The 51,888-nt window shown below is 39.8% G+C and overlaps 5 protein-coding genes across 5 annotated transcripts; 3 read left to right on the top strand and 2 right to left on the bottom strand.

Moving 5' to 3' along the window:
- Window positions 1-5,917: 5,917 nt before the first annotated feature.
- On the bottom strand, window positions 5,918-10,056 carry LOC146568654 (leucine-rich repeat, immunoglobulin-like domain and transmembrane domain-containing protein 2). The gene is made up of 3 exons (XM_085284839.1): window positions 9,088-10,056; window positions 8,089-8,870; window positions 5,918-7,883 (listed from the first exon to the last, which is right to left on the bottom strand). Exons 1-3 carry the CDS (start codon window positions 9,195-9,197, stop codon window positions 7,096-7,098), a joined length of 1,680 nt encoding a protein of 559 aa, XP_085140965.1. The 5' UTR covers window positions 9,198-10,056; the 3' UTR covers window positions 5,918-7,095.
- Window positions 10,057-10,183: 127 nt separating this feature from the next.
- Window positions 10,184-13,847, bottom strand: lrit1b (leucine-rich repeat, immunoglobulin-like and transmembrane domains 1b). The gene is made up of 4 exons (XM_085284838.1): window positions 13,593-13,847; window positions 12,814-13,274; window positions 12,260-12,565; window positions 10,184-11,843 (listed from the first exon to the last, which is right to left on the bottom strand). The coding sequence occupies exons 1-4, from the start codon at window positions 13,712-13,714 to the stop codon at window positions 10,765-10,767; spliced, it is 1,968 nt and encodes a 655-aa protein (XP_085140964.1). The 5' UTR covers window positions 13,715-13,847; the 3' UTR covers window positions 10,184-10,764.
- Window positions 13,848-17,855: 4,008 nt separating this feature from the next.
- Window positions 17,856-24,120, top strand: rgrb (retinal G protein coupled receptor b). The gene is made up of 7 exons (XM_085284840.1): window positions 17,856-18,246; window positions 18,569-18,725; window positions 20,225-20,346; window positions 20,781-20,934; window positions 21,070-21,187; window positions 23,268-23,381; window positions 23,626-24,120. The coding sequence occupies exons 1-7, from the start codon at window positions 18,171-18,173 to the stop codon at window positions 23,764-23,766; spliced, it is 882 nt and encodes a 293-aa protein (XP_085140966.1). The 5' UTR covers window positions 17,856-18,170; the 3' UTR covers window positions 23,767-24,120.
- A 4,832-nt stretch (window positions 24,121-28,952) lies between these two features.
- Window positions 28,953-31,849, top strand: slc18a3b (solute carrier family 18 member 3b). Its single transcript, XM_085284841.1, has one exon. The coding sequence runs from the start codon at window positions 29,529-29,531 to the stop codon at window positions 31,095-31,097; it is 1,569 nt and encodes a 522-aa protein (XP_085140967.1). The 5' UTR covers window positions 28,953-29,528; the 3' UTR covers window positions 31,098-31,849.
- Window positions 31,850-32,443: 594 nt separating this feature from the next.
- On the top strand, window positions 32,444-42,585 carry chatb (choline O-acetyltransferase b). Its single transcript, XM_085284843.1, has 15 exons — window positions 32,444-32,618; window positions 33,137-33,257; window positions 33,960-34,151; window positions 34,642-34,760; window positions 36,089-36,142; window positions 36,253-36,433; window positions 38,435-38,612; window positions 38,713-38,882; window positions 38,959-39,059; window positions 39,169-39,297; window positions 39,391-39,513; window positions 39,610-39,751; window positions 39,988-40,050; window positions 40,459-40,596; window positions 42,118-42,585. Exons 2-15 carry the CDS (start codon window positions 33,213-33,215, stop codon window positions 42,382-42,384), a joined length of 1,902 nt encoding a protein of 633 aa, XP_085140969.1. The 5' UTR covers window positions 32,444-32,618; window positions 33,137-33,212; the 3' UTR covers window positions 42,385-42,585.
- Window positions 42,586-51,888: the final 9,303 nt, after the last annotated feature.

Raw genomic sequence — 51,888 nt, forward strand, 5'->3', positions numbered from 1 at the left:
AGACCAGCTCGACGGCAGAGAGACAAGCTAGCTGCCATCAGGACAGTGTGGGATAAGTGTGTGTGTAACCCAGTAGAGAAAACTACCTTTTGTTATTTTTTTCTTGTTTTCGTTTTGATTGTATAAATGTATTTTCATTATTTTATTTTGAAAAGAAACATTTATTTTGAAAAAAGGAAGTGTGATCCTCTAGCAAACTTTATTTTCTGTTGCTGGATCACAAGGGATAAATGCCTTTTTCATTGGTTGAAGGTGGTTTTAGCCCCGTCTTCCGAAACACCAGACCATCATTTCACATGAGCTAGATCTTTTCGCACGTGGAAATAGATGAGACAGGTCACGGATAGCTCGTGCGGAATTTTCTAACATTTTGGTGAGTTTAGCCCATGGGTTTGAAAAGTTAATAATGTGTTAGTCTGTTGCTAAAAGTTGTTTCTTCTGTTCATACCGATTCGCGAGTGGTAATTTGCTGTTTAAAAACGGTTGAAATGCTGTTGTGGTAGGATTTGTTTAGCATACTCGAAGGATGATTGGAAAAATGTATTATCTTGCTGGTTATACCTATTAATCATAATTTCATGGTTAAAAAGAGAACAAGAAATTCATTTGTTGTTTACATGGTTAAAATAATTTCATGTATAACGAGAGATATATTCAAAGCATGCATGTAATGTATTACTGTGGTAATGTGAAAGAAATGTGAAAAGAGATAAAGAACTAAAGCTATAGCTGTGATACAAGAGAAGAAACGGAGCTGGCTGTGTACAATAATGTTAATATTGTTGTGCAGGCTAGGTTTTTTTCCCTTGTCCGTGTGGAAGGAACTAAGATTTTGGATTCCAATGGATTCTCTCCGGATGGAGATGGCGAGCCTGAGCCCAGACTGAACTTTGCAGAGGAACTTACTCTTCTTCCTCGACGGAGACTCCCAAGTGGTAACACACAAACCACAAACGAAAGAGAACAAGAACTAGACTAAGAATTTTTGACTTGACAAATGACCAAAGACAAAAAGACAATTGAATATTGAGCTCAAACGACTATTTTTGGGGTTATTTTTGTTTTGCCGGCTTCTTCTTATTATTGTTATGGTTATTATCACTACTACTGTCAATGTGGAATTTGTGTCTTGTTTATTTCATTTTTGTGCAAAATAATAACTGTTGCTGCTCAAATTCCTGTCTCCAGCCATTTCATTCTGCATTCGCCTCGCTTTCTATTGTAGCCCTGCCGAACCTAGCAACTGGTCCGTAGTTTGGCTGTCCTAAACTATTTAAAATGAGTCAGTGGTTACATGTGCACCACCTACCCCTGTTTTACAACCCTGGGCCTAATGTCACCATTGATGAGCAGCTGATCCCATTTAGTTGTGAAACATATTGCTTCACGTGTAAATGTGTTGTCTTTCCACTCACTCCACTTGATTATAACTGATTTATGTTTTTATAACATTTTATAAAAAAAAAAAAAAAAAAAAAACGAGAAGCACATTAATTCATAAATGTGATCTAACAAAGGTAAAGGGAAAAAATTAACCATGTTTACTGTTCATATGGCTTGTAATTGGGATGAAGTAAACATCTGTTGAGTAATTTAACATAAAATTGTTTGATAGTGTTAATTTGGAAAGCCAAAACTAGCGGGTCCACCAGACCCATGAACACTGGCTGAGTAACAAAAATATGAACACCACACAAGGGTTAATTGTTGAGCTTATTGGGGTTATGATGGTAGGTTGTCTACCTCCATCCTATCCCTAGCACTCTCTGACATGCCAATCATGAGTATGTTCTCCTCCACTCTATGGTCTTCTTCTGTTCCTTCTGTCTAACCTTTGCTCAATATCTCCAGTATCCCTCCTCTGCACATGTCCAAATCATCTCAGCCTTGCCTCTCTAACTTTGTCTCCAAACTGCTCAACCTGAGCTGTCCCTCTGATGGACTTGTTTCTAATCTTGTCCGTTCTAGTCACTCTCAACTAAAGTCTAAGCATCTTCAGCCTCACCACCTGTCTTCTTGTCAGGGTCACTGTCTCCAAACCAAACATCATAGCAGGTCTCACACCCCTCTTGTAAACATTCCCTTTCATTCTTGCTGCTATCACAATTCACCCCTGACACTCATCTCCACCGGCTTCATGGTGCCTACACTGTCTTCTTTATCTCTCGTGTGCACTGTCCATTGCTTTGAATAGCCGATCCCAGGTATTTAAACTCATCCAACTTCACTATCTCGATTCCTTGCGTCTTTACCTTTCTACCAGCCTACCAGGTTTCAACGTAACTTTATTCTTTCATGAGTTATTTACAAGTTTCTGACCACTTATAAAATGTGTTCAATGTGCTGCCCATTGTGTTGGATTGTCAATGCAACCCTCTTCTCCCACTGATAGCAACACCGCAGGAGAAATGCCAGCACAGGCATCCAGTATCCGTAGTTTCAGGTGCTGCACATCTCGTATCTTCACACCATAGACAATCGCCTTCAGATGACCCCAAAGATAAAAGTCTAAGGGGGTCAGATCAGGAGACCTTGGGGGCCATCCAACTGGCCCACGACGAACAATCCACTTTCCAGGAAACTGTTCATCTAGGAATGCTCGGACCTGGCACCCATAATGTGGTGGTGCACCATCTTGCTGGAAAAACTCAGGGAACGTGCCAGCTTCAGTGCATAAAGAGGGAAACACATCATCATGTAGCAATTTCAAATATCCAGTGGCCTTGAGGTTTCCATTGATGAAGAATGGACCCACTATTGTTGTACCCTATATACCACACCAAACCACTCTCCAGTGACGTGCAGCGAGTGCTACGCTGTGGGTTCTTGCTGAATGAAGCTAGGACAGCCACTGATGTTTCTTCATTAGTGACAGTTTTCTTGCGTCCACATTTTGGCAAATCCAACACTGAACCAGTTTCACGAAACTTAGCAAGCAGTTTGCTAACTGTGGTGGTCTCGTCGGGTGTCTTGCATTGAAATCTGCTGCAATGACCCGGTTATTGCATTCACCAGATATCAACACAATTTTGATCCGCTCCTCACGTGTTAACCTCTTCGACATGTCAATGGCTGTGAACAAAGAGAAACTTGTAAATAACTCATGAAAGAATAAAGTTACGTTGAAACCAAGCACACCATTGTTTTTCTTGTGACATTACCAATAAGTTTGATGTGTCACATGGCCCTCTTCCTATTGAAAAAACAAAAGTTGTATCCAAGATGGCCGACTTCTAAATGGCCACCATGGTCACCACCCATCTTGAGGAGTTTGCCCCCTCACATATACTAATGTACCACAAACAGGACTTTAATATCACCAACCATTCCCATGTTATTACGGTGTATCCATATAAATGGCCCACCCTGTACTTCTCCAGGCTTTCTTGCACCTGCTCCCTACTCTCACTACAGATCATAGTCTCATCTGTGAACATCACAGTCCACAGAAACTCCTGCCTGATCTCATCGGTCAACCTGTCCATCACCACTGCAAACAAGGTGCTCAGGGATGATCCCTGATGTAATCCTACCTCCATCTGTTACTCCAATAGCACCTTTCCTCACAGTCTTGCTACCCTCATGTATGTTCTAAAAACCATGTCTTCACTCACTAGTATATTTGCATCTCTAACCTTATTCACTTAATCTACTGCACATCCTTTCCAGCTTGATTTCTGCCTCTAGCCAACTAGTACAAGTCCTTTTCAAGACTTTCTTGGCTTGGTTTTTTCTCAATCTTTCCAGAATGTCTGGAATGTGAACAATTTCTAAAATACTTTACTGATAAAATTCTATCTCTCAAATCCTCACTCCCCCCCAGTGGTGAGCCTTGCTTTCACTGGAGAATGTGCTTCTACTTTTCATCAGTTTGAGCCAGTGTCACTCTGTACACTTAAGCAAATTGTCAAGCAACTGAAAATTACTAGTTCTGCATATGAACCTCTTCCGTCTCGCATTGTGAAGGACGGCTTTGATGTAATTGGGCCCAGTATTCTATTTTTAATGAACTCATCATTGTCTTCTGGCTATGTTCCCTCTGTTTTTAAACATGCTATAGTGCAACCTGCTCTCAAAAAAAGGTGTCTTGACCATTGTGATTTTGTTAATTATAGGCCGATATCCAAACTTCCATTCCTCTCCAAAATCCTAGAGAAGATAGTTCTCTCGCAACTCCAGGCTTACCTGGATGCGCATGACATCTGTGATAAATTTCAGTCTGGTTTTAAACCACGCCACAGCACCGAAACAGCTTTGCTGAGAGTCCTTAATGATCTTCTCTTAATTACTGATTCAGGGCATTCTGTTGTATTAGTCTTATTGGATTTGTCCTCAGCTTTTGATATGGTTGACCATAATATCTTATTAACGAGGTTAGAACGCACTGTGGGCATTCGGTGTGAAGCCCTTAACTGGTTCAAATCATACCTTTTGAACAGGTCTTTCTCCGTTACCTTGGGTACTTATTCTTCCTCAACTGCATCCTTATGCTGTGGTGTGCCCCAAGGCTCTGTACTTGGCCCAGTGTTATTCTCATTATATATGCTCCCCCTAGGCTTAATCTTTCTCGAGTGCATGAGAGAAGTCAGAGAATGGCTTTCAGGCAATTCCCTTATCCTGAATGATAAGAAAACGGAAATTGTGGTGTTTGGCAACCATATCCCTTGGGGCCTATTAGCTGATACCTTTGGTTCCTTTGCCACTTCTTTCTCTGACTCAGTTAGTGACCTAGGTGTCCTGCTGGATAGCTCTTTCAAATTTAACAAACAAGTGTCCTCAGTAATCAAATCTAGCTTTTACCAACTGCGCCTTATTGCTAAGGCTAAGCACTATGTTCCTCATAAAGATCTTGAAAGGCTCATTCATGCTTTTGTGACTTCTAGATTGGATTACTGTAATTCTCTCTCCTTTGGTCTTCACTCCGCTCTCCTTCACAGACTCCAGCTTGTCCAAAATGCGGCGGCTCGCCTCCTGACTGGCACTAGAAAGCATCACCCCTGTTGTTATTGATTTGCATTGGCTACCCATAAAATATTGCATTGAATTTAAAATATTGTTGCTCACCTTTAAAATTATAAATAATTTAGCCCCTCGTTATCTTGTCGATCTTCTTAGTCTATATGTCCCTGGGCGAGCCCTCAGGTCTTCAGCCCAATTACTCTTGACTCAGCTTAGATCTAGACTTAAATCTAGGGGTGACCGTGCTTTTGCCCTGGTTGCACCTAATCTGTGGAATAACCTTCATCGCTATCTGTGCGTCAGACTCCATTTTATCTTTTAAATCCCGTTTAAAAACTCACTTATTCAACATAGCTTTTCCATCTAGTTAGTGTACTTATTTTATATTTGGTTTAATTTTTATTTATGTACTTTACCTTTTAGCTTTATCTGTTCTTAGTAACTTTGTTCTTATATTCCCTTTTATTGCTGTATAATTAGTGCCCTCAACCTGATGACATATGTGGTACTTTGTAAATAGTCTTTTATTTGATCATGTCTTAATTTACCTGTTTTTATTGTAAAGCACTTTGGTGTACCGCTGGTTTTTTAAACGTGCTATACAAATAAAGTTGTATTGTATTGTATTGTATTGTATCTTTCCATAATACACAAAATCAGTCTTTTTCTTTGTTTTTTTTTAGCCAACTCCTACAACAGGATCAAGAGTTGGCATCTTAGGCTCCTGCAGGTACTTATGAAGATCCAATATTATAATGTTATTTTGACACCTAACAACCACCAAAAAAATACAAATCACAAAGTTTCTATAGCTTGGACAAGTACTAGCTGCTATAATGAACGTACATTAGGGTTCCCATTGTTCTTCTAAAATAAGCAAAACCTTCACTAAAATTGATCAAAGCTGAATTAACCTTGTTTTTTTTTATTTAGAAATACATTTATTTGGAATAATTTGCTATACTGAAAGAAACAGGTAACAAAAAAGAAGAAGAAAAAGAAAAGTCAGCATTACATAACTTTTCCAGTCTTTTACTACTACTGTCCCTACTTTTCATATAACATCACTTTCTTTTTAACTGGGCTGTACATATTATATTAAATCAATTTATTAATCAATTAATCACCTTTCGGTGATTAACTTCTTGAAACAACTATGTCTGGAAAAAGTACTATATATTAATATATTATCTAAATAATAGCCTTTTTCAATTGTTTTATTTATCTATTAAAACATAAAATTATTATAACATGCAGTAACTGATGCACATGTAAAAATCATGTGAAAATACAGTCACCGTGTGGACACAATCAGCTCAGAGGCATTAAATGGAAATATCATGTTCTGCTGACTAGGATTCAGATAGAAAATCACTTTAATCTGCTTAGCAGTGTATGTATAAATTCATGGGAAAATACAGCTTACGTAACAAATCCTCTGAGTGATTGTGATAAAAAAAATCTGAGTATGTCTCAGCATTTGTCTTTGACTTCTTTTTAATCCACATCAAACGCATTTCATTCAGTCATAATAAATCTGCAGTCCTTAAGAGAAAACACAAAAAGATTAAAAACATTTTCAAGACAAAGTAAATCAAAGCAGGCCAGAAACACACGTACAATCCACAACATCATATTGCAGTACTGCATGATAACTTAATTACACACGATTAATTTTTTTATTTCACAAAGTGACACTAAAATAGAAAATAAACCCTCCATTTAACAAGGAAGAAAGGCATCTCCATTTTCAGGTGACAGCTTGCAATATACATACATTCAAAGTGGATGTGTGCGTCTGAGTTTATATAAGCAGCAAAGTCAAAAAGAGGAATTATAACAAAAGTCCAAAACTGAAAGGGAAAACATGTTTACCCCATGAACAAATGTGTTACTTTACCACATAATATATGTACAATTCAATTTTTTTTTTAAAGTTTTATTTTAATGTTTTTACTTACATGGTCACAAGAGTCTTCAAAGTGTGAACCAGAAAAATAATGGTGCATGTATTTTAGAAAATAGTATACTTAGCTTTGTAATTCAACTGTAACACATACATTTAGAGGCACAAACTTAAACTACAAATAAACTTCATGTAGAAATGTATTATGAATGCAGTTCTTGACTTTGATGCTAGTACAGGTAAGCTGCACTTCCTCCTTTGGACTTATCCTCAGACCTCCGTCTCTTTGTTGGCTTTTCCATCGAACTTTTGCACAAAGCTTCATCGCTGGTTGCCTGCAGGCTGTCAAAAGTGCCCTGCCTCGCCCCCTCCTGCAGGTTTTCATCATGCATTCTGTGCATCCTCCACAGATCCACAAACCGGTCGACACAGCTGAACCTGGCCTCTGTGGTGCAGGCATACATGCCAACCGGCACAGCCAGCACCATTGCGCACACAATAACTATAATGTGGATTAACCTTTCTTTCTGCTCCATCTCACTAATGTCACTTCCTGTTACAAACACAATGCACTGACCTTCCCTTGGTGGGTGGTTCTTCAGGGTCACACACACCTCGTATTTGGTGACAGGAAGCAGATTACTGACCGAGTAACTGTTGATGCCCGGGCCAATGTAGATCATTTCCTTCTTTGGTGAATCATATTTGCCAAAGTGGATGGTGAACCAAGTTTCTGCAGGATTTTCAGTTGCTGCGTGCCACTCTAAGGTAATTCCATAAACTGTCTGTTTGGCTATGTGTATTTCAATGTAGGCATTCTCCTCAGATGACAGCATAGGGACAGGCGGGAGGAGAGGAAGGGAGGAATCAGAAGAGGCGATGTTAACTGTAATGTTGACAGAGGAGTTGCCAATGAAATTGTTGGCCGTGCAGGTGTAGAGTCCTCGGTCTGCCAGATGAAGAGAGGGGATCAGGAGCTGGGAAGAGAAGGTCTCCTCATCGATGTTTGTCTGTGATGCTGCAAGGTGAAAACAGCATCAGAGCAAATCACAGGATTTTTTTCATCTGGTAATGACATGCTCAGGTATTCTGATATTATGCAGTAAGTATTGTCTCTTTCAAAACACTGCAGCCTGGGAGTTCACTATATATACTTCGCTAAGTGCTCCAACAGCAGGTTCACAACAATTTAATGGATGGTAGTGATTAAAAAAAAATCTTACCAACAAATCCTCTTATAATCTTCAGACTGTACATCCACTGAATGGTCGGCTCTGGCCTGCCCTTCACTAAGCATGTTAGGGTTGCATTTGCTCCCAGAGGTAAAGTGATGTTGGTTTCTGGGGCAGAGGTCACTGGCCTCATGCATGATTTTAACTGAATCTCGTGGAAAAACTTGTGAGCTTTGAGAGCTGGACCTGAACACATCAGATAAGAGTTCATCAGGATGATGGGAGGGCTGACTGCCCTGGTGAACTCCACAAAGCCTTTGAGGCGGCAGTCACACAACCAGGGATTATCATGCAGCCCCAAAACCACATTTGACACCATCCCTTCTTTTGCCCAGGCTTTCTCAGCTATTTGAAAAAGGGGCCAATTAATGAAGACTTCTTTTGCTATGACACTAAGCTGATTGAAGGATAAATCTAAGTAGGTCAGTGCAGGTAAATATCTCAGAGCATGTTCGGGTAGCACATCCAGGTGATTGTGTTTTAGGTCCAAAATCTTGAGTTTTGGTGTATCCTGAAATGCTGTCCATGGTACTGAAGTCAGCTTGTTCCCTTGTAGCCTTAGCTCAGTCAAGTTAGCGAGCCTCTCTAGGCTTTTCATGTTCATCAGAGCGATCTCATTAAAATTTAGCCAGAGGAACTCCAAGGCAGGCACTTTTGAGAAGGATCCTCGAGGTAACTCAGTCAGATGGGATTTTTCAATTCGGATTTTAATGAAATCATGTGGGATGTCCACTGGGATTTCTCCCATGGAGGTTTCCATACATAGTAAAGACCTAAAATGACAGACAAGAAAATTTGTGCTATACAAAGATAATGGTGTAGTACACTTAGCTTAAACGCAAATTTTGGATAGTGTTTATTTGGGCATTTCACACTAGTCATGCTATAAGTAATGTTTATTGTAGCACGTAACTTATTCAAAAGAGGACAGACTCATAGCAAATATACAACCGAGCTTTACAATGTAGCATATTTTTAGTGGCCACTTACCTTCCTAAGATATCATCTGTGCAGGAGCAACCGAACAAACAAGTTGACGATCCAAAAGAGATGAACTGGAATACCAAAGTGATATGCAATGTGACATAAAAGGCGTCCATGATCCTAGACACGCATATGAAATAGGCCTGTCAGGGCAGGACATGCTCATGGGCTGCGTGAAAGAAAGCCCATTACCTTAATCTCCCTTGACGTAACCCTTAAGAGGCCAAATGACATGTGAGACACAGGTGTATTTATAGCAATGGTCCACTTTTTCTAAACACAATGTTAGATCTTTTCAAAAGGACATAAAGAGTTAACATTCACAAGTGTTTTTCAGTCGAGAGCTATGAGTTCGGCTTGATAGTAGTTCTTGTCTCAGATATGACCCCAAAATGCTTCGCATCAGATTAATTTAATTTATTTGTTCCCCACTAAAGCAGCAGCATTGACATGACAGGAGGCCCATCTGTGTTAAGTGGGCCGGAGCCCGTCAGGCTTAGCAACACTGAGAGGGAGGGCTGCACAGAGACAGAGACAGATGTCTGGAGAGGACTGACCTCAATAATCTAAACACTGTTTGTCTCTCAGGTTGATAAAGGCCAAATCAGCATATACCAAAGCGAGTGCGAAAACAAACATCTACACTATAGCTCTGCAGTTTCACATCCTTTAATACCCACGCTTTTTATACATGCGCATTATAATTTAACAGATAAACAGATTAGCCACATGTTCAGCATTTCAGGAAATGTCTTTTACATAAGGCATATCATAATCGTCGTTTATTGCTACAGTTTGCTTGAATGCTGAGTTAATCATACAGAGACTGTACTAGTAGGTAATTTAGATGCTGGAGCACCCATAATCAAAATGATAAAGACTGATCCAATGGAAAATATGAATATTAGTCCAAATTTATGCCATTATATGTATCAACTGTAGTGATTCATATATTAATGCTACAAAAACTGCCTTGGATTTGCCTACAGCTGTATTAATTGATTGTATTTACTTAGTTTAAGCATGTTTTGTAGCAGTTTATAGATACAGGGGATACGTGTGGGTGTTTTTAAGGAAAGTAAAGATGTAGGAAAAAAGTAAGCATAAATCAATATAAAAATATTTATTTTTATACAGTACATTCATACATACACATATATTTTAGGTTACAAATATTTACACATTACAAAATGTACTGTATTTCAGGTTTTTCACCCAACAGTAAACCTGGCACATTCACATCATACTGACATATAAAACAGGCTAAATAAACTATTGTTTCCCTAAATACGTGTAGAATAAAGATTTTCACACAAAGCATAAGTTACATCTTAGGAAAAAACAAAGAAAAGTGAATGTATTGGGTTTAAGAGAGTTTAGGGCATCGAGAGAGTTTTCTCTTATTCTTAAAAGTGCACGATGAATTAAAAAAAGTTATTTCTACACCACTTGTAAATTTACAACTGCGTTACTGTGTATATTTTCCCTTTTTGTTGTTTCCCACCAAATGAATGGTAGCTTTTACTCCCACAAGGCTGTAATTTATTTGAATAGATCCAGTCCTAAAAGAGCTACAAGTGTCCTCTGGATACCCCTTTAAAAAGAGGATCATTTGAATCTTTCTAACAGTGGAGCACGGCGGTGCAAAGTGCATCCTTTGGGAACTGAGGCATATGTTTGGTTTTAACAGAAGTACTCATTAGGTAGCCCTTCAGTCCTGGCTGTGGCCTCTGAGTCAACACTAGATCTCGCTGAGAGCAGCCTGTTGGATTCGTCAGGATTTAGCCTCGTTAGATACTCGCCTTCCATCCCCTTAGCTTTGGTCCCAGGGCCGAGGGTCTCAAACGTGACGTACGAGTCCTGTATTTCTTTGGATTGCTTCCCCAGCAGCTTTTGGCAACGTTTCTTTATTGCCCCACAGCACACAATCAGTGTAAGAGGAACAGCAATCACGCATGCCACCGTTATCACCACCACATTAATGAGCTTCTGAGTGCCACTGGCACTGGCTGCTTCATCGGTTGAGAAGATTACACACTGCTCCTTTTTTGGGATCAGGCCTTTGACGCAAACACAGGCAATGTACTTTGTCTTTGGCACAAGGCCGTCAATTGTGATTCTGTTTCTTCCAGAGCCCACATTGATTCGACGCATGTCTCTCTCACCAAATATAGCATATAGGACGCTAAACTCGGTGGTATTTGTGGCTGTAGGGGCTCGCCAGTTCAGAGAGACAGTATGGTCAGTGTCACCAATCACCTTTACAGAACGCACTATCCTTTTCTCAGGAGCTTGCTGTAACGATGAGGCATTGGCCGATAGGTTACTTAAAGCATCCTGTTGCACGTCCAGTGGCTTCTGTGCATCCGAACCTTTGCCTCGTCCCTGAGAAACACCATCAGAGATGCTGTAGCTCTCAATCTCATACTTCCCAGTCACCCCCTTGCCATTAAGAGGTTCAATGATGGGCTGTGCAGCTGTAGATGTAGGTGGAGGAACGTATCTGGCAATAAGCTTTTCCTGGTATGCCGCTCTGCCAATGCCACCATTTTTCTTCCCCCTTGATCTCTTAGAAGTACCACCACCGCCACCTCCTGCTTCTTCTGACCGAAAGGAATCTGTGATCACCAAGGAGATGACAGCGTCTGCCGTGCCCACAAAGTTGGTCGCCTTGCAAACATATTTCCCAGAATCCCGGTAAGAGACAGCAGGCACGCTCAGAATCGACCAAATGATGCCTTCCTTTGAGATCTCTTGCTGAACTGAAAAAACAAAAAGGTAGAGATCCACAGAGATAAGCAGATTGACTCAATACTTGAAATGTGCAATTCACTTGTATTTTTATTTTTTATTCCTATTTATTCTATTTATCCCCTTTGTATATTTTATTTATATTTGTCTCTGTATTTATATGTGTGTGTGTGTGTGTGTGTGTGTGTGTGTGTGTGTGTGTGTGTATATATATATATAACAGTTCTGTAACTGTAACTTTGGTCGTTGCTGTGCTTTTTTTGGAAGTCGAATTTCCCAGAGGAACCCACCCGAGGGATTAATAAAGTTCTATCTTATCTTATCTTATCTTAGATTGATAAAAAAAAGAATAACTTTAATGTAATTGACACGTGTGCAGAAATAAATCAAATCTAAGCACATCTGGAACAAATGCAACAAAACTCACTGGTGCCGTTCATTTTCTTGCCATCAGCACGGCTCCAGAACAGCTCTGGGATGGGGACTCCAACTGTGCCGCAACGCAGCAGCACGTTGTTGCCCAGTGAGCTCCGAACACGAGCCACAGCCGTATGCACTCGAGGGCCTTGGCACCTCTGCAGCTCTGCTTCAGTGAAAAGAACCCCTGATAGGCTCTCAGGATCAGCGCATCTTAGTCGAGTGTCAATGAGAGCCACGGAGGACGAGGGGGACTTCTGAAACTGAACCAGATCATAGAGTCGACAGTCACACAGCCACGGGTTATCATGAAGACCTGCAGAGGAATGTATGGAAAGACTTTATTAGTGAAAACAATAAATTAAGTTGTTTTACCCAACACTGAGTCATTTTAAGACCAGACCATTACCTGGGATTGAGTATAAATAAACATAATTAGCCTAACAAGTTGACACACTGCACACACAGTATATTTAGACTAATCCCTAACTGAGCTTTAAAGAAGTAGCTCTCATACAAGGCAGATTACAAAGAAATCTTAATACATTAACATTCAATCCTCACCAAGTATTAGTTTAGAAGAATCAGCGTCCTGGGGTGGCTTCACACTTAGCCACATTGTGAGAATTTCACCAGGAACGGTTGTGAGACTGTTGCTAGACAAGTCCAGGTAGGTTATGTTCTGTATATACATGATGGCTTCTGCAGGCATGCTGGAGATCTTGTTGTTGTGTAAGTCGAGGAGCCTCAGGTTTGGCATGTCTGTCAGAGACTCCCAGGGGAAGGAGGTAAGGGAGTTGCCATCCAGCCTGAGCTCATTAAGGTTGTAAAGACCCCGGAAACTGTCAGGAGTCAGGGAGTTCAGGGAATTGAAAGACATCCAGAGAAACTCCAGACTGTTGAGGTAGTGGAAGGTGCTGCTAGAAATCCGTGTGATTGCCGTCTTCTCAACGCGGAGCTTTGCCGTGTCAGTTGGGAAATTTTGAGGAACCACAGTGATTTCCGGATCATTGCAAAGAACACTCCTGCAAGAAAATAACAATAAAAAAATATGACTACCTCTACAGAACATGTAGCAGTAACAATATTAAAGATACTTTTAAATTCAAGATGAAAGCATATTTTATACGTTAGTTTTAAATAAAAAAATAAGTTTAAAAAGTTCAGTTTATTAAAGAAAAAACGTAGCAGACTATTTTTGAGTTATACGCAAATGGGATTAAGGAACAAATCCAAGTTAATTCCAGCACACGGAGTCACTGAATATAGCAAAGCTATATTCTCACTTTTATGGCAAAGCATAATAATACAATTGTGCTCTGAATTCAATTCACAGAGCTTACCTCGCTTTTGATCCGTCGCTTAGTTTGTGAAAGAAGCAGCTGCACTGGGCAGGACACGGACTGCTCATCAGAGGAAGAAAAACTAAAGCCAAACAAAAAGCTGCAGGAAAATGTCGACTCATTTTGCAAGCTACTGAACACTATGCAACTAAACTACAGTTACAAAGCATGCGCCGCTACTCGGTCTAACGGGACGCGGGATGCATCGTGGTGTTTTGCACGCTCACAGATCCACTCTGCTCCGACTGGTCTGAATCCTGAGATAAAAAGGATAGGCAGGGATTAGAGAAGGACTTGGGTTATTTTCATTCACACGATTAGGCTATTGCTTCCTGGAAGCTGATAGGTTACCGCGTTTTTACTTTCATTCTTAGACATACTTTCCAAGCAATGATTGGATGGACAGTTATGACACAACTACCTGCAATTATAGGACATAAAGAAGTAGCAGGTGGACGAACTACAATCGCTAAATCTACCATACCTGAGTGAGCATTTGCTTCTTTTTTTTTCTTCGAGTAAAAGGGGAAATATCTGAACACATTTAAAACGTTATTCTTATCTTATCATTTTTATCCGTCTCTAGGCTTTCTGCTCCACGTAAATTGACCAAGTTTCACCAAAAACAAACAAACTGAATAAATTCTGATATGAAACACAAGACGATAAAAACTCCTCTCGATTAGGTTTAAATGTCCTCAAACCGTCGTTTTTGTTAGAAACTTCATTTACAGACTGTAGTTAAATAGTAGCAGTGAGCGACCACTAGATGGCAGTGGGAAGTCACTGAGTGTAAACAATTGTTAAACACTTACACTGCTTGTCTCCGTCCAGGTAATCAGTGGGTTTGAATACAATTTTAAAACAGTTTTTCTTATGGAGAGAATTTCTAATCTCTGCAAGACTGCATGAATCTACTTCCCCCCAAAAAGAACATTAATAAAAACTTGGATTTCATCATGCTTTGTGATTTTTTTTTCTGTGCTATTAACACATGTACATTCATACATCATCATATGCAGGCTATCTGAGTATGACATACTTTGTGGATGACAGATGTATTGTCACAGTCTGAGGGGTTTTTTTCACAGGTAAAGAGGTTTAAAGACATGGCTGCTCGGCAGGGTTTTCAAATCCTTTAATCCAGTCATCTCTCAGTCTCTTGATAATACAACTTTGTTCCATTTCTTTCAAGAGGGCTGTCCCAGACAGGAAAACCTCCAACCCCGCATCTGTCCCTATAACATTTCCCCATATGACCCCACATCTTGAATTGGGGTGTAAGGCGCATCTTTTAATAATGCCTTCATAGCAATTAAGATTTATTTACAAGAATAAATGATCTATCAACGGGAAAGTGTTATAATAATGAAAGAAACTGATGCAAAATGACATTTTTCATTTTTAATTACCAAAAATATACATTTTAAATAAATACAATTATTAATTTAAAAAATATTAAGTCAAAATAGAAGCAATTCTCTACATTATGAAAAAAAAAACATGTATCGCTTTCACAGGACTCTATGCATAGTTTTTTTTGAAAACAAAAGAATTAAGAAGGCAAGTAGCAGCAAGGGGCTGACAGTCAAACACGGCAGCCTGCACACTAAAGAAATAATAAGACTTCTAAAACAATATCCTTTGGACAGGGAAGGAAAGATATTTGCCAAAATGCACAGTTCATGAAATCCTGTCCTTGACCAGTTCATGAACTCCTCTGTCTACCAAGCAATACAAAGTATTCTACAGTCAAATTTGGGGCCATCTGTCCGACAGCTGAAGCTTGGCTGAAATTGGGTCATGCAGTAGGACAATGATCCCAAGCACACGAGCAAATCTACAACAGAAGGAGCGAAAAAGAAAAGAATCAAGATGCTGCAATAGCCCAGTCAAAGTGAAATGCTGTGTTAGGACCTCAAGAAAGCTGTGAAGAAATTAATGTCTGCAGGCCTCAGTGAGCTGAAGCATTGTTTTGAAGAGGGGTGGGATAAAATTCCTCCACAATAACATGAGAGATTCATAAAATCACACAGAAAACTATTACTATTATTGTTTATAACGGTGGTTCTACAAGCTCTTGCTCACTGGGTGTTCTTAGTTTTTCACAGGAGTCCTGTGAAAACTTTTCTTTTCACATGCCTGAAAGTACAATACCTAAAGTAGGTGCTGTATGTAAACACAGTATATTGGCGCCTGTATGTGCACTGGGGTGGGGGCATTTCCATCTGAGCTGTTTATGAGAAAAAGGTAGAAAAAGACCAGTGTCTAGAAAATGGGAGTTATCCCATTTAACTGCTTCTAGTTTTAAATTAGGAAATATATTTTTAAAAATGCTTTCAGTTCCTGGTCATTTGTTCAAATGGAGTTTCAACAATAAAGCCTTTGTTTCATTGCAAAACCAACAGATTATGCTGCAGTAATTAACTATTTGTCAACGGATCAATGTTTAGCCTTTGTAGGGAGTTGTAGCCTTGTGTTTTATGCCACAGTTTCATTTGTGTGTGGCTAAACACGACGAATTCTCTCTGACTGAGATAATGTTAATTAAACAGTTAAATTAAAGAAAGCTACAGTCCTGATCTCTGGCATTATGTTAAGTCTGGCAGTGCAGGTTATAGTGCAGCTGTTGGACTAAAACTTATTCAACCTCAAAACGCTCTTTAGTTACTTCAATGCTCATATTTTAATCCTATTTTCTTCACACTCAGCCCCAGCAGATTAACAGATTGTGCTATTAAATATTTTGAAATTGAGAAACTGGCATTGCTTTATGTTCCTGAATGGCATCACACTGCTCCACCAGCTTCTAACAAACACCTCGCTAGGCCTTTTGTTGGGATTGAGGGCACCACACAAATATTCTGCGATGTGATTCAGATGCGCCAACTTGTCAATTTATCTGTGAAATATTGGCATTTTTACCGCCCCAAATGTTCCAGAGCAGCAGATGCCAGCAGATGACAAGTACACATGTCATAGCTTTTTTGTGTGTGTGGATTGAACACAGAGCTTACAGAAAAGACAATATGGACAGTTTAGAAAAGGGTATTATAAGTCCATTGGGACAATTCATTACTTCATAGTTAATGAGGTTGTGGTAATCTGTGGCAAGCTTAGTGGTGCAATCAGACTCTACCCAAATGTTACATTTTAAAAGGTTTAAGCAGCCACAATAGCCAAAGGTAACTTAGGACAGCTGTGACATGGGATGACAACATGCCATGTCACAGATCCTCAAATCCTCGCAAACTGCCTTCTTGAACATGACAGCAAGTACGTAACAGCAAGTATCCAAATGGCCTCCACACTCACCAGATCTCAATACAATCACAGACCTTTGGGATGTGGTGGAACAGGATGTAATCCCACACGTGCAACCAATAAATCTGCAACAACTATGATGCTATCTTGTCAATATGGACCACAATCTCTTAGGATTTTTTCCAGTACCGTGCTGAATCTATGCCAAAAGGAAATAAAACAGTTCTGAAGGTAAAAGAGGTCTACTTCCTGAAAGTGATGTGTAGGCTGGTCTGGAAAACATTTCGTTCTTACAGCAGAAAGAAAAGAGATAGCCTGATGTAGTCATGAAAGTGAGTACTGGCTCTTGACATTAAGTAACTTACGGTTGTTCCCAAAGTTGCCTGAAAAGCCTCCAATTAATCCAAAACTCAACAGTGACTCCCTGTTAAACCCAGAATTGAATTTAAGATCCTTCTTCTCAGATACAAGGTCTTGAACACCTCCCTTGTTATCGTAACAGAGCACTTGTGATTTTTTGAAAAGAGCTAAAAGTAGAATTGGAGGAAAGCCTTCAGCTTTTAGGCTCCTGTGGAGCCAGCTCCCAGTTTTAACTCAGGAGAAAGACACCTTCTCTACTAGTTTTTTGGAAACCTGGAATGTAAAGGTCTCTTTTTCTAAAGCACTTTGGGTCAACGTCTGTAATTTGAATATGCTATTTACTATAAATAAAATAGACAGGACGGTCAACACAAAAAGTGCATGTTCGAGGTATATTTTTTTTTCATTTGCAAAAATTTCATAGATCCGCCCACCTCTATTCTCCACTCCCCATGTGTTTATACACCATTATTACATTAGTCTGTGCTTCATCTTGTCTTCTTATGCCCACCCCAATCGGTGGGGTGAGCCCTAAAGTGCATTTAAGAGTTGTAACTGTCCAGACTGCCGGTCAAAGTCTGCTTAAGAGTCCAACACTCTTTTAAGTTAAAAGACAACATTTCCCATGTTTCCTTTCTCTTATCGCTTACAAAGCTGTAGGTTGGTTTCGCCACAGAGTGTTCGGCAATAAACTTTCAGAGCCTTTAGATGACAGAATTGCGCAGAAAACTCGCAAAGTGTTTGCAACCACTCACTTGCAGAATGTGTGCAGGAAGTCTGCTTGTTAGGACATTCTTCGGGGGATTGTAAAGAGGGCTTTGCTAAGATTAGCGCGTTCGTGCTTTTTCACGTGAAAGCACCTTTATAAGGCCTTATTGTGGCACAGACTGTGGGTGGCTACGCTGCAGGAAAACGACTCGTCTTCTTTGCAAAGTCTAATTTGTGTGCTTCATCATGGCAACATATACGTTACCGGAGGGATTCACAGAGTTTGACATGTTTACATTCGGTTCAGCACTCCTTGTTGGCGGTAAGTGAAGCGCGCTGTATGGTTATACAAGAAGGAAGGACCCAGATAACCATGAATAAATTTGGAAGAGCTGTATTTTTAGCGGGATTCCTTGTTTTTGTTTGTTGGGGGGGGGGGGGGGGGGGGGGGGGGGGGGGTAATGCTTGGAGATGAGTTAGATGTTAAAAGTTCCAAACCAAAACTACTTAAATTGCATTTTGTTTGTTTGCACACTTTGTGGGCCAAAAAACCAATAAGATCGGCCATGCAGACAAATACAGCTAGAGGTTAAATGTGAAACCAAATAATAGAAACGTAATTTATTCTTTGTTTTCACTTTTAGGGATGCTGGGATTCTTCCTCAATGCCATCAGCATCCTTTCTTTCCTCAGGGTGAGGGAGATGCGCAATCCCAGCAACTTCCTGGTGTTCAACCTTGCTGTAGCTGACCTCAGTTTGAATATTAATGGACTCACTGCAGCCTATGCAAGCTATCTCAGGTAACAAACAGGGCATGCTCTGTTAGAAATGTATTTTCTGGCCTTCTACAGTCACTTTATATCTGAATCTTTCAGCAGAAGTTTTCATATTAAGCTGTCCAGCACAAGCTGACTAAGTCTCGGGGTTTCATAATAAAATCCACAATCTACTTTGTTCACATTTGGCAAGAAAATATGTTGAAAGTGACCAAACAGCCCAAAGTTTATAAAACTTAATGTGCACTGATGTTGTGAGACATTTCCAGCTTGACCTATTAAGAAAGCTGATTTTTCCTTAAAATTATTATGTAAAGTGTTACGCAAGACAGTTGTTTTTGTACAAACTACAGTGGGGGGTTTTAATTAATACATTTATTTAAGTAAAATCAACTTGGTTTTTGCATTTCTCTTCTCATTTTTTGCTTATTGTAAAAATGTCCACGTGTTTAATTGGAATCCAGTTATCAAGCTAACCACTTTTTCAAATTTTAGACTCAATTGTTTAAGTTTAAGTGGGATCATTTGTAAGTACACCTTCATGAACCCAGCAGCCCACTGCACTCGTAGTGTCACAGCTATCATAAAATGAAGTTAAACTTTATTTAGTTTGTGCAGTTGAACATAATGAAACACAAAAACAACAACTTATTATGATACAGATGTGTATACTGACCCATCATATGATATTTCATATGCTTGTTGTCTGCTGCTTTTAATATGTGGCAAAGCATCCATCCATTCACAATTCAAAGACTTCTCCTTCTAGAGAATCGATCCTATTTTAGTGACACGTGCATACAACGATAACCTATTGATGCTTCACCCAAATTCTGCTCAAGGTCAGAGACACATTTGGTGTTACATTGGGACTTTTCCCTTTTCACAACATAAGCTTTATGGATTTTATTTACAGTTAGAATTTAGTGTGCACAAAATGATAAAGAAAACTGCATGAAATACCAAATGAGGTGATAGCTTGACTTTTTGCTTTGCCTCACATGTGCCCTACATGGTGATAATGACGTTATTGTTCATAATTATGGAGGGAGTGATCCTACTGGTTGACTCCCAGTTAGGGCCTTTCTGTCACCACTGTCTTAACATCAGTGATATGGTCACATATATTTATGCCGTTTACTGAATGGCGATGGTTACTGCTGACCATGTAGTCATAACACTCCTCAACTTAAACACTTTTATTTTGTGTTGATCTACATTAATATGTCCTGTATATGATGACTATTTGTGAAACTTTTTGACTTCTTTCAATTTAAATTCTCATTAGAGAACTCAATGACGAAAAAACTTTTTGTGCTTCACAAATTACAACAACCTATGAATTATGATGGGTTGTGATCAGAATAGCCTCCACATCAATGAGTTTCTGGTTATTTTATTTTATTTTATTGAGCTGTATACCTTTATACCTAAGCACTTTGTTTTTATATATAAGTTTGTGTAACTTTAGGTGCATTTTTCTGCAAGTTGTAGTATGACACATGTTTCTTTGTCTTCTTCAGATACTGGCCATTTGGTCAAGATGGTTGTGCCTATCATGGTTTCCAGGGGATGATATCCATACTGGCATCCATCAGTTTCTTAGCTGCAATCGCTTGGGACAGATATCACCAGTACTGCACCAGTGAGTAAAGGCACTACAAATAGGTGTTCAAAATGTTAGTTAATGCAGTTTTATACACAATTGAAATGAGATATTCAGAGAAAGTCAGTCTTAAAAAAAACTGAAACATGCATATTTTATCTGCCCCTGGGAAATGGTATAACTTTTTATTTATTCATTTTTTGTTTCATGTTGGGCAGGGGATAAGCCGCTTTATAAGCCGCTTTGTAAACCATGTGGAGCAACTCTTAAACGTTTACATTTTATATTTCTTCATGTTTTTGTCAACTGAATCGACTTTATATTTTGTCGGCGATAACCTTGTGATATTTAGTCAACTTAAAATAAAAGCATTTCGATTCCCAAAATAAGACTAAAACTAAGTTATGCTCACGTCAAAAGTTTGTGACTAAAACTAAATCAGATTTTTCTGTTAAAAAATGAACACTGTGTAGGACAGAAGCTTTTCTGGACCACATCTATCACGATCAGCAGCATCATCTGGATTCTCTCCATCTTCTGGTCTGCTGTTCCTCTACTGGGATGGGGCGTCTATGACTTTGAGCCCATGAGGACGTGCTGCACGCTGGACTACACCAAAGGGGACAGGTAAATGGGTAAATATTAAAAGATAATCTTACCATGAACAATAGTTTTCTGTTTTCATACCTGCCAGTTCACATGGAAAACGGGTACATAGACTTTTACAGCTGTTGTTGTTGTTCATGGTTATTTTTCTAACAGGGACTACATCACCTACATGCTAAGTCTGGTGGTGCTCTACCTGATGCTCCCAGCTTTTAACATGTACTCGTGTTATGATTTGATCTACAAGCATTTCAAGAAGATCCATCACCACCGGGTAATACATGCTGCAGTCTTACTAAAAATCATTGTGTATTAGCACATCCAATTGTGCCTTCAAAATATTTTGTTTTGTTAAGTATTGGACAGTCGTACAAAAGAGTCTGATCACTGGCTGTGTAGAAGAAAGCAGCTTAAATGTTATTTTGCTCTAATCAAAGGGGCTCTAATCAAACCACGAGTTTAAGAAGATTAATTTTACGCATAATGAAACACAACCTTTAAACCTGCTGGTGAGTGCTTTTCTTTTTCTTCTTTATTTTATTTAATCTTTAACAGGCTTATTATTTCTCCATTCTTCTATTTGCATGCCACTCTTTATTGTAGTTTTTTTATGCTGAGCATAGAAGTGAGACCGGTTGCAATATTAGGGCCATTGTAGGTAAAAATAGTCATTATTATTATTAAAGCACTCAGGTACAAAAGGATAATAAACTCAGGCAAAAAAGTAATTTCCAAGAATAAGGTTATGAATAAAATAAAATAAAAACAGGGCAATTTACAGAGGAAAAGTCAAGAAAAACATTCTCTGAAAAAATATTCTGTATTTATTTATTTTTTCTGTTAATTTCCAAAATTGTATTATTTTGCTTAAAGTCCACAGACAATGAACTGAAGCAAAGTTGTAAAGAAGAAAATCCTCCAAAAATGTGAGATAATGATTCATTTGTATAGAAAATGAAAATTATGGCTTGATAAAGGCACGGCACTTATCTTAGACAGCAGTCTAAGCAAATAAGCCCAGATTTCCCTCACCCTAGCCACTTCCTCCTGCCCATCTAGGGGTATTAAGCCCAGAAAACCTCACCTAGGAGGTGTCCGGGAGGCATCCTAGTCTGCCCAAACCACCTCAACCGGCTCCCTTTGATGTGGAGGTGCTGCGGCTCTATTCCAAATCCCTGTTGAATGATCAAGCTCCTCACCAACCCTGAGAGAAAGCTCAGATGGCAGCCCTGGCATTGTCCAACACTAATCAGAATTAAGTCCGACTTACACTTGGTCAGCATTCTGGTGGAGTGCTGGAGAGGGTTTCACCAAGGGACTCTAAGAAGGCTGGGCCCTCTGAACTGTCATTTGGCATATAGGCACAAACAACGGTCTGGATCTAATCTAAACCCCAAAACACAGGCAGCAAAAAACAGGGATACAAGTATAAAAAACAACATTAAGCCTGACCATAGCTTCTCACCGAAACTCCAGAATGGAACAGAGTCAAACCCCTCAGTGAGAAGGAAACTGGTTCCATACCCCAAGTTGTACATTGAGTGAGTCAGACTATATCTATATCAGCTTGGACTCGTCCCTCATAAGTGAGGTGATATTGAATCTACCACAAACCAGTTTTGGAAGCCAGGGATCAGAGTACCAGGACCTCTGCTCTGACTGCCAGTCAATCCACTAAGCACTGAACACCTCCTGTGGGCCCCTCCTGTGGGTGGTCAACAGGAGGATGGACCTATGTTGCTTTTTCAAGCTGACACCAGCTGGGCCCCATGGCTTAAGGCCTGGCCATCAGACAATTGTCCTCGAGACTGTACCCCAGGCCTGGCTCCAGGGTAAGACCCCAGTAACCCTATCCCAGGCAGAGAGCACTGGACCCCTGGATTGTTACGCTGCATAGGTTATGTGTACCACTATTTTGTCATAGGTAAGGAGTCAGACAATCTGCCATGGCAGACCTTACCAGAGCAAATTGCCCCAACCACATAGCTCCTAGATCAATGGGAAACATAAACCCCTCCACCGTGATAAGGTGGCGATTCATGCAGGGGATCTCAAAAAGATGGCAATCTGAAAAGCAACCCATGTAAGGCTCTGAGTTGGTTTCCATCCTATTCAAGTGTGATCTGTTGTCTATTAATTATTCATCCAGCAGTTATGCCACATTCTAACCTTGTGTTGACCACATACTTTTGGTCACGAAACCACTGAAGTGCATCTCTACTTCATCTCTTGTTTCAGCAACTACACACAAGCTTGATAAGATCATTATCACTATCATTATTAGACTAATTGTGACACACTCTTTCTGTTTTTGAAGCCTTGTTGTATGTAACACAATGGATTTTATTTTACAGTTTAACACCAGTTTGCCTGTGAGGGTACTGCTGATGTGCTGGGGCCCATATGTCATCATGTGTGTCTATGCCTGCTTTGACAATGTGAAGCTCATCTCTCCAAAGCTAAGAATGGTATGTATTTATTTTGTTTTTTGCAACCTAACACTATGTGAAAGTGAAACAGTTAAACACCTCTTTCTTCTTCTTATTGTTGACTTTTAGTTTAACAGTTTCTTAGTTGCAGTTTCAGTCATCATTCTTGTGACTTATTCCACAAGCAAGACAATGAAAGGAGTCAATCATTTTAATGTCACACTTGCCATAGTATGTGAGACAACTTAAACCTTTGCTTTTTTGTGTGCCTTTTCCCTTGTAGATGCTTCCAGTTATTGCAAAGACAAATCCTATATTTAACGCTCTCCTCTACTCGTTTGGAAATGAGTTCTACCGAGGGGGAGTTTGGCATTTCCTCACTGGACAGAAGATTGTTGAACCAGATATTAAGAAGTCAAAGTAAAAGAAAACCCAGTAAAATCGGGCAAAAATCCAAGATCATCAACTGCTTTCATGATAGGTTCCTCATTCAAACGTAGTAGGATGTTTTGAAATAAACATTGCCAGGTCAGAGATGTACAGTTGTGTTATTTTCATATTTCATATTTGTACAGTACATGACATTACAGGACGGTCTGTTTGCTTGGAGCCACCATACCTCATGTTGGACTTAGCTCAATCAACAAAAAAACATGCTGCAGGTAATCTGACCATTTTAAATGTTCATGCATTCTTTCTTTCAGCAGCTTGACTTTAACCTGCACTGCTCAAGCATCCACGTGAATCCAGTGACAATAAACACAGATGTTGCTCCTCTTCTGCTGTTTGCGCTTTCTATTTTAATCCGATTAATGGAGATGCTTGTAAGCAAGAAGCCTAATTGCTGCAAGCAGAAATGTGCCTTTTATCACATGTCAGTGTCAAATCTAAAGTATTTTAATAAGCAGATTATTTAATAGTGGTTTTGTTTTGTAGACAGCTAAATAATACAGCCCCTCTGTACAGTGAGGAAATATTTACTGTGTTAAGCCCGTTGCGCAATTAAGCTCCTTCTTAGGCGACGTGGACTTAATCTCATTTCAGGTACTTGTCTAAATTAGGAAATGCATACACTAAACTACACAGAGTTTGGTAGCGTTTTGTCTTCATTTCATATTAACTTACACTGAGCTAAATTTGATGACATATTCAGTTATATTTAAACATATTTAACAATTTTGTTTTTACTTTTCAGTGCGCCGAATAGTTCTAAAACAAATGCTGTAGTTTTTTTAGTAAATAGGCAAACGTTTGCATTTTCTGTCTGCATGCACATGAATAGATGCTTCAGAGCAGGAACACAGTTACCCTTAAGCTATATTGGCTTAGCAATTTCATAATACCAGCAATGAAATGTCTTTGTGGGTTGAGTTACTAAGCCACGTATATTCCAAAGATCACCACAGAAGGGGCACATACTGTAGAGCAGGGCTGTCAAACATAAGGCCTGGGGGCCAGATTTGGCTCATGGAGGACTCTATTCCGGCCCACTTGATGACTTTGGAAAATGTGAAGGAGGGCATAGATTTTGGATTTTTAACTGTTTTACAGTTTTTCCTACTAATAAGGAACCTCCTTTACTGTCATTCATACTACATCAAAGTAATTAAGTAATAGATAAACAATAACAAAACACAAAAAAACGGTTTTATCGCAATCTACTAAAGAAATTTATGTTAAGCTTTAGAGTAAATTTAGATTTAGCTTTTTCTGTCATTTTAGACATGCTCACAGATGTCAGCATTTCTTTATTGTGTAGAAAAACTTGAGTTGTACTGCTGAAATTGCACTTCTTTTTCTTGGATTAAATTGGATTAAATGTCTATATAAACTTCTTTACACTGACAAATAGAGGGGTTTCCCTGCTTCGGCCCACTTCAATTCAATTCAATTTTATTTATATAACGCCAAATCACAACAAAAGTCGCCTCAAGGCGCTTCAGATCAAAGTGGGCTATATGTGGCCCACGATGTAAAAAGAGTTTGCCATTTCTGCTGTAGAAGAAACAACTCCAGCTCTGATGCTAAATGTATCCACAGCAGAAATAATCCACTGTGAGACGATCCTTGTCACACTAACCTCCGAGGTGTGACGTTGTTGCCCGCAGGCTGGTCGTAAGGGGATTAAATTCTCTCACCATCAATGGCAGCCTTCTTTAAGGGAGAAGGACTCAGCCTAATGAGCAACAGTGAAGCAGTCCTGAAATTAGACTGTTGGCTGCTTAAATTAGAATGATGAACCCCTGCATTTAAATGTTGAATTGCATGAAGTCATAGCCCTGATCATTTTTACCCCAGTAAGGCATCTCTTAAAGTTGCTTTGTCTTTGTGAATTTGTATTTTTTTCTGTATCTTTTCTTGAATGTAAAAATGTGACAAGTGGGGATAAAAGTAAGTTGAAAAGCTTGAGCAGGGGGAAAAAAAATGCATCGCCTAATCAGAAGCTGCCTCGGGAATGCTGTTATGCAGCCTGCTCATTAGCATCGGATTTCCTTCCAGTATATGAGCAAGCTCTGCTCATTAGGAGGAGTTAAATATTTGGCACAATCATGTCCTTCCTCCAACGTCTCCTGCTGCGATCAGGACTTTTCTTGAGAAAGATTAAAGAACTAAAAGATCAGCATCAAGTTCTTAGAAACAGTTGGCTGATTGTGTGTGTGTGGTCTAGTGATCTAATTTGGTCAGAGCTGTAGATAGACACTGTGGTAATAGCAGAAAGTTCACAGGAAGAAAGTAGAACCTGTCACAGACAGATAAAGCCTGACTGAGCCTTCCCCCAAAACAAATAAGCGATTACAACCCTTTTCATCCAATAGAAACGTTAAGATTTGGGATCCACCCACCAGGCAAGCTGAAGGTTAATAGAAAATAGAGGTGTGCTAAATTTATTACTCTTCACAGACAATGTTAGAAAACAGAATGATGCCTGTCCTTATTTGGCAGCTTTCTCTAATATAAGGATGAGGATAATAATAACTTCAATTAAAAAAAATAAATAAATAAATACATCCCTAGAAAATAAAAGTCCAAGATGTTTAAAGAAGAGCCTTAAAAATCTACTGTGTGCCATTTATATTTGGCTGGAAAAATAAATTAGGTCACTAAAATACAGAGGATATCACTGCTTTAACATTATCTTCAGTTCTAAAAAACACTTATTGACCTACCACGTCAACACCAATCAATTGTAGGCTTGTTTAATGAAAAAGCGTCATAACTTCCAGTGTTGTAATCACTTGTGAAGATTGTTCTTTTGCATGCTTCAAAAGAACCTCAGTTTGTTACATGCCCTCCCCTACTCTTCTATCCTAGTTTAAATTGGCACAATAGTGTTTAATTCCGAAACAGCAAGCCGATATAATGGAAGTGTATCATTCCAAAAGCATTTATTTGTGCAGCTGAATTAAATTGGTGAAAACATTTTGAAGAATTTTGGTCGAAGAACACTCGCTTTGCTAAACGGCCCTAAAATATCTAAAAACAGGAAAAGTGAGTGATGCAAAAATCATCTTTGAAGTTTAGCCACAAGGGGCGGCTGAGTGAAAACACTATTTATAAAACCTCCAGAGACACTATATGGACCTAGCTGGTGAAGTCCTGCATGTTTACAGCATTAATACTGAGCATGTGTTTACTCATGTAAGAGACAAAGGTGAAAGCTGCCTATCAAAGAAGAAAGCCAAAGGGCAACTAAACCCTCCATTAAATATTACACACTACAGTCCAGAGGTCAGATCATATCAGTGGAAGGAAGCACGTTAGATGGTAAAACCCAAGCTCTGATGCTTGGCTTAGTGTTACATAATACTATCTGTTCATAATAGTTTCTCGGTCACAAGTGTTATCATAAATTTTGATGCCATTAGACCACGAACTGTGTCAAAGATGTGACATATCTGAAGTGGATTTTTCATGCAATGATTTTTAAAGAATTAGATCACGCCTGTGTCACTAGGCATCTAGAAAACCTTGCCCCTAGTCTCATCCATTAAGCCTCTCTGTTGTACTGTCTTCACGTCAGAGGCCGAGTCATCATCCATAATTCAGCTCTGAGGATTAGGCTGAAACTCTTGACTCTGCCAAGTTATGCATGAATGATGTATAAGGCAATAATATTATACATTTTTTTAAGTGTTTATGTAATATGTATGTTTATCTCTCTCTCTCTCTGTGTGTGTGTGTGTGTGTGTGTGTGTGTGTGTGTGTGTGTGTGTGTGTGTGTGTGTACCTACACATATACATATATGTATATAAATCACTTAGGCACCGTCACTTACATAAAGCACATGCTGCTTAATCTTTATATCTTTTTTTTTTATCTTTTTATCTTCAATATTTAATATTTAATCAAACTCATGTGCATACATATATATTCATACACTTTCCTGTGCAAAACTCCTGAGCCACCTCTCCCATCTCCTTATTCCGTGTTTCCAAGGAATAGAGCAGAATTATTTTTAAAGGAATGACCAAGAACTATTTGAGCCTAATTATTATTCTTATTATTACTACTATTGTTGTTGTTGTATTAGCAAATTTTAATTTAATAAATTTAAATGTTATTCTTTTTTTTTTACCCAGATTGCTGTACTTCAATTAATATTAGTTTTCTAGTACCAACGAAGAGGTGCCAGTCTTGTAGTCTGTCCTTGAGCATGCGCTACCCTGTGATTTTAATCATTTGTAGGTCGTTATCGCCCTCTACTGACAAACAGAAAGAAGTCTTGTTAAAATGCATATATTAGAATCACACACTGACAGAAAGTAAGAATAACAACTATAAAAAAAATATTTTGCAGTTTCTTTTGTAGCGTCATACAACGAACAACAGACTTAAATAGCAATAGTACTGCGCAAGACAAATATTTGAAAGAAACCGAAACTAAAGCACTTAATTGAAATTCTTTTAATGGGTCCTTTGGGTAGTAATAGCCTGTAAATAATTCTACAACTGTATAAAATGTCAGGACTGTAGTACTTAGTAAAGGTAATGCAGTGATTTCCACTCCTGTTGTTTGTACCAATGAATTTTCTCCACGAGGTGTCGCCGATGTTAAACTTGTACCCTGCACAGTGTCTGCGCTGATAGCTGAATGCGACATTATTCCGTGTAAATGCAAACGCTAACAAGAGCCATGACTTTTGGGAGTTTAGGCAACATTTTTAAGAAGGCCATGAAAAGTATCTTTGCTTCAAAAAATGAGTGAGAGACTCAAACCTGGCCGTTTAAAGAGCCCGTGGGGGCTGAATCTGTCCACGGTACTGGAGTCTTTTGGGTGCAGAAAAGGGCAGTGTGACAAAGTAACTTTAAACAATAAGGTCAATGACGTTACTGGCAAGTCTAAGAAATGTCGTAAATGTTGTGTTTTGTGCGATTGATATGGATAGACTTTTATTCTGAAAACATGTACCGTCTCTTGTGCGTATATACTGGTGATGACAAAGCGCAATATATTTTTCTATATCTCCAAAGTCTAGAGTCACACACTGAGAGTACGAAACGATTTTTCTTCTGCGCCTTTGTAATAGTGTTCACCAGCTCTTATTGGTTGAAGTGATTGCTGCCAATGGTTGGAGATTAACATAAAAGAGACAAGTGGAGAAGGGATCCACTTGGGGGCAAGCTGGTGATGCGTCATAGCACTTGCTGAAAAGAGGAGACAAAAAAAGGGACTAAAATAGCGCCGAACCTGCGGGTTAATGTGCACCAATGGCCACGGAGTCACTCGTGGTCTCGGAGCAGAGCGCAAAAGTGCCACAGGTGATAGGAGGTATGACAACAGAGATAAGCGAGATTGAGTGTTCTCTGTTGTGCAAATAATTATCAAAATCGCTCCAAACAAAAACTTTGATATGTAAGAATAGAAGCTGAAACCTCTGCAAGGTGCAGAAAATCTACGATTTCACCACGTCACTTCTCGGGAGATCATGAAACATCATCGGACGTGGCTGAGCCGAGGACAAGAGGAGAAAGCTGAAGAAAACCATCTTCACAGATGAGGCAACCAAGTTCATCTGCGCCTCTCCCTTTACGCACAGGCGAGGTGAGGACGGAGAGCGTTACTTCAGTGTAAAGAAAGCACCAATGAGTCATCCGAGGTGTTAAAAAGATCGGCATCAGACGGAAGAAGCACAAATACAGTTTTGAATCGAAAATCCTTTTTTTTTTTAAAAGAAAAGCACACCATGGATGGAGAAGGAGGCTCTTCGGGGCTGGCCAAATCAGCCGCTGTAAAACTGTCCGAGATGGGTGAAAGAACCAAGCAGTTAGGCACCGCGATGCGGGATCCTCACCAGCAAAGACGGATCATACTGGTGATTGTTTGCGTGGCTCTCCTGTTGGACAATATGCTCTACATGGTAATCGTGCCAATTATTCCAGACTATCTTGCTGATCTGGAGCTTGAGCAGTCAGAACACGTCCACGTTGTGATGCACTCCAACACTTCGGCAAACAGCACAAGCCAGGACAAAAGCAACAAGGACAATTTAGATATCCAGATAGGAATACTTTTTGCATCAAAAGCCATCCTCCAGCTCTTAGTTAACCCCCTGTCGGGAACTTTCATAGACCGGGTGGGCTATGACATTCCACTTTTAATTGGACTGACTGTCATGTTTATCTCTACCTGCATCTTCGCTTTCGGGGAGAATTACGCGACTCTCTTTATGGCCAGAAGTTTGCAGGGTCTCGGTTCTGCTTTCGCAGACACCTCTGGAATCGCAATGATAGCTGACAAATACACGGAGGAGGGAGAGAGAAGCAGGGCGCTCGGCATTGCTCTGGCGTTCATCTCTTTCGGGAGTCTGGTGGCGCCTCCCTTCGGGGGCGTCCTGTACGAGTTTGTCGGCAAACGAGTGCCGTTCATCGTGCTCGCCTGCATTTGCCTGGCGGATGGCTTAATGCTACTGACCGTGATCAAGCCATTCTCTAACAGGACTAGAGAGAACATGCCAGTCGGCACCCCCATATACAGACTCATGATTGATCCCTACATAGCTGTGGTGGCTGGGGCACTGACAGTGTGTAACATCCCCCTTGCCTTTCTAGAGCCAACTATAGCCAACTGGATGGAAACCACCATGCACTCATCTCAGTGGGAAATGGGGCTCACCTGGCTCCCAGCCTTCTTCCCTCACGTTCTCGGTGTTTACATAACGGTTAAATTGGCAGCACAACATCCAAATTTGCAGTGGTTTTACGGAGCTGTGGGCATGGTTATCATAGGGGCGAGCTCCTGCACAGTTCCCGCATGCAAAACTTTTGGGCAGCTTATCGCCCCGCTGTGCGGCATCTGTTTTGGCATAGCGCTGGTAGACACTGCCCTGCTGCCCACACTTGCATTTTTAGTTGATGTGCGTCATGTTTCTGTGTATGGTAGTGTTTATGCTATTGCAGATATTTCCTACTCTGTCGCTTATGCTATGGGTCCCATAGTAGCCGGGCAGATAGTGCACAGTCTCGGTTTTGTACAACTTAATCTTGGTATGGGTCTTGTCAATGTGCTTTACGCACCAGCCCTGCTGCTGCTGCGCAACGTGTGCCAAATGAAACCGTCCTACTCAGAGAGAGATAACCTGCTAGACGAAGCTCCGCAGGGGCTGTACGACACAATCAAGATGGAGGAGAGGAGAGCGAAGAAGAAGGGCTACAGTTCGGCAGGGAATTGCCTGTCGGTAGATGAGAATGGGTTTGACCCTTTCAGAGGACAGCGGTCCTTGTCAGAAGAGTCCTCCGGCCCGGAGTGCACTTAGACCGGTTACAATCCGACCGACAAATCAAAACATTTGTGAGATTTGTGAGGCAGACAAATTACAATGTAGTGATTTAAAATTTTATGTAAGTACCGATGTGCAATATAAACACCTAGTCACCAACGTCACAACTGTGTGACTCGTTTTTCAAAGTTTTCTTTCATCTTTTTTCTGACTGTGGTTTCATTGTGTCAACAAACAAGTCTATGTAGCGTTTGTCAAGGATGTATAACTCGAGTTTTGTGAGAGATCTTTCAGCTGCCGTTGAATTTGTGTGTACTATTCAGTATTATATATACAAACTATATAAATAGATATAATGTGCGTACAAAATTATATGGGACCAACTGTAAGCAGCACATTTCTCCCCTTCTCAAAATAGCCTATATTTTTAGTCTCGGAGGAAACTTTTTTCACTTGCACATCAAAGGCCTCTTTCTGTTTTGTTGTTAAAATTGTGGATTTTAATAAGTAGGCCTCTTTGTTTTATTTATTTATTTTGTTTGAAATTAAATGTATCATAATAAATGGATTTTGTACATATGTGGATACACGCACAATGTAAATTGTTCAAATAAAAAAATATATATATCCGTGGATCTCTACAAAGTGTGTATGCCGTTGAGCGCGGGTGTGTGTGTACGAAACATTTTGTCAAGACGTAGCTAATGATGTCAGTCCCCTTAAGATGAACTAATGTGTATTAATTGAATAATTGTGGTTTTAATAAATCTCTGTTTGGATCAGTGTGACGGTGGTGATTTCATTTTCATAATTTTAATTTCAAATGAATAAAACAACATAAATGCCGGATTTGTTTCGATATTAATATAGGAACTGTAGACGATAAAAGTGGCTAAAAGTCCGCATCACCCCTCCTGCAAACATAAAAACACAAGAGAAGTGTTATTTGATTTCATTATTTATTTATTTTTTAAACGATCAGGAAAAAATCTTTATTTTTGAATGTTTGCTTGCTGACACAGGAGGCGCACATTAGTCACAGTGCGTAAACAAACATCGAACAAATTCAAGTGTAACACGCATACACTGATTTAGTTCTCGGTTATAACCTCACCACGTTGTCAAACCTGAGACCATGAGACAAGCTTAGCATTTAAATCTAAAAAACAAAAAAAACAAAACTGTGGACCCCGCAGGGTGATCACAGGACACCTGAATGACAACCAGACGCTCGGTCCGTTTTTGATATATATTAAAAATTTTATAGGGTGTGGGCGGGAGGGGGGAAGCAAGCTGTCAGATAATATGTTCCGCGAATAGATTTCGATGGGAGGAGTTTCTTGCCTCAAGGGGGTAGGTAAACGCAAACACCTTCAGCATCTTTTCCAAGGCGTGCTTTAATGTGGAGCCACAGCCGTATGGCGACGCGTGGGGACAGGGGAGCAGTCCAGCGTCTAAACGGAGTTTTCCTCTAACATGGGCTTTCACCGCTTGGACGTGGCAGGTGATGCCAACTTTCACACACTTCTCTGACCTTTTGATCGCTTCGCTGATCGGGTAAGGCTCTGATAAACTGTAACAAACGGAGACTTGGTGTTCATTTCAAAAGTTACCATCATCATCATATTTCTGAGCCTGTTTGGCGCACAGCGGGGGGAGATTTCTTTACTTTACAGTTTTGCTCAAGTTAAGTTTTAGTTAATCAGTCCACTTGTTTTCCACTAAAAGGACTTGCATCTAATGATGCTCCTCTTCATTGTGTCTCTTTAGGATTTTAGCACTTTTAATATTAAAATTGATGTAAAAGAAAAACCTCTTTATTTTGTTTTGGATTTTTTGAAGGGAAGGAAATAGGAAAGGGCTTTTTAAAATGTTTATCTGTCTGCAGTGAGTCAGGAGGCGCAGCTGGAATGCAAGCACAGGAAGTAAATTGCGTTAGGCTGCAACTTGATCAAAAATGGAAGCCTGCTGGCTCACTTTCAGACAGCACACAAATGTGTAGTTACATTTTATCAACAGGCCTAATTTTTATTTATTTTTTGCTTCTTTTCTCTCCTTGAACACGCTTCATGCAGGAACGGCTGAAGCCAGACCCTATTAAGGGTGGGGGGAGATTCCGAGTTATATTCACTGGTCGAGACTGGACTAATCATGCCAATCTTGGAGAGAGGGACGGCGAGAGACCGAGACAGCCAAGTATGAACACACACCGCTGCTTCTTTAAGTCAGCTTTACTTTTTTTGTGCCGAGCGCCGCCCGTGGTGCCTAAGTTGGCAAAGTAAGGGTACTGGCTTTCAGCACCACGGAAAGCGCCGGCTTCATTTGCCTAACTGGCCGCTAGGGGCAAAAAAACCCCCTCATTCGTGAACATAGAAAGTATGTTCAAGACACTATAGCACACATTAATTTTGTGCAGAAATTTGATCAAAATGATGCAGCAGACTATAATATAACAGAGACAATGCTGCGTTTACAGGGTCAAACCAGTGCTTAATTAAATTTATTTATTTATTTATTTATTTATTTATTTATTTATTTTCTAAATACCAGTTAAGGACCTTCTGAAAATATCTAAAGATTTCCAAGAATTTGCAGATACATTGTTCTGCATTTGCACTGCACGTCTCCATATTATAATCTTGGCTTACCAACAGCATGCAAATGACCAAACATCACACAGATAATATTATCAATTTGAACTTACCTCATGGGTAATTTGCAATGCACAGGAGACTGTGTAGTTTATTCTCAAATTGGCCTTGAAGCAGTCAAAATGCATTATTAACTTAGGTTCTAATAATAAACGACTGCTTTAGCTAATGAACACTGAATCCCATTAAAATGCTGACAGTTGCTTTCCTTCCATTACTCTTCGTGTGATGTTTTTTGTGATATCAGGTGCTGCCAAAGGTCCCCGTTCCCCTGCTGAAACAAACCCTTGACACTTACTTGAAGTGCGTTCAACACCTGGCGAAGGAGGAGCAGTTTAAGAAAACAAGGGCCATCGTGGAGAAGTTTGGGGCTCCTGGGGGCGTGGGAGAGACTCTCCAGAAGAATCTTTTAGAGAGGAGGGACAAGATGGCAAACTGGGTAAACACAGACCTAACAGATGAAAAGTTGTTTATGTGCATGAACAGGAAAAATTACAGTGTGCATCCTACTTCTATCAATAAGGAGCTTCTGTATTGTTTTGACTTTATGACTATATAAATACCTGCATGTGTTTTTGCACTGTTTGTTAGATAGTTGAATTGCTGAAATCAGCTGTAAATTATTTTATTTAGGATAAAAAAATTAGTTAAAAAAGTCTTAAACTCCGTGATAAACATTTATCCCTGTCTCCGCTTGTGCTTTGTCTGGGTGATCGGTCAGTCCACTAGACATCCAGCTCAGTGAAATCTATCACACTCCCACTCTCACACTAGCACCACTCTCCCACTCTCCTTTTCATCTGGCAGTGATACACTGTAATGGCTTTTTACTTCACTGCACAGGTCTCAACTCTGAAAGTAATAACTTGAGTCCAAACACATTTAACAAAGAAACATTTCTCAAAAACTGTCCCTGTGTTCACATTTAGGTCTATGACTACTGGCTGGAGGACATGTACCTGAACAACAGGTTGGCCCTGCCAGTCAACTCCAGTCCTGCCATGGTGTTTCCTAAGCAGATGTTTAAAGATCATAAAGACGCCCTCAGGTATGTTCTGGACTTCTGCTATGATGACTTTTTTTTATTCACCCTTCCTTTGGAGGTTGTAAAACCAAAGGTTTTTTTAGAATAAAAGGTCAAACTAATCAAAATCGAAGATGCAGATGTTTCCATTTCGGTATTTAAATTCTTTAGCAGGTGATATTTGAGTCAGATAAACATCCAAATTTAGTTTGATTCTCTGTAAGTTGTCTTTCTAGGTGTCTATCAAGGGAATGAATGACAAAGAAGCATATTTATCCAGAGGGGAAAAGTCTCAATAAGTCAGAACAAAAATAAATATAGCTTTCTTTTATTAACAGTGAATCTACCTTTCAATTACTGTCTTAAATAACAGATTTTTTTAAAATTTGAAAACCATCCGAAATCATGAGTTTATTTTTCTATATGATCCAGAAAACACAAGCTGGAACCTTTAAATAGTTGTTTTAAATGTATGTAAATGTGCTGAAAATATTCTTTTACTTATTATTACTGTTATTCTCTGATCATCTATCCTTAAAACCAATATTCTCTGTCAAGCTGCAAGCAAATGTGGGAGAACTACAAAGTAACTCACTTAATATGTCACACAATGACTGAGCATAAAGTGAGTGTGCGCTGTAAGTTCTGTACCAAAGGAAAAAAAGGCCACATGCTGAATGTTGCACACAATACTGCGCAAACACATAATCAGCTCTTTAGCTGCTGACAGATTTTTATGTTCTTTTGTATAGATGCAGACTCAGATTATTATCTGAATTTTACAGTCATGGAAAGAATCTTTGACCGTTATTAAATGAGCTGTGGTCTGCCAGAAATTACACCGGTCCATCCAGCCCTGTAGCTCAACATTAGCTTTTGTCAGCTTGCACAGCCACTAAGTGAATATTTCCAGAGCACCCCAAGCAGCTGGTAATCTACTGACACGGCCACTTATTAGATTGGGAGTGACAGGGCCAAGCTCTCCACGGAGACTCTTAGTCAGGCCTCATTTAGGGGTGTGGTGCACTGAGGCTGCCTCCTTTGTATTGATCTGGCTTTGAACGTAATAACACCAAGACAAATGATATACAACATGAGACCTGACAAGCCGCTGCGTTTTCCCTCTTTGCCCACTCACCCACTCACACATACAGACCGGCTCTCTCCCTCTCGCAGATGAACACACGCAACTCTCACACTGTATCCCAGTAATTCACCATAATGTGATTACTGTTAGTTCTTTGAGAGATGGGAGTATATGTAATTACAATCACAAGCCATTCTGCTGTATAACTTTGGTGTTTCACAACAATACCACTTTCAAATTTCACCCTCCTTCTTGCTCTTTTAAGATTTGCCGCCCGTCTCATCAGTGGAGTTTTGGAATACAAGGCTCTCATCGATACGTAAGTTCAACCTGCAAGCTATGTGGATTGAAGATTAAAACCAAAATTATATAATAATGAATCACAAGTCTTTTCATAGGTGATCTGGTGTGTGTAAAAATGTCTCTCAGGCGATCGCTGCCAGTGGATTTCACTCGAGGCCAGCTAGCTGTCATGCCTATGTGCATGGAGCAGTACTATCGCCTCTTCACCTCCTACCGCTATCCGGGATTAAAGACAGACACGCTGAAGGTCCAGATGAAGGCAGCATCCTCAGCACTGGAGCACATGATTGTGGCATGCAAGAATCAGGTCAGGACACTGGCCGTTGAGGAGACTTCTCACACTCAGTAATACTGCTGATTAAAGAGTGTTTTCTGTCCATTTGAGAGAATACATATAGAGTGACATACAAGTCAGTTTCTATGTAGCAGAGATGCTCAAGTCAGATTTTAAAGTAAGGACTAGTCTAAGCACCTTTACTTGAGTGAATATAATTATACCTTTTTTTCCCTGTGGTAACAGTAAATAAAGAAACCTTTTCTACACCCCTCTCAAATACAGAAAAAAAGCTAAGAAAAATAATAATTGTAAGTAAAGTCATTATTGAAAGGAATCTGAGAAACTTACCCAATGTACCCACTACTGCACCTCCTGAGGATCATCTTATAGACCTTTTGCATGAAGGACAGATAGAACAGAATTAGACCTGTTAGTTATTTGACTAATTTTAATTCTGCTGTAACAGGGGAGTCAGTTCTTTCTCAAAAAGCAGCGCCTGCTATGAAAGTGTGACTATCTGTGGCTGACTGTGTCTATTTGAATATTTAAACTGGCCAAAGTTTCATACTGGGACAAGACGGACCAGGAAGTACTAAAAAGGAATTGTCATAATAGACAGCATGTAGCGGTAAGGTAAGCTATAGTTTCACAGGAGGAGCCAGGTGACAGAAGTCATTTAAATCCCCAATAAGGCTCTCCTACTTGACTTTTATAGTTTAACTGCTTTATTTTAAACCCAGCTTTTAACCCAGCTTTAAAATAAAGCCGGTAAGAATTATGTGTGTGTGTGTGTGTGTGTGTGTGTGTGTGTGTGTGTGTGTGTGTGTGCGTGCGCGCGCGCGCGTGTTTAGATATTTTCGTGAGGACCAAAAACTATACTTGCTACGATACTTGTGCTACTATACTTGTGGGGACCAACAGTCTCTTAAGGGGACAAAATAGCCATCCCCACGAGTTTAAAGGCATTTTTGAGACTCAAGATGTGGTTTTAGTGTCAGGGTTACAATTAGGTTATAGTTAGGTTTAGGCATTCAATTTTGATGGTGAGGTTTAGGATAAGCGGCTAGGGAAAACATTATGTTAATTAGATGTCCTCACTAAGATATTAAAACAAGTGTGTGTGTGTGTGTGTGTGTGTGTGTGTGTGTGTTCCTGTCTAGCTATCTTTGTGAGGACCGAAATCTGCATTCTACTATGCTTGTGAGAACCAACAGTCACTTGTGAGGACACACTCACCGGTCCTCACAAGTTTGAAGGCCTTTTTGAGGCTCAAAATGTGGTGTTAGTTTCAGGGTTACAATTAGGTTATGGTTAGGTTTAGGGTAAGGGTAAGGGTTAGGAATTCATTTTTAATGGTTATGGTTAGGGTAAGGGGCTAGGGAAACCATTATGTCAATGAAGGTCTTCACCAAGATAGCTGAACGGGCTTCTATGTGTGTGTGTGGTCTTTTCCTTACCTATCATCTAACACAATCCCCTGTACAAAACAGCCTGTACTCATTATCATCTCATCTCAGAGTCACATCAAAGTCACCGATCCACATTCAAACACATGCCACCAACATCTGCAGCATCTATAGCCCATGGCTAATATATTGATTTTTATGAAGGTTAAGAATGAGACTGCAAATTAACATGGAAAAACTCAGGAACTCTCCCCTGGAAATGATTCTGGGAGCCATCAATCTGTAGCCTCTAAGGGCCCGTCCCTATGGAGATACAGCGAGTTAACTTAATTACTGCAGATTAAATCGGCCACTTTGTCTGAGAGCTTCCTTGAGTCGCATGTTAAACTGATCGTGGAAGAGAAGCAGGTAATTGGCCCTTCTCAGTCCCTGTCATTATTACTAATGTCGTTATTATCTCAGCTGTTCAAACAGTAGCCGTAAGGTTAGCTATAAAGCGCAATTAGCATGCAAGGAAATATTTTAACTTAAATATTCTCTTGTCGAGTTGAATCACCCTGGTGAAGCTGTACTTGATGGAACAGTTGAGAGACTTGTGATTGCTGTAATTTATTTTTCTCACTAGTTTTTCGTGTTGGATGTAGTCGCAAACAGCAAGCAGCTCAGTGAGGAGGAGATCTTATCCCAGCTGGAGAAGATTGTGAAAATGTCTGAAAACGCTGAGGAGAAGCTCCCCCCTTTTGGCATCTTGACATCTGATGGAAGGACAGAATGGGCGCAAGCTAGAGAGGCACTAATAAAAGGTCTTACCACAACTTCATTCTTACTCAATTTAACATTTTAATCAAATTTTTTTAGAAAAAGCAAATCCAGGACATGGGTTTCCTTCTTTCATCTGTCCAGATCAGATCAACAGGGACTCTCTGGCACTGATTGAGAGCTGCATCTGTGTGGTGTGTCTGGATGAGCCCAGCGGCCTGCAACCCAGTGACACCAACAGGGCCCTGTTGATGCTACATGGTGGAGGACATGAAAAGAACGGTGCAAACCGCTGGTATGACAAGTCAATGCAGGTAAGACGATATTGCAGGTGCTTCAGTTTTCCATGACTGTAAAATTTGGATAATCATTTAATCCCCATTTTCTCAGTTTGTTGTAGGCATGGATGGGATATGTGGAGTGGTGTGTGAGCATTCACCATTTGAAGGGATCGTTCTGGTGCAGTGCTGTGAATACATAATGAAATATATGTAAGTTAGCCCACTGTAGCAAGACAGGCTGCACACTGAATATGGTCATCTAAATGAATGCTGATGAGGCCAGAAGTGTCTGAAAGAAACGTGTTGTTGTTCTGAACAGAATGGAAAGTCCTTCCAAGATGGTCAAGTCCTCCAGCTATAGAGAGCTTCCTCCTCCAAGGAGGCTACGCTGGAAATGTAACCCACATATCCAAGGACTCTTAGCAGCATCTGCAGAGAGATTGCAGAGGCAAGACTAGCACAAACACACAACTACAATTATAAATAAGTACAGATTTTTTTGAGACTGGAAGTCACAAAAATCTACTGTTTTCTTCTTCAGGCTGGTGAATAATCTTGACATGAATGTTTTCAAATTCAAAGATTATGGGAAAGAATTTATCAAGCAGCAGAAGATGAGTCCAGATGCCTTCATACAAGTTGCCTTGCAGCTTGCATTTTTCAAGTAACAAATATTCAATGTGTGATATCATAAGCATATCTCTAATTGAACTGTTTGCCATCAAGGTGCAATTTCAAATCATGTCTGCCCTGCACTTAGATGCACTGGAAGGCTCGTGTCCACTTACGAGAGTGCATCAATTCGGCGTTTCCAAGAAGGTCGCGTAGATAACATTCGCTCAGCGACCGCCGAGGCCCTGGCCTTTGTAAAGTCTATGGCAGATGAGAGGGGAGCGTTCTCTGTGAGTCATTTTTCTCACTTCCGCTTTAATTACTAACTCCCACTTTACTGCTCATCGCGCCTCACTTATGAAACAGGTGCGACTGGCAACCTTGGCAAGGAAAAGTCAGTCAACCAGATGATCCCCCTGAAGATTTAGCGGATCTATGAAAAATGGCTGGCTTTGCTGCTGTCTCGATGCAACAAATGTCCTGTGTCCACTTTTTTTTTCATTGAATGACTTTTCTTCTCTGACAGGACTCAGAAAAGATGAAGCGACTGGGGGATGCAATTAAAGCCCAGACAAGTTATACAATTGCAGTGAGTATTAATCCAAAGTTCTCACCACACCAGCCAAGAAATGGTCGACATGTGCAATAAAGCATGCTATGTAATTAGCTTTAAAAGTACTGGTAGATTCTAGATTCTAGATTCTAGATTCGATATCTATAATGCACAGATGGAAATTCTACATTAATCTCCTCATCTAATTTTTGGTAAAAAAAAATTAGAACAAGTTTTACTTCCAAAATTCTTTTTTTTTTGGTTTTGCCCCAAAAATGACAGTAAGAGGCTGGTGAAAGCTTTGATGAGGCTCTGGTTGTGGCTCAGCTGTATTTCAAAGAACAGTGAGCCACATTTCTGGGATAAAGAAGTCCGTTTTAGTGAATGGATGTGGAAAAGTAACTATTCATAAAACCCTTAAATTGTCAAAAATATGTTTTTCAGGCGATTACAGGAATGGCGATAGACAATCACCTCCTTGGACTTCTGAGGATCGCAAAGGAGCTCAACATGGAAAAGCCAGAAATCTTTTGTGATGAGACATATCTGGCCAGTAACCACTTCATCCTCTCTACCAGTCAGGTACTACATAATCATATGCTATTAAAATATATATATAATTGATACCAGAAATACAAATCCTCTGCAGAACCTACACTCTTCAAGTTATACGTTTCCCTTTATCGGGACAGATGAAACACCAGATGTTCCATGGAGACAAAAAGAGAAATACAGATGTTTCTCTGCTTTTCCACAAACTAAGAATGAAAAAGAAAAAAATGATGTGTTAATATACCTGTAAAGCACAAATAAATCTGCTATTGTGTTTTCTGCAATTTGAGGATACTCGTGTGCATTTAATTCAAGTTAAGCCGCTGTGGAGTTTTTTAAGGGCAAATTTTCATTCAGTACCACACTCTATAACCAACAAAGACAATCAAGAACAATGAAGAGACCTCTTAAAGAGAATCACTAAACCATAAAGTAATTATTTTAAAGCAGTAATGGAGTCTGCAAATGTGCACGTGCCAATTTCCAAACTGCAGAAGCCTAATTAAAGATATTAGGTTTAAGGAGATGCGGAGGAGAGAGGGCAGTGGACTTTTTCACCACATCGTTTGTCACAACCTTAGAGACTGAGATGACGTCTGATGAATGGAGAACAAGTGTACTGGTAGCAGTTTTTAAAAACAAGAATTATGTGGACATCTATAATAACTACAGAGGGATAAAGCTGATGAACAACACCATAAATAAATGGGCAAGAGTTGTTGAAGCTAGGTTAATAAGAGAGAGCCCCTTCTTGTTTGCAGTGGTGATGGACAGGTTGACAGATGAGGTCAGGCAGGAGTGTCCATGGACTATAATATTCGCAGACAACATTGTGATGTGTAGTGTGAGCAGGGAGCAGGTGGAAGAGAGCCTGGAGAGGTGAAGGTATGCGCTTGAGAATAGGAATGAAAAGGAAAAGAAGCAGATGTTTGTGAATGAGACGGAGACAGGTGTATCAGTGAGGCTGCAAGGAGACATAGTTAAGGTAGACGAGTTTAAATACCTATATGGTCAACCCTCCAAACCAATGGACAGCCCACAAAAGAGATAGAGAAGGGATGTATGGGTGGGTGGGTGCAGATAGCAGCAACAGTGAAAGGGAAGGTTTACAAGACGGTAATAAGGCCTGCTATGGTGTTTTTAGTGAGATGGTAGATGATCCACTAACAGCTTAAAGAAGAAGAAAAGGAAGATGACAATGATGATGTTGTTTATCCAACCAAAACATTTTTTTTTTGTTTTTGTTTCTTTGCTAGACTTCACCTGAATCTGACGTCCCCTGATAGTGAGTTTATTCTGTTAGACCATCTTTAGATTTAGCTTTTGCTTCCCTCAGAACATTTTCACCCCACAGTAGCAAATTAATCAGGTCTATTCCCGTCCTTTGGCAGCTTCACTGGCTTCCTGTAAAATATCACATTAATTTTAGGAATCTGCTTCTTACCTTTCTATGATGTCTTCAACTGTGTCCTTTAGTGTTTTAAAAGGCACCTATAAATAAAATGTAGTATTATTATGATGATGATTATAATTATGTGGTCTTGACTCCAGGTTCCTACCACTGTGGAAATGTTCTGCTGCTATGGCCCAGTAGTGCCCAACGGTTATGGCGCCTGTTACAACCCACAGTCAGACCACATCATCTTCTGCATTTCTAGTTTCTGGGACAACACAGAGACTAGCTCGGTCGTTTTCGTTAAAGCCTTGAACGAGGGCCTGCTGGAAATCAGGGACTTGTGCAATAGAAGCAATGCTACAGCTAGCAAACTTGCTGTCTCCAGCCAGGGAGCCAGCCAGCCTCATAAATCAGGGAAGTAAGCCATACTGAGGGAGTACGCCCACTCAGCTGCTCCACTCACCACTGTTAGGCTTTAGCATTAGACTCAGTAGTTAAGATGCCTTCACATGTCTTTGTTGTCTGTGCAATAGTGTTACTTTCATAACAAAATTTAAAGCCTTAAAGTTCACATGTAACTGTATATAAAACATGTACATTTAAAAAATTTTTTATATATATATATATATATATATATATATATATATATATATATATATGAAAACTAAAAGAAGAAACAAAAAGTTTTCTCTTGGATCTGTGTGGACAACAGAACGATTTTGGTCCAGCACTGATCCTGCTTGACTTGGTAGACTGACATTAACTGGTCTGCTGCCTTTAGGAAACTAAAGCCATGTCCGCTTTGTAGCACTGATCTGAGGGTCAATTCCTCAGTCAGTGAGAGATTCAGCCGAATGATCCTAGTGTATATTTTAGACTAGTAACATACTTTACATGGCAAAAAAAAATACCAACACTAAATAAAAGTCACTTATAACAATCATAACATCCTGTAAATGTGATTCTGCAAACCTCACTTGTTGTGTGCTGTAAGATTTAAATGTTCTAAAGTTAGTTTTTTTATTCTTCTGATGCCATCAGGTTGCCAAAGAGGCTGTGCAAATGTGAAGTCTGTGTGATGATGAACTTTAAGATGTTTATGTCAACGTGTGTGTGAATACCTTCAAACATAGAAAAGTGGCTGTAAGTGAGTTATGTGATATGGTTTCATTGGCACATTCAAAGTTGTCTAGCTATAATGTATGTACTGTATTTAATAGCAATAGTTATATTATGTGTAAAGTGTTATAAACAGTGCCGCATTATAAGCAAGATACAGTCCACTAATGACTGAGGCATACCACTGTGTTCACTTATGTAAGTGCTTTTTATTTGCACTTGGAGGTAGAAGGAAGTTGATGTTAGCTACACTGTAGGTTCTCTGTGCAATAACACAAAATCAAGGGTATATGTGCAATTTGCCAAAACAGATCATTAAATGCATGGAGCTTGTGTAATTTTAAATTAACTACAGTGACCATTTTTAATATTCAGAATAAAACAGAGTACGATTTCAGTTAATTCCGGTGATCTACATTATGCATGATGTTATAGCATTTAAATGTTCACTAAAACTGGGATGTAGATTTGTCTACACATATAAATTGTGAGTGGTTTTTTTTAATCTCGTGTGGTGGCTTGTGTTACAACGAAGCAAATCCATGGTTAATTAGTGGTGCGGTGTGTGAGAATATTAGTTGTGTGCAAATGACACATAGGATATGTATCTGTGTATCATCAGCCAAAGTGAATGTCACAATTTCCAAAACTATGACCAGAAAAATTACTAGGTGACACATCCATGTTTATTCTTAGAATAATAGCTGTATTTTTATATGTCTGTGTGGAAAGTCTTATAATATAGTGAAATATTGTTAAAGAGAATTTAAAAAATGCCTTAAAACTAAAGTCATGCAAGCTGTTTTCAATAATTTCAATAAATTGTTATAATCTATTGATGTTCAAAGCTTTGATGTTAATTTGATGTGTTTCCTCTTGGTGTTTGCTGTCTAATCTGGGTGATACATGTAAAAGAATATATTTGTAGCAAAGCAGCCTGTTTAATTAATGTTACACTCATCCATGATAACATTTTTATAAAAGTAATTAATGTGTAACATGTCTCTGGCAGATCAGACATGGTGTTTTATGAAGTGCAGTGAAAAGTCCAGTCTTCTTTATTTTGACAAGGAAAACAAAATGCTAATTTATTTTGAAAGGCAGTAGCAATATTTTGTTCACAGAAGAAAATACACGTAAAAGCTGTAATAAAACTGTCATGTAGTAAAACTGGAAACTATTCCATAAATAAAAATAACTTAAAACTAAAATCGCGTCAGTGTTTTTTTTTTTGTTTTTTTTCTTAGAAATTTGATGCCGTGTCTTGCTAATTAATCAGGTTTTATGGCGGTTTTGATTTTTGTGAAGGAGACGCTCATGACTCATCGAGTGTCACCACTCACTGGCTAATCAGTGCATGCAGTCTGTTATTTTCTGCATGACTTTTTCAGTCTCTCACATCACTGTGGAGGAATTTTGACCTACACTAGTTCACAACGTTGCTTGAGTTCATTAAGGTTTGCGGGCATTTGTTTATGCAAAGCTACCACAGCATTTCAATGAGCTTGAGGTCTGGACTTTGAGTGGGCCATTACAAGACCTTGATTCTTTTCATTTTCAAGCATTCTGTTATAGATTAGTTGCTATGGTGGGATCATTTCCCAGTTTGCCAAAGTTTTAGCTGACAGATGGTCTCACATTTGTATAATTTGTGAACAGTGGAGCTCATGGTCAATGACTGCAAGGTGCTCAGCTCCTGTGGCTGTAAACAAACCCAAAATCCTCACCCTTCCACCACCGTGTTGACAGTTGGTATGAGGTGTTTGTGCTAAAGTTCTGTGTTTGTGTTTCTTCATTTTGGTCTGATTTGTCCAAAGGACATTGCTCCAGAAGTCTTATGGCTTGTTGCATGCAGCTTTGCAAACCGAAGCCATGCTGCCTTTTTAGATAGAAGAGTCATTATCCTGGCATTGTTTTTTTAGTTTTTTTTATTGTACTGTCACCCAATTTAAAATGTAAGGACTGTAGAGTATGATATGTAGCTCTTGGGTTTTTTGCAGTTTCACTGAGAAATGCATGGTTTGACTTTAAGTTGAATTTGCTGTCATTGGGTTAAAATACAGCTGAATGCCCCAGATTTGCAAAATGTCAACTTCGACTTTTTTGCTTTTAGAGGTGGTCACTCCTTCCAATGATCTATTAAACAACTGCATTTGATTAGCAATTCCTGGCTGCTACTTACCTTCTTAACTCCTATGGATGCAGTAATACAGTAAATTTCCTTTTTCACATGACTGGAGAACCTCAATTAAAAGAGAAAAGCCTTGAAATTCACAGAATTGTTTAAATGGGGTATCGTTTAACATATTCTTGAACTGCTAATTTAAACATTTACTTTGCACAGTTAATATGTTGCTATGCTGCTGTAACTGGGAATGGATACTGTCATCCATACCTGCCCTCCCCCTCATTTCTTTTCTGTTAATGTGACCACACTGCAAACTCGGAAACTGAGCCCTAAAATCCAATAAGTATGTCACGAATTGCTATAACATTAATTGATCATCTCGATTACTGATGCAGCTGTAGCTTTTTCAATCTTCCAAACATGCAATAAAATCTGTTTAATCAACAACCAAAATGCCTGGCACTAGACAGTCTAATAATTAAATATCAGATAACTAACTATTACTGTTCAGATGCTGTGAATGGTTTCAGGTCCAGTAGTCTTAACAGTTGAGCAAAACAGCCTCATCTTGAAGTAGAATGTCAGACAGACAAATACAAATGAGCTTACTTTAATTTCTGTTAGTGCAAAGCTAACATAGCTTTAAAGAAAACCCTAACAATGATGATTAGTCTCAATTACAGCTGTATGTAACTGGACTCATTTGCATGGGGTTTTCTGTTTGCAGCATTGCCACTTGAGTCACATGTTCTCAACAGATGGCCTAATTTCATTGGCATCAGATGAGGTCTTTAGGGAGAGAGACACATTTAATTCTCCATTGGTTAAACCACTGAACCAGGTCGACCAAGTGCCCATTTAGCAAAGCTTCCATGAACTGGTCCAATTAAATCTGGACTAAAAATTAGGCTAAAGAAAAATGTGGACTCATGTGGATGAAACAGCTCAATGTGTCAGTGGTAGCACACTCATAGCTGTCCAGTTCCACAATAATGCAAATCATCATCTCTGTATTCAGTGAAACAGTGAAAAATGTTTAATTGAATCAAAGCACCCAGGAATACAGGATACACTCTTGTGCCTCAAATGCCTCCAGGTTAATGTGGGATTTTCTGATGCTGCCTTTACTTTAGTCAAGCAAATATTCTATATCATGGATCAGCTGAAGAAATAAATTAGTTGCAAGCAACTTCTATCTTGAAGTATTTACATCTAGCAAATACTACTATTGGTAGTAACACTATAGAACTAATCGGTCCGTGTCTTCTATCTTGCTAAGGGAAGGAGAAGTGTTTTCTGGTTTATTTTATTTATTTATTTATTTTAATGACAGCCAGTATCTGAGTTTCCATTTGACTGACCTCCTGCAGCCTGAGATGATGATCATCTGCAGTACAAACTGTGCCAAACCACTGAGGGGCTTTTAGTCTAAGTGGCACCCACCAGAGAAACGGGCAGAGCTGAGCTCCCATGTCTTTTTGGGTCTGCTTCTTCCACAGATAGGAGTTTCAATTTGGTCTCAGGAGTTCTTAACAAGTCTTCTTCAACAATCCACCCAACTTATCATTTTTATAATGGATTGCATTTATATATCAAAACACTTTACAATTCCACTATTCATTCACTGGTGGAGTAGCCACAGCTGACAGAACTGACTGACAGAAGCGAAGCTGCCATATCGCGCCATCGGTCCCTCTGGCCATCACCAGTAGGTGAAGTGTCTTGCCCAAGGACACAACGACCAAGACAGACAGAGCTGGGGATCGAACTGGCAACCTTCCGGTTAGAAGATTAGCTTCCCAACCCCCTGAACCACGGTCGCCCTATTTTATGGTCAAGGGGGAAACTGGACCCTATCCCAGCTGTCACAGGGTGAGAGGCAGGATACACCAAGGAAAGGTTGTCAGTCCAATTCAGGGTTAACACAAAGCGACAGCAAACCATTCCCGCTCACATTCCCAGAGAGAACCAGAGACAGGGATACAGGAAATTCTCTCTTGCTGTGAGAGAGCAACCTTTTCACAAATATTGTATTTACACTGATCAAAATAATTAAAGGAAGACTTTTTTAATCAGAGTATAACATCAAGTCAATTCATTTTCTGGGATATTGATCTGGCCAGTTAAGTAGCAGAGGGGGTTGTTAATACGTTTCACCTGCTTTGGTGTTAATGACTTCATGGGGGCCTGAGAGCCTGAGCCCAGTGTCTAGTGGGCCCTGTGCTCACTGCCTGTTACCATTAAGCCTGGCCTTGGCATTTGCTATAGAATACCCAAATTAGCAAGTCCATCGGCACCCTGTGTTTTTCAAAAATGTTACAGACGTGACAGAGACTGGAGAACGCAATGCTGCCTGTAACGTCGTTCAGCATGACCAGAATGGTGGTGAGTTTGTGATGGTGTGGGGATATGATGCATGGAGGGAATGCATACAAGCACATGTATACAAACTACTGAGCACTATTTTGAGTTGCTGGAATTAAATTTTACCAAAATGAACTAGCTTGCCACGTCTTTAAATTCAGCCCTCTGTATTTTGATAATTTTCATTTCAAACAAACAATCTTTCATTCCGAATACATTTTAGTATAGATATCTATTATCTTTTTTTCTTTTTTACATTGAAATCTGATGTGTTTCTTTAATTTTTTTGAGCAGTGTATAAAATATGGATACAGATGGATGTAACCCTCATGATGGTCTAAAAAGTGATGCACACTAAAATGCCACTGACCAGCACAAGGCTTAAAAACAGTCCGCTATCTGACATCACCCAGTTCCTACTAATGGTAAATGGACTTGTAATTTGGCAGTGCGTTTCTACTCTGAATCTCAAAGAGATTCATGCAAGCACTTGTTGTGTCTAACATTCACACGCGCACTCCCAGTCTGATGAATGCACCACTTACAATAATCCTACAAATGTACTGTTTACACAGAGTGATTAAACAGGAATTTGTACTTGCATCTGACAGGCCAAAGCAGTGGCTTGACAAATAAAGTGCTTAAAGAATAAGCATTGTTTGTAAAGAGCTCAGGACGCCAACTAATGCAATAACTTTTTTTTCCGTTATGTTTGTTGACATGACGTCATGAATTAACTGAGTGAGAATGCAGGTGTAAATTCTTCAACCTAAACGCTATATGGCATTATGCCTATATGCTTGCTTTCAATAAACTCTGAGCTGTTTATTGGCTGAATTTAGCTCCACAATAAGGGACAAACAGCTCAAAGGTCCAATATTGGCTGTCCAGCTCAAAGGTCTATTGACAGAACACTACGATTGGTTGTGAAAAGTGAGTGCTGATGGCAACCAGCGCTTTCACTTCATGAGGAGCAGCCTGTGACAAGACTTGGCGGTGAGATCAATGGCGGAAGCCCACCTGGAGATGGATGATGGGAGAACATTACCACTAATAAGCCTCTGCCACACTGCCGACAGAGTCAGGACCTTGCTTGCTAGCTGCTATCGACTAGAGAGGGAGAGTAGAGCAGAGCTGTCCATTCACATATCCTCTTTCCTGCTCGTGTGCTTGGCAGAGTACAAGAGAAATGAAAAGCAACTCTCTGTAACAGAGAAACACGAAGGCAAAGTAGGAGAAGAGTTCTTGAAAACTGAGAAAGTATTTTCAAATATTACTTCTTTAAGAGTGCAGAAGCACTGAGGATCACAAATCATGCAACTGTTATAATCACTAATCCCGGTGTACTGTGCTCATAATGAGGATCAGTAATTGGACATATGCAACATGTATATTTTTTTAAAAAAGCTACAAGATTACATGACTCCATTCAGCAGCTAATTAGTTACTCTGAACCTGTCCTTTCACTGTTAATATTATCATCAGGTAATTCAGAAACCCAAGTACTCATGCAGCCTGCTTTGAAAATGAAAATGAGCTTGACATTTTCCCTCCAAAATGGGACAGGAAAGAAATGTCCTATTGTCTTGTGTCTCAAATATTGACATTTATGAGGGAATTCAAAGACATTACCACTGCCATTCTTACAATATTTCAATTAAGGCTGGGTTTATAGTTAGCTGTCTGTTTTCCCTCACAAAGGTATACTGATAATGGCCATACTGGCATTTATGGGGAAGCTGATCCCAGGGCAGGAGCTACATTTAGACATGTTCTTGAAGCCTAATTGGGTGAGAAGTGAGGTCCCATTAAATAATATGTCACAGAACAGTATGTGCCAAGAGCTGAAATGAACTACTTCCACAGTACCGGTCCCATTTAATGTAGATGTGAGAGGATCATTCACAGTAATTTCCAAACCTGGTGCATTTCAGCTTAGATTAAGCAGCTTTTTCAGAGAAGGAAAGACAACATTAAAAGCTAGGCGAAGGATTTGTTTCCATCAAATAAAGAACTAACTATTCATATTTTCTGACAGACTGCAGAATAACAGCAATAATTATTACTGAATGAAAATGTTGAAATGACTCCAGTCTTTATCACACACTTGAATTTCACTGTAGTAGAGCGGCTAACTTCAAGCTCTTCACTTCAGCAACTGTCAACAGTTTCTTCAGCTGTTGTGATAATGTTATAATGAGGCTCTGTTGGATGACAGCATGACACCCATTCATCTCAAAGCACACTGCCTCTAACTTATTTTCCTATTTACTCTGTTCAGCCCAGGTACTTGTTTTCTCATGGTTTCTAAACTATAATCCATCCCCAGACTGCACATTATCCAAGCCAGGCTACTGTAAACGTAGCACCTAAACAGTGTTGGCAACGTATGATTCATTTTGTGATTGGAAGATCAATAACCAATTTGAAGATGACCTGGTGGAGAGGATCAAGATTGCGAAGCTATGCTCCGATGTGCAGTGTAAATCTCGGCTGGTGGATGTGTGTCCAGGCCTGCCACAGGCTCCTGCTCCGGGGGAATGATTTATGCCTCGGCCCTGCGATGAGTCCAGCAGTGGTTGTGCTTTCATCGAACAGGCGTGGCTAATTTGAGTGGCCTTGATAAAGGAGGTTTCTGTGTGAATAGTGGGGACGGTAAGTGTAAGGGTTTTACAGTTAGAAAAAGTGAAGAAAGTTGTGTGTCGGGGAGGAGGAAAAAACCTTAAGAGTCATTGAGCATTGCAGTCATCAGCATAATCATTACTATAAGCACCTCACAGCAATAAAGATGTCTCTATGTCTTTGAAACACTTGCATGCGCTTATTATATTTAAGGAGACAAACAAAAAGAAACAGAAAGTCTTAGTCCATGACTTGAGCAAGTTAAGAAGGTAAATGGTTGTGCCAGGCCATCATCTTAAGACCAGAGTCAATCATACACTAAAGCGCTGCGAAGAGACAAACGCTTAAATGCTCTCCTCACATCGAAGTAACAACCGCTCGTCTGACTGCACGACCTCCCAGTTCAGCATGAGAGCTGGTTGCATAAGTGCAAAATATGAATGGATCCAAGGCGACAGGAGGGAGAAAAGTTAGATGGAAGGAAGTCATTAGGAGAGCTGCACTCTCCTCACAAACCCTATCTCAGTAATGCAGAGAAATTTGCAAACTGGCCATGAGTTCTGAAGGATATCTCATAACACTTGACAAGTGAAAATCGCCACCAGGCAGCTAATGGCTATGCTGTCAAGAGGGCAAATAAAAAGGCATGAGTTCGCATGCATGTAGGCTTTGTGGCTCTGGTCATGTGAGACATGTTTTCCAAAAAGGCAATTCTCTCATTCCCTAAATTCCCCCAACAGATCTACTTAGCTGCCAGGCCAGATGTGAGGTGCGGGGATCGTTGGCCTTAGGAAAAAGAGGTTGACTGAGGAGAAGAGCGGCGAAAAAAGGTGTGCTTCATTAAGTGCTCAAATCCCAGGTGGCCATTTGTCCCAGTAGCACTGTCCCTGTGGAGCAGAACTGTGTAGGGTGAAGAGGAGATGAACAGAGGCCCCCGTCAGCAGAAGCAGCATCCTCGAGCCCACAGCTGCCAATGCCTCCATCGGTCTCAAGACGTCAGTAACTAAACCACACACCACGAAGCAGGGCTCGCTCCCTGACCGCTGCCAATTACAGTGACCCATTAAGAAAAACAACTGCTGCTTCAGCAGATGGAAGAAAATAAATGTTTATTTGCCTGTTCTGTGAAAGAGGAGTGTAAACTTATTTTGAACCTCTCATCTAACTGAACTTTACTTTCTTATTTTCACGTAACATTTCAGTTCTTAACATGCCAGAGGGTGTTTTAAAGGGACATTTTACCAACCTGACTTAACAGCATTGTCCAGGAATGTACATCTGAAAAAGCAGTTTCATTGAATATTTTTTTTTTTTTTCAGAAATTATGGTACAGTTATTGAAAAGAAATCCACACACCTTGTTGTGTGCAATTTGAAGCAGGAAGTATTTTCTTTTGCAGAAGCATGAAGTTAACTGACATAAGGGGGACACCGGTCATGCACTACCATGAGCCTCTCATCATGGGTAGGTGCATACTTTCTTCTGTCATTCTGTAGAAATAAAAAAGTCCTATATGAAGGGGCTCAAGGCTTGTGGACTTTTCTGATTATCCAGGTCCAGATCCAGGTTTTCCGGAAAGGCAGAGCAAGTATCCTTATATTCATGAAAAGCCAGATATCTCTACCACACATAGATCACCAAAATTAGATAATTAAGGCCAGATTTTGAGAAGGAAAAAAGATTTTAAGGTGAA

This window comes from Mchenga conophoros, linkage group LG8, assembly GCF_057382185.1.
Source record: "Mchenga conophoros isolate Kocher_MC1m ecotype Shallow Benthic linkage group LG8, M_conophoros_male_GT1.1, whole genome shotgun sequence".
Taxonomy (NCBI): domain Eukaryota; kingdom Metazoa; phylum Chordata; class Actinopteri; order Cichliformes; family Cichlidae; genus Mchenga; species Mchenga conophoros.

Excerpts from the sequence above, each read along its gene's own strand:
- LOC146568654 (XM_085284839.1), bottom strand. The coding sequence starts at position 9,197 with ATGGACGCCTTTTATGTCACATTGCATATCACTTTGGTATTCCAGTTC. Across the intron at positions 8,871-9,087 it reads ACAGATGATATCTTAGGAAG|GTCTTTACTATGTATGGAAA; the intron begins GTAAGTGGCCAC and ends CTGTCATTTTAG. Across the intron at positions 7,884-8,088 it reads GATTATAAGAGGATTTGTTG|CATCACAGACAAACATCGAT; the intron begins GTAAGATTTTTT and ends TTCACCTTGCAG.
- lrit1b (XM_085284838.1), bottom strand. The coding sequence starts at position 13,714 with ATGAGTCGACATTTTCCTGCAGCTTTTTGTTTGGCTTTAGTTTTTCTT. Across the intron at positions 12,566-12,813 it reads TTCTTCTAAACTAATACTTG|GTCTTCATGATAACCCGTGG; the intron begins GTGAGGATTGAA and ends ATTCCTCTGCAG. Across the intron at positions 11,844-12,259 it reads CAAGAAAATGAACGGCACCA|TTCAGCAAGAGATCTCAAAG; the intron begins GTGAGTTTTGTT and ends TTGTTTTTTCAG.
- rgrb (XM_085284840.1), top strand. The coding sequence starts at position 18,171 with ATGGCAACATATACGTTACCGGAGGGATTCACAGAGTTTGACATGTTT. Across the intron at positions 18,726-20,224 it reads GCCTATGCAAGCTATCTCAG|ATACTGGCCATTTGGTCAAG; the intron begins GTAACAAACAGG and ends TGTCTTCTTCAG. Across the intron at positions 20,347-20,780 it reads ATATCACCAGTACTGCACCA|GACAGAAGCTTTTCTGGACC; the intron begins GTGAGTAAAGGC and ends AACACTGTGTAG.
- slc18a3b (XM_085284841.1), top strand. The coding sequence starts at position 29,529 with ATGGATGGAGAAGGAGGCTCTTCGGGGCTGGCCAAATCAGCCGCTGTA.
- chatb (XM_085284843.1), top strand. The coding sequence starts at position 33,213 with ATGCCAATCTTGGAGAGAGGGACGGCGAGAGACCGAGACAGCCAA. Across the intron at positions 33,258-33,959 it reads CGAGAGACCGAGACAGCCAA|GTGCTGCCAAAGGTCCCCGT; the intron begins GTATGAACACAC and ends TTGTGATATCAG. Across the intron at positions 40,597-42,117 it reads TCATCCTCTCTACCAGTCAG|GTTCCTACCACTGTGGAAAT; the intron begins GTACTACATAAT and ends TCTTGACTCCAG.